Consider the following 60,411-nt stretch of genomic DNA (forward strand, 5'->3'; position numbering starts at 1 on the left):
CTTCCCCCAGCTCGCCCCCAGGCCACAGATGCATCGACCCAGACAAGGCTGCACTTCTCTGGGCAGCACAGAGAGACTGCTGTGCTCTGGTTCCTGGAGCCCTGATGCTCTGATTGAGACCCTGCGCCCATGCAGGAACCAGAGGGAGGGGAAGAGAGAGCAACAGAGGGGATGCAAACACATCTGGCATCTGCAAAACCCGCACACAACTTCTCATATCATCACGGAGTAATGTACAGGCCCTATAGAAAAGCAAAGCGCTCCCGTCCCTTCGCTATCACACGTGCGGAAGACGATATGCACCCCCACGCAACCAAATGGTTGCCTCGCTCCAAATTCTCATAATTATGTGAGGAGCAGGACAAGAAGGCACAACAATCCTCCAGCTGGTAGGACAGCACCAGTATACACCGCTCTGTGCTATTGTTCTTTATATATAGCTCTCCAAGAAAAGCTGTGTTGGTGTCTAAAACAATAGATTATGTCACCACATGGTATCTAAAACAGGAAATGGTATAAAACAATGCTCTCTCCAATGGTGTATGCACATAGGTTATGGTATATAAATAAAGTTAGCTCGATTGAAGCTCTTAAAGGGAAGATACATGAAAAGCTGTGAAAGGAGGACACCTTAGAGAGCATATCAGAGTGCAAGAATTTGTGTGGGTGCACGTCTCTGCAAGGTGTCTTTTTGGTGTGTTTGCTTCTTTTGCGTGGGCGCTGCCTTTTGCATTAGGCGGCAGTACAGGACGGAGTTCGAGGTAGCGGTTGGGACTTGTGTTTGTGAGGGTTGTGTGTACATGTGTGGGTAAGAGTGCAGAGTACCTCTCATAAACAACCAGCACCAGCTTCAGCCCACTGTTCCACAGTGCCACAGGTCTTTGCAAAAGCTTTCTTCAAATCATCTGGCAACGATTTTCATGAGCACAGTTGTTTAAAAATGCATGAGTAATACACAAAAAAGAATGCTTGTGACAGAAAAAAAGAATATATCAAATGCGTGATGCTGGTATGGATGTGAGCTGCCCCCTCTCTTGGAGTATAGGCCAGTGAGAGGCAAAGCAGCACGCTGGAGCGGTGAGCCCTTTGTGGCCAGCTGTGGGGCCATTAAAGGCCCATCTGCAGACAATAGGCTCTGTCTGAAGGGCGCACACAGCCTGGTTCCTGTCCTGTTCTGCCTCACTGTGTTTGTGTATGGATGCGTACATGAGAGTACCAAGCATTTCCATGCCCCATTTTAATCTATTACAAAGGAATACAGAGAAAACACACTTACTCATGCAGCTACACTCTAAATGGCACTCGTTTTTACATGTCTGCGTTAAAGCCGGTAATTTTCCACAGAAAAATCTCTCCCTACGTATTATCAACTCATAACCTGAGTTAGTGATAACGGCGTCTCTGCTTTGTGGGAGAATCATACCGTGGCTCACTGAGGCATCTCTTGTTTCAGTCAGAAATCATCACAGATGGCGGAAAACCTGATGTCACAGCGCGATTAAGGCTTTAATGCCACCTTCTTCGTCAAAGACGGGGGAAATGAAGATCGCTTCATTAAAAGGTTATCTCCTCTCACACACTTGAGAAGCAAAGCAGAATGCAAAAATATAAGCAGGCACTGGAAAACAGCAAGCTGGCCCAACCACACACCACTCAACGCGGTTCGATCAAGCAAGCCACAGCTTCACATGCCTCGACACACACGCACACACATACAGAGCTGCTGCATGCAGACACATGCAAAAATATCTGTCCCAATACTAAAATAGGCCCACAGAGGTTGCACCTGCACCTGTGCCCTGGTCCACACCTACACACAGGTGTCAGGATGTGACACATACACACAGACAGAGAGAGATAGCAGAAAGGGAGGGGGAAGAACAAGAGCGGGCTGAATCACACTACTGCGGTCGACCAGAAAGCTTTTTCTAGATATCATCTCTGTATTTTGGAGTGTAACCGTGTGTGTGATTTTCATTTTTAAATAGACTTTCATGTTGATGTGTTTAATTATAAAAAACACACAAAAAATTCTGCACACAACGCAGAATCGGAAATTCACTTCTTTTAAGTATGTCAAATAATGAGCCTTTCATTCCTAATTATGGGCTATGTAGCGTAGAGTGAAAGTTTAAGCAAACTGTGTATCATATTGAATGCACGGGTATTCAAGTGTGTCATTGTGTGATTCAGAATGAATGGCCTTTGAGTGTGCATCTGTTTATCACAGTGAGTCACCCATTTGTCCCCCCGGTGGTACGTCCCTTCTCAAATGGGGCTGAAAAGGGGACAAAATACTTTACGCAGTGGTTTTTCCTTATTTTATAAATATAGATATCTGTGTGTATGTATATTCAGAGCTTTGTGGGCAGACATATGCATAAATTAACACATACTGACACATATATGCACAAACACCTGCACACTAAACATAAGGTAGGAGGAGAAACGTTTTTATTTCCAGTGTAATAATAAAAAAGGCAATAAGCAATAAGAAAATAAAATGCAGTGTTTTAGAAAAGTTAAAAACTAAAGAAAAACAGCGTTAAAATCAAGCTGGTATTGGTGTCTTTGCCTGCTAAGAAGTATAAAAAACTGAGCTTTGTCACAGTGCTGTGGCAGTGTTGGAGGTGAGATGGATTATAAGGATCAGGTTAGAAAACCGTTTCATCTCCCAGTTTACCAAAACAATGTTTATACATTCCTTTGCAATATCATCCCACATTATATGTATATTATACATAATGTATGGATTTCTTTTGTGAAATCTCGCCACCCTCTGGAAGCTGTTAGTTACTGCAGTCAAAAAGAGCACTGCAATGCAAAATTCAATCATGTTTCAAATTAATTTTTATGCAGCTTTTAAACATTTATTTTATGTCATTGCTGTCCAAGTTTTTCAAGGTTTTTTTTGTTTTGTTTTATTTAGAAAATCTCTCAAAAATGTTTTACACATGTATGTATTCTCCATAGCTGGCAGGCAGCCAGGACTTACTGGAGCTTATAACCGATATGAGGCTCAGTAATGATGTTGACTAATGTGTTATTATCTTACAAATAAAGACAGATGCATTGTAGATACAGTCCATTTATAAGAAAAAGAAAATAAATTAGAGGCATGGACTGCGAACAATGACATTAGTGCCTATAAGCATATTCTGTGAGCTGAATATTTTCCCTCTCTCACCACACATGGCTCACAGTTCATCCTTCCTGGCGCCGATGGGACAGGAGATCCCGGTGCCTTTGAGGCCACAGTAGCCTTTAGGTACCTTCTTCAGGTACTGCTGGTGATAGTCCTCAGCGTAGTAAAACTGCTGCCCAACCAGAATCTCAGTTGTAATGGGACCATATCCTTTTGTCTCCAGCTCCTACAGACAAAACACAAACATTCACCACTTTAGTTAAAACTGAATGTAAACTGAGAAAAAAAAGAAAAGAAAAAAAAGAGCACCTGTTCATAGTGTACACTGTTTGTTATTCAGCTGATGCTCAGCACAGTGATGCGATTGACTGAGGTTAGTCATTGGCATTACGTCGTGGGTTTGTATTCTCCACACTGCTTTCATTACCACACTCATGAAATATATTCAGCATTACTTTCTCCAACTCCCTTAGCTTCCTCAAATGAACACACCTCTTAAATGTTTTTTTTTTTCAAATTCTGTAGTGTATTGCATGTGAACTTCCAATACATCTCCCTGATACAGTAAAGAGTTTCTGCTCCTCAACTAGAAAGCAGGGTGATTGAGTGACAGAAGAAAGGAACATCTTTTGTTTTGTAGTGCAGCGTGCTTCTGTGGCTCTCTCTGTGGGACAAAGCATCAAAGAGTATCCGCTCTCTTTGAGGCCTCTTTAAGACATTTTCACACTTAGCCTTTTCTAAACACCTTGAGAGAAGGCTTCAAACCCACTAAAGCAGCACGCTCGTTCACATAGACACTCATAACGCCTTGAAAAACACCTCTGACAGATATATCAAAGGTTTACCTGCTGTGCTGAGTGGTTTTCTCTATCTAATAATACAAGCACTCAGGCCTCTCTAGATCAGTGCTCCTGAGAGCTGACAAACAACAAGTCTGAGCTGCACTGGGACTGTCTGTGGGCAACAAGTAGCTTGTGTGTACAACAGATTGCTACACCTCAGAGAGAGCAGTTTGCAGCACTGAGGTGATTTGCTTTGTGGGGGCGTCAGATGGGCTCAGAAAGTACAACAAAACAAGAGCTGAATGTGCTCAAGAAGGATGAGCATGTTCTTACCTTCTGCATGTAACCACAGTCAGTAAGTATGTTGTTTATAAGATATATCCGATAAGAGTGTTGTGTAGAAGGTTGTGATTGTACAAACCTCAAAGATCTATCCCTAAACTTTACAGTCCTTCTGAGCAGGTTTTGGCTCATCACTTTGGTTTTATGGATTTAACATTATTGCTCTTCTGCTTTCTTTTTGTTTCATTTTTATTAACCAGCACCGCCGGTAAACAGGGTTGGGGTTAATTAATCCACATTTTGTTTGTTGAAAATTGATTAGTTACTGTTAAGGTGACATTTTTATACACTCGCTGGTCACTTTAGGGTTAGGGATTGGGTACATATTGCCAGTACTAGGCTGGATCCCTTTTTCCTTAATTCTTCACGCCAATGGAAACATAATCAGGGATTTTGCTCCATATTGACTGCAGTCATAAATGGATGTACATGGTTAGCAACAATATCCAGGCAGACTGTGGTGTTTAAATGATGTTCAAATGGTCCTAAGGAACCTAAAGTGTGCCACGAAACACCATTAAACCTCCACCAGCGGTATGGATTTGTGTTTTCAGGAATTTATGGCAAATTTTGATGTCTCAGCAGAAACTGAGACTCATCAGACCAGGCAGCATTTTCCAATTTTCTATGTTGTCAGATTTTGTGAATTGTAGCCTCACGTTACTGTTCTTAGCTGACAGAAGTGACACTGGGTGTGGTCTGCATACCTTGGTTGTGTCAAGTTGTTATAGTGTTACTGTTGCCCTCCTGTCAGCTCGAAGAAATCTGGCCATTCTCCTTTGACCTCTGGCATCAACAAGGCATTGTCATTCAGAGAACTGCTGCTAAACCCAAGGGACGGCTGTGCAGCTTAAACCACCTTTCTTCCCCATTCTGATATTCAGTTTGATCTTCAGCACATCATCTTGACCATGTCTATATGCCTAAATACATACAGTTGCTGTCATTTGATTGGCTGATTAGATATTTGCATTAACAAGCACTTGAATAGCTCCATCCAATGAAGGAGACAGTGAGTATACTTAGTAAAAAACCCACATGACCAGATTTTACTTGTTAAATCAGTCAGTCCATCATCAAAACTGTCACAATTTCTTTGATTAAATGACTAATTATAACTGAGCTGATGAGTCTGGAAATTCTGTTGGAAAGGAGAAACAATAAAAACTCACAATGAAGCACCGGTATGCTGTTTTTCACTGCCTAGAGCTATTTAGCTGTGAGAGTTCAACAAGCTAACCTCATACCTTTGGTCATCAGTAATTGTGTGATGAGAGAGGGAGACAATATCAAAAAAAAATATCATTTCTAACTGAGACTAATGTTAGTGAAAAGCAGCAGGGTAGTGTGTGATGTTGCCCACATGGAGGCAGTGTGGTACTAACCGTGTGTGCTCGGGTTTGCTGGAGGTGATGCAGTGGAGTCAGTAAATCAAAGCTCTGCACCCCACAGAGAGGCTGAGGCAGCAGCTGACCTCTAACTCCTCAGTGGTTGCCGCTACAATGTGAGGGCTCTAATCTCCCTGCAGGAAGGACCCAATGTCCACAATCCAAACTACAACACAATGCAGTCCTTAACACAGAGCCCGAGTCTCACGAGCACAGACATATTTACCTTTTAAAAAGGCAAACTGTGAGCAGTCTGCTAAAGAAGAACCAATTTTCCTGCTTGTATCCACCAGCACTGTGGTTAGCCAGCCGGCACAAGCAAAGAGCTTTGTACATCATGGCCTAATTAATCAGCCATCACCACCAAACCACAGTAGCAGAGAACCCTCCGGGGCAGAGGATGCTCCGTGTGAAGGGAGCGCCATGTCCAAGGAAAGGTCTGCTATTCTGAGTATACATACACCTCCACCCTGACACCCCCACACCACTCCCTCGCTCTCCATCCAGCCTTGTACAGCAGTCACAACACGGCGGCCATTTTAGATCTATAAATCAAAATGCATGGCGTCATGCCACTGTGTATAACCTTATGTGGCTTTGCTTTCTCTCTCTCTCTCACTGCAGCAGCGGCAGCAGCAGCAAAGGCATGGAAGGAAGAATATGGAGGGTAGGAAAGGATGTAAAGATGAGGGGGAGAAAATTCTAGATAGGAAAAAGTTGATGACGTTCAAATGATGGTTACCGAGAGACAGGCAGAAGCTTGTTTGTATGTGCAAATATGTATATGAGTGTGAGACGGCTGATACAAAAGGTGTGTGTGATATTACTCAATATGTGGAGTTAGATATCTTGTCACAAATCCACATCATGGGGACCCGATCCCCAAAAAGCGAATCCTTTTAGGGTTAATATGTTTTTATTTAGCAAAGATCATAGTTAGCATTGCGGCTAGTCGTGGCTTGCAGTTAACGCTGGATTAAATCTGAAGCTAATGAACGCAAGTCAATGCAATGCCCTCTTAAGTGACAAAAACATGTTTGTGTGTGTGTCCAGGGCTGAGCTCACTCAGCCCAGTCAGCCCTTCCTTTCTTCACGCCTGTCGGAAAGACTCCCATGTCAAAGACATGGCTGAATGGGTGCATGTCTCTTTCTCTCTCTCTCTCTGCATCTCCCTCCATTGCCGATTCTCTCGCTCTTTCTCCCATGTGAGCACAGAGGACTTTGCTTCGTGCTACCAAGTCCTCCCTGTTCGCCAGCCAAGCGAGAGAGCCCCTCGCACCATCGCCATCGCTAGAGAGGCGGCCCCGGGACACAAATAGGACGTGACACCCCGAGAGAGGGTTGAGGTGGAGGAGGAAAAATGTACTCTCTCTCTCTCTCTTCCTTACCCCACTGCCTTGTCTCTCTGTGTCGTCTTCCCTCGGAAGGCCTACGGCTGCAGAGTGGTGGGGAAGAGACAGGCACTGACATAGAGTTTGTGACACTCAGTGACTCATGGTGAAGACATTTGAAAGAGGGATATGACCTCAATTCGGTGATTTATGTAATCATGCCTTAGTCCACTATACTTTCACCGGTATGTCACTACTGCTATTTGGATCTCTTGATTTTTCTTTTGAGCTCTCACCTCCGTCTTGGTCGCTAATTCCAATTAGCTTTATTGCCATTATCATAATTAAGTACAGTGTTGCCATAAATTTCATGATATTTACAATGTAAATCTGATAATTTAGCTGTGGATGAAAAAGTACTGAGACCTTAAGCAAAATTGCAGCCCTGCAGAAAACACTCTTCGTATGGGTTAATTATTCATCGTGCTTTGCCTGTCTGTGTTGATGACTTACTGTGTAAGCAGACTTTAAAGTTGCGTAATTAGGCGAGTTTTGACTCTTTTACGAAGCGATGGGTAGTATATATTCTATAATACTGAATTAATATTTTATCGTGTTTAAATGTACTGAATGTAACTTGTCTTCAAATAGAAAGTAACGGCTAAAAGGCAAAAGAAGTAGAAATATAAAGAAGCATAAAATGTTAATACTCGAGCAAAGCAGTTGTTCGCATGTATGTGCAAAGACAAAATAAGATTTGCGCGTTCCTACCCGTTATCCGTCTCCTTTCGCTCAGATCTAAAAGCCAGCGCAGCACTGACTGCAGCTGCAAACCTGAACTCTGGAGCACAAAAAGCTCTTCAACATCTTAAAAATGTAAATACACTCTGAGTACTACAGACAGCAAACCTGCTCTGTGGCGAAATGCCGGGCTGCGGCTCTGCCTGCAAATACACGAAAAAGCTCGACGTGATATTCATGCTCCAGTCCACGGCACCATGCTTGCCCTCAGTGACCTCGGGGAGAGAGGCAGAGTGGGAGTGATGGAAGGACTCCAAGGGAAATACAAAAAGAGAAAAAAATGGAGCAAAAGAGCGACTTGGAGACGGTGAAGAAATGGAGTGAAGATCACTGACCAGAGGGTGGTCATACACAATAATAGAAAAAAAGGATATTGTATTGTTCATGTGAGGTTTTGTGAAATGCAATGAGTGTAAAACTCATCATGCACATCACTGCATCTGTATGTGTGCAACTGTGATTTTTCTTTTTCTTTTTTTTGCCTGCTCTGCTCATCTCTCTTTCCCTCTGTCATCATGGGTCAGGCATCCATTTTAGCTGGGCTTCTTAAGCGAGGGCTCCTACATTTTGTGAGCAGAAAAAAACACTCCTACATTTCGAGCGGGAGAGAGAGGATGCACGCTCTTCAGTCTCGGAGCAAGGTGGTGCACGCTCCTACAGTTTTTTTCTTTTTCCCAGGGCAGACAACAAGTAGCTCGCTATCAGAAGACCCAAAATGCAGAAGATCAGCTCGACGTTCCCGTGAAAAGCGATCGCCTTTGAACATCGCAGCTGCAAGGCAATCGGCAACATCTCACTCGCAGGCGGCGACTTAAAAAAAAAGAAGTTGCCTGCGAACAATATTCCACTAAAATTTTTCTACTTATTAATTCATCTAAGTCGATAATGCTGTTTTAATATTGATCAGTTCGGCGCGCGGCTAAATTTAAACGAATTTTTAAAAGAAATGTGCAGCACAGACAGGGTTGCGAACGCTAGAACCGGGGAATCGCTGGAAGGGTAAATCTCACTTTCTGACGACTTTCCAAAATGCGGAACGTGAGCTTGTGCGACGAGAAGCGTGCTTCTGAAACCTGCTGATGTTGTGCCCTGTTTTAACAACCCTCGGGCTTCTCCTCAAGACTTCTAGCCTCAAATGATCTCCTCCTTTTTTTTTTTTCCAGCCATCATCCGAACCCCTGCGCACCACCCCTACACCCTCCACCCCCCACCCATTTCAAGCTCATTAAGTTAGGATGCTTTATCAGAGGGCACACTCACCCCTCCAAGGCCCTACACACATGCATGTGCGCATACACACACACGCAGTATTCAAGCTGGCTTGATAAAACCTATTGTTCATACATGCACACACACACACACACACACACACACACACACACACACACACACACACACACACACACACACACACACACACACACACATGTGTATATATATATAGAACCCCCCGTTCATCCATTTTTCTCTCCCCTAACCCATCTCTAAGCCACCCCCACCCCCCGACTCTCCTAATCAACTCTTCCCATCCCTTCTCTCTCACCCTCCACTCACCCCCACGCCCCTCACCCCAGCTCAAGGGAGACACATTTTAGCAGAGAGGGAGGGATAGAAAGAAAAAGAGATGGGGGGGAAAAAGAGGGATGGGGGAGACAGAGGGAGAGAAAGTGATGCACTCCTCCTCTCTGCTCTGCTGCCACAGCGGCTTGGCTACAGAAGCCTTTGATGTTCTGCAAATTTCAAATTTCATTATAGAGAACCCCCTTCTCCTCCCCTGCCCTCCCCTCCTCTCCCTCTCCCTCCCCCACCCCTCCCTCTCTGCTCTCGCGCTTAAACAAGCTTTTCTGCCTCACTCTCCCAAGCCTCTATGCACCCCCCCTCTCTCAATGCTGAAGTTAAGAAACTGAAAGCCCTGCAGAAGAGACTCTTCGTATGGGTTAATTATTCATTGGGCTGTGCCTGTATGTGCCAAATGTATGTCTGTGTGCGTCTGTATGTACACGCGAGTGTGGGTGAGTCATGTGCTGGCAGTGGGGGGGGGAATAGGGATTTTGTGATGCCTTATATCTGGTTGTCTTAGATCGCCTCCACCCACTCTCTCTTGTCACTTTTCTTGAACATGCATTCACTTCTCCTGATGCTCTCCCAGACAGCATTGGGCTTTCAGGATAAAACACACACTCACATACAACCTCACAAGCACACACACACAGCAAGCTCTTCCTCCGTAGAGATGCTGTTTTCAAGCCAGACGTTCTTGAGACTCAGCATCAATGTGGCGAGGCAACCATTTCAGGGCAGGAAGCTGCCATTTTGGTTCAGAGTGTGTCAGCTGCTTTGGGAAGATACGTATCCCAGTGGTCCCAGTGGCTCTCAGATGGAACTGGGGTGCCACTGAAGTGGCTGACAGATTGGTGGTGTCAGCAGCGTTCCAGAGAGTCGGAGAGATTGAGTGAATACCGTTTCTATTCTAGATGTTTGCAAAAGTGAGTGTGTGTGTTTTTAAGGGTCTTCTATGGACTGGATTATTTATTCTCAGCCCTTCTCAGGCAGGTGACGATATAATGCTCTCTATAACAACCTTTTCTGTGCTGTGATACAAACTCAGTGACACCCCCCCCCCCGGGCTTGTTTTTCCCAGTCTGTTTATTTAAAGGCTCATGACATTGGGATTCTCAGTCTTACCTAGAGCCCTTACACACTGTTTTTAGGATTTATTTTGTATTTTTTGCAGTTTGCTCAACATTCATCTATTTGTAAATAATTACAGTTAATTTTTCTGGCTATTTTAATTATTAAAAAAAAGAAAAATGTCTTGTCTTGTCTTAAAAAATGTCAAATTCATAATAGAAATCATTTAATAATACTACAATAACATGTTGATATTGTAACTTTAATCAAGTGTCTCTATATTCAAATCACGCAATCACATAATTAAGGGTGAAATTCTTTGATATTCTATGAATGAGTACAATGTACAAAACTTCTCTAGTCTAGAGCTGCCTGGAAAAACTGACCCTAATCTGCTGACCTGTTGAGGATCATACACTGATCAGCCATAACATTTTGACCACTGACAGGTGGTCATGGGGCCTGTTACTGTGTGGGATACATTAGGGAGCAAGTGAACATTTTGTCCTCAACGTTGTTTTAGAAACAGGGAAAATAAGGATTTGAGTTGGACCAGGGCCAAATGGGGCCAAACTGTGATGGCTAGACCAATGGATCAATAGAAACTATGGAAGAAGGTAGTCTGGTCTGGGGTATCACATAGATGATGGGGTAAGTGCGCGTCACTCATCTGGGAAACACCAGGATGCACTAGGGCAGGGGTGTCAAACTCCAGGCCTCGAGGGCCGGTGTCCTGCAGGTTTTAGATCTCACCCTGGGTGAACACACCTGAATCAAATGATTAGTTCATTACCAGGCCTCTGGAGAACTTCAAGACATGTTGAGGAGGTAATTTAGCAATTTGAATTTGCTGTATTGGATTTAAAACATCTAAAACCTGCAGGACTCCGGCCCTCAAGGCCTGGAGTTCGACACCTGTGCACTAGGTGAAGGCAGTGTGATGCTTTGGGCAATGTTCTTCTGGGAAACCTTGGGTCCTGCCATCCATGGGGTCGTTACTTTGACACGTACCACCTATCCAAGCATTGTTGTACACCATGTACACCCTTAATGGAGAGGATAATCCACCCTGCCACAAAGCAAAATTGGTTCAGGAATGGTTTGAGGCGAACAACAACAAGTTTGAGACGTTGACTTGACTTCCAAATTCCCCAGATCTCAACCGATCAAGCATTTGTGGGATGTGCTGGACAAACAAGCCCAACATCTCGCATCTTACAGGACTTTAAAGGATATGTACATCTTGTAGCCAGATAAAATAGCACACCTTCGACCTTCAAGGGTCTAGTGTAGTCCACGCTTCGACAGGTCAGGGCTGTTTAGGCAACAACACAATATTAGGCACGTGATCATAATGTTATGCCTTTTCGGTGTACAAAATAATGTTTAAAATGACTGAAAGTTCTACAGGAGATTCAGGATGGCTGAATTATTTCAAAGTGGAGGGGCAATAAATAGATGATATAATTTCCCTGCTCATAGTTGGTAACAAATGAATGAATGAACAATGTAATGACATGTGAAAAGTTTCAAATATACAGACATAACATGTCCTCTTAAGTAGAACGTTACAATTTAAAAATGATGTTTTGTGTTGAGTAATGATAAGGAAACACAACAGCTGGACAATAACGCAAAGATTTAGCATGGCTGCTATCCTCGCTAATAAAAAAAAGATAAAGAGATATTTAACAATGAACTTTAGGAGAAAAAAACGCCAAAGCAACCGTTTATCTGCCTGATTTAGTTCATCTAAAGTCTTAGTCGTATGTGACCAAAGTTATTATGACTGTGTACCATCAATGTTTGAAATGATCACATCAAAGACGGGGACCAGATCTGAGACTACTCAGTCAGTTGCCATCTTCAAAGCAACTTTGGTGTGTCAAGATGGCGATAAAACAGGGACAAAACGGCAATAAGAGGCAGTCAGTGTGCTGTTGATTTTTACTTTGAATTGGGTCAAGTTGGCACTTACATGCAATGTGTTTGCAATAAAACAGAGATTAACTGTGATAAATCACAAATCTGTGGATGTTTGTTGCCGTCTATATCAGATGTTTAGTTTTGTACTGGAAAGAATCATAGAAAAGAGTCCCTGTATGAAGGAGCGTGAATGGGTGATTGAGCCATGTTGTGTAAAGCGCTGTGAGTACTTAGAGTAGACAAGCGCTATATAAGATCCACATGTTAATGAGGATATTGTTACTGTACCAAATGCGTGCATTGGTCTGGGTTTTCTTCTTTCAGGTTCTCCCTTTAGCGGTTGCCTCGATCTCACACTATCCCCTTCCTCCTCTCTGGCAGCTTCCGTATTTAACATGCCCAATATATCCACTATCCTTCCTCTGCACATGTCCAAACAATCTCAGCCTTGCTTCTCTAACTTTCTCTCCAAACTGCTCAACCTCAGCTAAGCTCTGATGGACTCATTTTTAATCTTGTCTGGTCAGTCCCAAAAAAATCTCTGCTGTCTTCAGCTCCTCCTCCGGTCTTTTTCTCAGTTCCACCATCTCCAAACAATACATCCTTTCTTTCACTCATGCCGCTGTCCTTCTGTGACAAGTTACCCTGACACTCATCTCCTCCCACTTCACGTTGCCTACATCCTCTTCTTCACCTCTCTTGTGCCCTTTCCTTTGCTCTGGATGGTTGATCCCAGGTATTCAAACTAATATACCTTCACTACCTGCAGCTTCACTGTCACACCTGTCTCCCTCTCATTCACACGCATGTATTCTGCCTTGTTTCTACAGACTTTCACTCCTCTTGTCTCCAAAGCATGCCTCCACCTCTCCAGGCTCTCCTCCACCTGCTTCTTACTCTCATGTACAGATCATCCTTCTCTCTCACTGAGTCCGAACACAACTTCCATATCTCTGCTTTCTTTGTCTTTAGCCAACAGTAGATCAGTTTCCACCAGCACCTTGTTGGCAAACAGCACCGGAGGAGGTCATTTTTAACTCGGGCCCCAACCGATCTGGTATGGAAATCTCATTCTTGATGTTTTTGTTTGAGTTTATAAAGATTTTACACCTTCATGACGCTACCTTTGACATATATTCGAGTTTGGGATAGACGGGGAGGATTGATAAATGGGATAAAGGCAACAGAACCCTGAAAAAAAATCCATGGAGAGATGATTGAATTATGTCCTGACGTCTGTGTAGAAATGTCTGAAACACTGGAACCGGCTCTGCTCACTGTAAAAAGGAAAGCAAGATGTATCCTTGTATGTGCCTTGCATACAAGGATACTCCTCCTCCCCTCCCTCCAACGCTCCATTAAGTTCAGTTCAGTTCTGCTCTGCTTCAATAAAATCCCAGTATTACTGTGGAGCAGGAATATGTGGCTCGGCTCTAAACACTCAGAGCGGGGACCGAATAAAGAGCGACAGGACAGAGCCAAAGTTTTAGCACTGCGCTCACAGCTTTGAGCCATCCAGTCATGCCAATTACACACTCATTCTGATAACATCTCCCCCGTCTTTCCAAATAAATAAACACTCCTAGAGGCAATTATCACACACACATATCAGCCACAAAATAAGACATGCTTTTGGTGTAAAAAGCATAATTTATAGTTAATTGCCTGCCACAAACCTTAGTCACTCAGGTTTGTGTATTTGATGGAGCAGATGCCGATCTGTCTGCCTTTATAAATTTAAAAGCAATTAGTTGCAGGCCTTTCTCCAATCTGTTCGAGACTGACTCTTGCCAGTTAAGGTTGAAATGAGACAGGTTGCCTCCCACCAGGTGACCTGTGCAGTCCTTGCAACTACAAGCATCCAGAGGTTGAGGGTGCCGCACGCTCAAATTCCAGGTGAAAATGGGTCATTGAAACTACTTGCTATTGGTCCCAGGTAACAAGAAAATCCAATGTAAGCACTTGGCAACCACTGATTATTCCGGGTCTCCTAAAAGTTTTCACTTTCACTTGCATTTGAGGCCCTACAGCGAACCGGATGAACTCCGAAGAGCTGCTAAACAGATCACAGGTAAGATTGTTTGGTCAAATGCCGTTTCTAAGTTCAAGGATGAAGTTTTAAACTCAAAACACACACATGTAATTTCCTCCTGTCTCTTACTATGCAGATGGTAATGCATGTGTGCCATCTGTGCATTTCTCTCCCTGTTTCTTTGTTGACTGTTACAGGCTTCATCCATTTGCCCCATGCTCTTTAGCTTTTTAAAAAATACTTCAAGGGTGTGTGGCTTAGAAATCTTGGTGGTATGTGTGCTTGTGTGCGTGTGGGTGTGATGAGGTCGTGGTCAGTTGACAGCCAAAGGGCAGGGTCATCGTCAGTTGATAACCTGTCAGTGATGACTCTCTGATCTAACTGCCTCTCTTGTACTTTTCATGCTCTTCCTCCCCCACCTTTATGGTCCCAGCTGCCACTCCTCTCTAACCTCTGACCCAAGCCCAAGGCCAAGGTTGGGAGGTTGTTGCCACGGCAACAAAACAGGCCCGCAGCGCCTGGCTGCTGACCCCGGGAGCCCCAAGTAACCCTAACGATCATAATTTGCTCCCCTCTGCCCCCTGCCAGCTCATCCATGAATACCATTTAGAGGAGCGAAGAGGGTGATGCCGGGAACAACGGACGGATCGGCAGGCTGATGGGCAGAACAATAGAACGAACAAAAGAAGCACACGTGCGCCACTGAAAGGGAGAGCTTTAGAAATCAGTTAGGATGGCCTTTTGACCCCCTTCCTCTCTTTCGGTTTAAGAAAGCCGGTTTAGATGCATATCATCTAAAAAGATGGTTTTGCTTGACTAAACTGCATAAGAGGTCGCTACTCCAGACACTGATTTTTAATTGCCATTCAAATAATAAAGAAAGCTCCAAACTACCGCTTATTCTGCTGCAACACCCAAAAAGTTTCCTATATATTGATAAAACTTATATATGATTACATTCATTACATTAGTCTTTTAACTGGAAAGGTGTGTGAGACTTTCTTCACATTTTTCACGAGTCGCTCCGTGGCTACTGCTTTACTTGGCTTATAGTTTGGTTATATGCAATCCCATACTTGAGTAAATATAATAATCAAACCTCCTGATGTGTGTGAGGGGGTATCATACCTGCTGGAAGGCCACTTTACTCTTCAGCGCAATCTCCTGCTGAGTGGGGTTGGATGTGTAAATGGCTGAACGATACTGAGTACCTTGGTCATTGTGCTGCTTCATACCTGCATAAAACACACACACACACACACACACACACACACACACACACACACACACACACACACACACACACACACACACACACACACAAAGGAAAAATAAGACACCCCACAAAAATGCATGAAGCACCACAATCAGAGCAGACACAATGTGATTTGCATGTAAAAGGCTTTCATAATTATGTCATCATCCTGCGTCTTGAATTCATGAGGCCGAATGAATTCAAAGTTCACAGCAGATTCAGGCTTTCATTAGGAAGGCCTGAGTCGTGTAGGTGTATGGGCAAATGAAGGTGGACACATTTTCCTCTTCTTTGTCATCTATGTGACAGTGTCAAAAATTTTCATCAGCTTTACGTCAGAGTGTTTGGGAGGATATCCAGGTCTACTGTAACTTGATTAGGGGGCCAAACAGCTGCCATCCTTTCTATGCTTTTCAAATGCTAAACTCCTGAGCAGCTCAGACATCCGTGGACACATCTCCCACTCTGCATTTGTTTCCTTTCTTTACTGAAGTGTGTCATTCTTGTCTTCTTCTATCTTTCTAAATCCTTGTCTTTTTCAGTCATTGGCGTTTTGTTATGGGCTTGAATCACTGATACATGTGTTCTTGTTTAGAGGCCTGTCAGATGTGCCTTTCAGCCTGATTTTGATGGTGGATTAGTTCATGTGGACAACACGTTTACCCCTCCTTCCAGCCACTCTCATTTCACTTCACTTTTGGCTACTGGTCAGCGATTGGCAAGCAAAACAAATGGTTAATTCTTATATATTAAAGGTAGTATCAGTGGAGAAGCTTGTCATGTTTCTGTCACCATATTCAGAACCATTTTGCTGTGTCTTTGTCATGTAGAGGTTTCTGCTTTTGTGTCTCCTTCCCTTTCTCTTTTTCTTGTTTTAACACAGAATCTTCTGGGGCGCCACATCCTACATGGCCAGAAAGCAGCAGCATGGGATCAAACTGACGTGAACATTTTGGCAAACATCTGCCTCTTCAGACATCTGGCAAGAAGCAACTCTTGAAAAAAGTCACACAACATTTTGAAACAACAGTTTTGCTCATTTGTGTTGTGTTTTGAACCTGTGTTGTGCTCAGAGCTGGGCCCTGTACAAAAGCAAGGCAATCCGACTCAGTAAGTCAACCCAGGACTTCCAAATCTAGCTACGAGTGTGTTCACATGAAAGGCATTGCAAATGTGGGCAGGTCTACTGACAGAAGAGCAACTGATCTTACAAAGAAAGATAATACGATGCTATTAGAAAAATATTTAGAGAATAAACACATATAAAACAGACTGCCACAGACAATGTGTGCTAGTATGAGAGTGTGTGTGTGAGAGGAAAAGCGCTGAACAGTAGTTTAGTATTAAAAGCCCTGTATGAATGTGTGAGCACTTTAAGCACTTTTGTCAGTAAGACTGGAAAACACCTCCCACATTAATAAAGTCTAGCCTATTTGAAGCTGGGAAGAAAAGCCGGAAAAAATACAGACTGTGTGAGGTACGAGAATTATTGATATCACAGTTTTATAATGGAAGACGTGGGAGAAAACTTGATTTCAATATTCTGTTAAATTCCTTTAAATTACCATTTTTAATGTAAGTAAGACAGTTTTAGGATTTTTTTTTCACATTCAAAAATTTAGTGTAAGATCCACAAGTACAAATAGGTGTCCTGTTTTAAATTTGTATATTAATGCTTATAGAACAAAACAACTGTTGTAAAATAGTTTACAGCCAACAGGGAAAAAGCATCAAGGAATAAAAGTGCACTAAGAATCTATATTTATCACTAAGGCTCAGGAGGGAAAAGCAAAGACTTTGGACGCTCTTAAAAAATTCAGATCCTCCTTCTATCTCTGGATCCATGAATGCAATGGTAAAGCTATTTTCCATAGATCTGCTTGATCTTTATGTGGTGATTTCATAGCTGCAGATCTCTAATGTTGAACATTACCTGTTCCAGAGGAGGTTAGGTCTGCAGCACAAGTTACCATGGCGATATACTCTCGCAAAAAGTAAACCACCTTCAAAATCTGATTTACCCCTAAAATCATAAGTTGTAAAAGCAACCAACAAAGGTGAGAATGGTCTTGCTTTTGAAGTTACGTTACAGACATCAACAATAACAAAATTCCCATATTGTACATTTGTGTTGTTTGTGTAAACCAAAACAATAAGCTGAAAGATGGTAAAGAGATGATTAGGGCTAGTTCGTCACTAAGAATGAAACCGCTCTCATTACAAGTGTTCCTCAGACCAATTGTTAACGTAAAAATAATAGTTACAGCCTTGTGAGTTTGAATAATGGTGGCTTCAGTTGTCTTTAGGTGTTTTTTTGGGGGGGGGGGATTGGTTTGCTGAGCTGGTCAGTGCAGCGCTTCTTTTTAAAAGTGCATCAGACTTTTAATTTCGCCTCTCCTAAAGATTTCCTATCTCCCCGATAGGTTTTCTTTTAATTTTTCAGCCTAATGATGGCCTTCTTCACTTGCATCAATAGCTCTTTGGACCTGGAGCTGACAGCTCCAGTAAACAGATAGAAAATGTAAATTCCACATTTGGAATCAACTCCAGATCTATTATCCGCTTAATTTATCATGGAAAAACAAAGGTACAGGTCTCACCTGGTCACAGAGCTTCTTGTAAGTCAACTGTCCAATTTCTTTTTCAGCCTATTTTGTGGGACTATGTATGAAAATGGCAAAACAACAAAAAAACGTGTCATACTTCAAATATTTACGTCACTAAATGTAAGGTTTGTTGTACGTGTAAGGTAAAACAACACACTGTAAGCGATGTCTGTTGTTACATCTCAGATGTGGGTGTTCAATCTATACTGTGGCAGAATAACAATTTCCACTCACTGTACGGACAAGATATCTCCCTGACACAGTGATCTGCATATCGTGTTCTCTTTAGATTAAATGCTACCTTACATCATAGAGTGTCACAACCTATCTGTGACACAGTCTGTTCAGGCATAATGGCTATAAGTATTCATCTGGTCTTCATTCAAATCAGAGCAGACAAGCAGGCATCGCCTGCTCTCCGACACACGTTGAATAAACTCACTGTTACTAATGTTACTGCCTTGAGGAATTTGCTTCACTGAATATTTCTGGAACAATATCAAATGCTCGTACACTTAAAACATGATCTAAAAACAAAGAGAAGGCTTACATATCATAAATGCAATACAAATAAATACATTTGAAATCGGCAAGTGACATACAGTTAAATTTTACGACAGTGCATACTTGGAGTAACTTGGATAGTGAGTGAAATAAAATGAGCACATAACTGCTCTGACCTTCAGTAAAAACCAACTAATAGTAATTAAGTTTCAAAATGTCACCCTGTTGCTTGGAATCAGTGTGTGTATGTTCTCTATGATCCACCAGCTTGGAACTCAAATACAAATATTCTGCAATTTTGTAAATATATATTTTCTAATTTTACCTTTTTACATCTTTAATTTAGCATTTACTTCTGCATCTATACTCTCAACCTCTGTCTTCCAAAACCTGCATTGTGCACCCCCCACCCTCCAGCACTGCTGTTCAGTGACGAGGCAAATGGTTGCCCCTCTATCAAAGGCCACCAACTCAATCTTCCATTGGCTTCTCACTCAGAGTCTTTCCTCTGATTGGTTAACTCGAAGGGGTTTTGCAGCTTGGCGCTTCCCTCTGACCTATCCTGCTGACCTGTGGTCCTGAGCATGCTGACCACACACAGAGCACCGCTTGCATATGCACGTGCATGGTGTCGTACGCAGCAACACATATATTAATTATGCCAGGGAACACCATCAAATATCTCGAAATTTACTCCGCTTTAATTTGATTAAAGCTTCTTTTTTTCCTTATACAGCTGAACATAATTAATTTTCCACCTTACAGAAACAGTGGAAGCTTAATATCTCACATAAAAAAGTAAAGATGAAAAAGGCTTCTCATCACAAAGAAGTGGTAGACGATATGGAATATCAGAGAAAAGCCAAGAGACAAACACCCTGGAGTGGTAATAGCGGCTTCCAACACAATTAAGTTCTGAGATCCATCCACCATCAGAAGGAGTCACTCCCTAATCAAAATATTAACACCATCCAAAATATGAACCTAGCTTTTGATTATACTAACTCCAAATCCATCCCCATAAGCATTCAGCCCTCAAAGAACTATGATGGCAAAAAAAAAAAAAAAAAAAAAAAAACAGGAGGGGGGGAAAAACACCCCAAAAACTCTTGATTCTCCCCTCCCGCCTCCACCGTCTCTCTCAGTCTCTCCATTTTTAACAGCCCCCTTCGTTATTTTCTCCATCCATCAAAGGCGGCAGTAATTATTAATGAGAGCCTCCCTGTTCACTCTGCATTATGCATGAGAGCCTTGCCTCTGAAAGCAGAGGGTAATGGGGGTGGACAGAAGAGGAGGGGCTACAGGTGACACATGTACACACACACACAAACACACTCATCCACATATATATATATAGATATATATCTATATCTATATCTATATATAGGGCAGCACGTTGGCACGGTGGTTAGCACTGTTGCCGCACAGCAAGAAGGTCCTGAGTTCAATTCCACCATCAAGCTGGGGTCTTTCTGTCTTTCTCCCCGTGTTTGTGTGGGTTCTCCCTGGGTACTCCTCCCACAGTCCAAAAACATGCAGTTAGTGGGAATAGGTTAATTGATTAATCTAAATTGCCCATAGGTGTGAATGTGAGTGCGAATGGTTGTCTGTGTCTCTATGTGTTAGCCCTGTGACAGACTGGCGACCTGTCTAGGGTGTACCCTGCCTCTTGCAGGATTTGTGGAAGTGCATGGATGGATGGATATATATATATATATGTATGAACACTGCCTCTCTGGGTTACTGACCTATGCCTGCAAAACCAAAAATATTAATTAATTGCTCCAACCCCCCTCCCTGACCAAATGAGAATCTTTAAAGTAGCTCTTTTAACACAAATGGAAGCCAAAATGAGAAAAAGTGGGAGGGTGGAAGTCTCACAGGGAGTAGCTACTCTCTTCAAGAGACGCTCGCGCACAAACCAGCGTATGCAGAAGCAAACTCTTCTGGGTCTTGTTGCGTTTAAACCTGCTGAGATTTCTTGCAACTATACAATTTCTTCCAATGTTTATCCTTGCACACTCACACACACACACACACACACACACACACACACACACACACACACACACACACACACACACACAAAAAGGCTCCACTCAGCTTGTCCCTTCTGGCTGTTGGGGATAAAAGCACGCCATTTCTCCCACTCCCAACTTCACCTTCCCTCCTTCCTTCAGCACTCTGGGCTTTTTCACTTTCTTGCTCTAGCTCTTGCCTCATTGCCCACTTACTAATTTGTTTCCAGATTTATTTCCTTGCTTTCTTTGCCATATGCGCGTATATGTTTTTTGTGCTGAAAGGATGCAGAGAGATTTGGGGGGGGGGTCTGGCACCAGCGAGTAGCCAGACTTGTGATTTTAAAAAAAAAATTATTTGCAGGCCAAGAAAAGAGATGAAATAGTAAGAAAGTAATCAGATTAAAATGAAGGCTGGTGTTGTGACAAACTGGTAGGGAGGGAGGAGACGAACAAGTGATGGAGGTAGAAATTACAAGCCAGGGAAGAGCGAGTGCCACACTTTAAACGTGCTCCACTTTCCCGCCATCCTACAGAAGTGGGGGCTTATTTTTTTTATCCGTGATCCTTCATCTGGTAGCACTCCACCGCTTCACGTACCGTTCCCACCTCCCCTTCGGTCTTCATCGGCTGCTCTACCATCCCTGTATTTCAAACGCGCAGTCGACACTTAAATAGATGTAAAACAAGAAAATGAGGCACAAAAAAATCATTTAATTAAAGAGAAGAAAGAACAACAAACATTTCAGCAGTCAAGCTTCTGTAGGTGTCTGCAATTAAGAAACGCTTCTGCATAATTGGTGACTTTCTGCATGCTTCTGAACACGGCGGGAAAAACATGTGAAGTGAATTCAGAACTACTGCACTTGGCAGCACATACCAATTACACTGCAGCACAGTGAAAACTAATGAACTAATGTAGTTTCTTTTTTATTTTTATATATTTTTTAACTCTTGATTCCTTACTCTCTACCTCCGTTTAGTGAGACGCATACAAAACTCTGGTTACGAAGGAGGTTTAACACAGCCCTGTGCCCATGCTGAAAGATCATCGGGAATTATTCGGTGTTCGCGGAGTCCTCATTTCTACTATTCTGTCAGAAAAGCACACACACGCACGCATGGAAACACAAAAAGATGTATAATGCCTGATAACTGCAGTCTTCCCTGTGCATTTGTGTGTGTGTGATAGTACTCAGGGTTGTGCCGTGCCCCGCGGTCCTGTTACGACTGTGCGTGCCAGCAGAGCTCTCTCCTCCTCTCCACTCTCAGATGCTATTTTTGCCCTGTTCTTATGTAAGACGCTCCTGATGCGCTGGAGACAGAGGCAGAGTACGGAGATGGGATGAGGAGAGCATCCCCAGCGGACACACACATTCACTCTCTCCTGCACGTGCAAACGCATTCGCACACATACGGACGGATGTACTGTATGCACATATAACATAACCATTCAAAGGAAAACAATAAGCCTTTGCAAAGCTTGCTGTGAGGTAGTGACACAACACTGAAAGGAGGTAGTTTTAAATCAGAGCTGTAACTCTCAGGGATGTTACCGCGACTACATCTGTTTACGTGACAACGCATGAGGTAGATCGTTGCAGTTACCTCTTTTGAAAAGCTGCCTCATCTCCCTGTTTTTAATTTCTCTATACAGGAGCAGTGCTCTCTAACATGATCACTTCATAGTTCTGGGCATGTTGTCAGACCACTGTGACTCTAACCCTGAGCTGTTTATTTTTAGCTGCTCCAACAGTGAAGTGAGCTCTACCATTGTACTCCAGTCAGTCCATACTGAGAGAATAAGTTGGATTCCTCAAATTATATCCCTCTCTACTTTAGACAGAGTTCAGGTCAGCAGTTTCAGCAAACCCAAACCTCCTACTGGGATCAAATTTACATATTATATAATTATGTAAAAATGAAGTAAACAGAAATATAAAAAAACCCCTGACTGCTCCAAATTAACAGTTACAATAATAACACTCTAACTTCTTCGAGTTTCTGTCCAGAATTAAGTACATGCAGTTTCTCTTCCCTGGAGGGAATATGTTTTTTTAAATATTGATTTTTCAGATGCTGCACATCTTATTTTTCTTTTAATAAATTTTATCTCATTTTGTGTGCTGTCAAATTAAATGTACGACAGGCTGTCAAAAAACTTAAAATGTTTAGGACACGTTGGTGGTCTATCACTCTTTATTCTGAAAAACACTTTAGTTTAGACTTTAATTTTGAAAGAAGAAACCACACTTGCTTTTGGAACCCCATATGTCATGTCTAGCTCTATTTTTTTTTTTTTTTCAGTCCAGTTGTCATCTGTGTTGGTTTATTACCACGAAATATGAATACGTTCACAAAAGCCCACAGAAAAAGGTTGCAAATTTGCAAATTAAAAAAAAATACATAGAAAAAATAAAGTATGAAAATGTTTGAAAACTTTAACATATTCAAATGGACATGCAGAACTCAACCCCCACGCTGTGAACACGTGCCTCAATCTCCATAAATTAAGGCCGTCAGCATGTGTGAGGGTGTAATAACCGACACCTGGTAATGAGCCCACCAACCTCAGCCAACCACAGGAGAGAAATAGGGTTGGATTAGAAGTGTGGGGGGTTGCAGAGGTCATGGGTTATATGTCAAGGTCGTCTCCTGTGGGATTTTGGCTTTGGATGTGCACGGGCACCCCTGAAATTGAGGGATGTGGTGACACGGGGGGGACACGGGGGTACCCCAACAGGGAATTGGCGTGTGTCGCCGCCAGCTGGGGTGAAGATATTACATAAAGGAATATTCATGCTCATTGCAATTGTCAGAAAGTAACTGCTGCTAGGGTGACTCAAATAGATAATGTTTATGTGTGATAGGCAATAAGCCATTTAAATACAGCTTGTCATATAGAATGTAATGCAGCAACAACGCTGTGCAACTTACATTCATATTGTAAAATATAGATTTTAGAACAACAAAAAAAACCCCCAAGCAAACCCTCACAATCATTTTTTTCTTCTTTTTAACTAAACTATTTAAAGTATCTACTGCTGCGCGGCTCCACCATCATCTACCTACAAAGGTTAGCGTGCATGTACGTGCAGACGTTATCAAATGAGGACAGCTGCGTCGGCCATTTTAGTTGTACACTTGTGTTTTTGTGTCTATCGGCGTACGCCTGTGATGTCTGTTCACTGACGCAGCATCAGCAGCCCACAACATAAATACTGCATGGCCTCAAAAAATAGAGAGGATGGAGGGAATGAGGGAAGAGGAAGCAAAGAAGAGGAAAAAGAGATGGGGAGGAAACAATGAGGAGGGGAAAAGCCTCGCTTGTTAAGATGAAGGGCGGCGGAGAGGGTGGGGGACAAGGGGAACGGAGGAAGAGATGAGGAGAGCAGGGGGATTGGGGGGGGGGATGAGGAGCAGGGAGGAGAGAGTGACTAAGAGATAAAAGAGGAGTGAGTGAATGTGAGTGTGTTTGTGTGATGAGCGGATGGCCTCAGGGAGCGGTCGACTCACTGTGCTGCTCTGCGGATGTACTGACGGGCTCCGGGCCGTTTGCTCTCTCACTTGCCCCTCCGCTCCACTCACTGCAAAAGGGACAGGGGTAGGGGGTGCAGGTGAAATGGGTGGGGTGGGAAGGGGGAGGGGGTGATAGGATGAGACAGGAGGAGAGGGGGAAACTGGGACAGAATGTGCAAACACAGAGGAAAGAATTGGAGGAAAGAAGATAGAAGGCAGAATAAGAAATCACAGAAAAAGGGGGGGTGCTTGTTTAAAAGAGTTAAGGATTTAAAAAAAGGGTGGTAAGGCAAATATTGAAGTAACAGAGAGAAACAGTGAGGTTTGAGCCGAAAGGTTGGCAGGATAAAGAAATGACCAGATTAGGTGTTCCTATCTTCCACAGGGAGTGCGGAGATAGCAAAAACAGAGAGTGAAACAGGGCCTACAGGCCTCTGTAACAAGGACTCATCCAGTGAATACACCGACAAGCAGCCTATGCTGCTGTGTACGCTCTCTGCATGCACAGTATGCATGGGTGTGTTCTTAAGTGTATGTTCAAATGAAGCAAAGCTTAATTAAAGCTTAAAGTAGGCATAGTGGGCACTTGTGCATAAGGTAAAATCAACAACACGCTTGGATTTTACTGCGCTGGAGTCCGCATTAAAGCGAAAGAAAAACTGGATGTGCTCGCAAGTCAGCGGTGATCATCCTCAACGAAATCACGTTTTCAACTTTCAAGATGCAACAAAACGGCTGCTGCCCTCTGACATGCAAAGTCACCCGACTGTTGAGAGTTTGTCATTCACTGGCGTGGAGGGGTGCTCCTGAAGAGTTGACTGAACGTAGACATGAGAAACTTATAATATGGAAGCATGTTGGAATGGGGGGGTGTGGGGGTGGCTTTATGCAACATCCCAAAGAAGCCAGCAGATTGAGACTAGTGTTGCTGAATATGGAAAGGGGGCACACAGCAAAGGCTGCTGGGAGTTTCTGATTGGCTGCTAATGTTGCTATCCAGGCTGGGATTGGTGGAGCTGACGCAGCCCGACATCACGTTGTCGGGACTAAACCCTTTTGAACTGAGGCAAAGCAGAGAGGCACAGATATCAAAACACATACACGCGCGCGCACACATACGTGCATGCACACACCCACACGAACGCATTAAAAGGGAAGCATTACATGCAACTGAATATGCACCTGTGCATTCCCCCCCCCCCCCGGACACACACACACACACACACACACACACACACACACACACGCGCATATGTTTTTACAGATATATATATATATATATATATATATATATATATATATATCTATCAAACCTCTGCTGTTTTGATACGTGCCAGGAGAAAACAGAATTCGTAATGCTCCCGGGCTCGTCTTCATATACGATCTCTAGTGAATGTGTGCAGTTAAAAGGGAAAAGAGTGAACTTCCTTAATTTCTCCATTCTCTTTTAAGCCCAGCTCTAAGGTGGACAGAATAAATTGGAGCTTAAGCATGCGTGAAGGCACAGCCAGCGGGCCCTTTTCCACCACTCCATGCTACATTTGTCAAATCAGAGGAATTTCTGCTACACGTGAACCCGGAATCTGAGAAGAGAGAAACGGCAGGGATTCACATTTAAGTCACGCGCAAAGGAGCAACACTCAGGGAGACTGAGAAAAAAGTACATTTGAGTTTGTGGTTATTCCGAAATATGTCGTCTGGTCTTACCTGTGACAAAAAAATAAAAATAAAAATACATAGTGCATAGACAATAAGCTGCACGCTATTAATATAACATGAGATGAGACAAGGCAGTGAGTCAAGGGAAATGCATGACTAGTCTTTTGGCCTCACTGCTTTTTCACCGTGGTGTGTCAGCTCGACTCTTTGCCCCTAGTAAGACGTGTCTCTGCTCTCAGCTGTGGTCAACAGGAGAAGAATCCCTTCTGATTAGGAGGATGGGGCTCTTGGATGATCTTCAGCGCTCAGTAGCTTCTTCTTCCCCTGCATCCTTCCAAAATCCTGCCTCGTGTAGAACAGCCGAAGAGAAAAGCTTATGCTTGTATTTATCTGGGTATTTGTGGTAGATGCACAAACATGGCTGACATTCCAGTGTATGTAGGTCACACCAGGAGCGATCATGAGAGAGCAATCATGACACATGCAAAAGGGATGACAAAACCGTCACGGGCAACGTTACTGTGAGTGGTGCGTGCGTTCGCACAAGCCTGAAGGTCGGGCCTATGAATCTTTGATCCATCTCTTCCCAAGTTGTCATGCCCCTCCCTACATTCAATATAAGTGAGCACAGTACCTCTTTGCCTGTCCTTTCTGTCTCTCACACACACATAGATGCATACACCCTCTACATATCCTCCTGGTGCATTAATGTTCTTACATCACCTCCTCCAGTGAGCATAGAAAACAAGAGAGCAACAGACTTGAAGAAAAGAAGAGATATGGCTTTTGGGGGATGTGGTCCTTGTCGATGCTGTGCGAGTGCGTCACCCTGTATAAAGTACGTACTGATGGAATGGGGATCACAAGTGAAGCATCTGAATTAGTTAAGCGAGCTGTTACGACGTCGCTCCAAAGTTTCTGAACAGTCACCAGCCTCCTGTCACTGACAACTTCAGATATGTCGTTAAGGGACTAAACCCACGGATGAAGCACAAGTGAGCACAATAACATAAAAATCCAAAGACGTTATTCAACCTAGAAATGAGCGAATTTAGTATCATCATTGCGTCACCCAGAATCCAATATGTGTAGTGAATGACAAAAGGCTGGTATACATATAATAAAGTAAGAAAGACGCACATGCTCAGTGAGGTTTTCAGGAGCTTGAACATGCACCACACTGGTGGGTCTCTCCATGGATGGCTGGATCTCAGACACATTAACACTGTCTGGCGTTGACTTACACCCATGAGACCTCCCCCCACCACAACACGCACACACACAGGCACACGTCTGGGCATCATCCTTCTGCTCTAATACACCCTGTGCCCCTTGGGAGAGGACTTATTTGAGGGCAACTTTGGGGTTTGTCTGTGAGTGTATGTGTGCGCTGCTACCTTGTGTTGGATCGTGGTTCTCCCAAAAGTGTTTAAGCAGTTCTTCAAGGCTGATGTCTTGGGGGGAGAACACCACTCTCACCACCTCGGTGTGACCTGTCAGACCTAGTAGAGAAGCACAAATTTGCATTAATCTAAGTAAAGTGACACGACATCCCCTCTTATGATGTCCACTCGATCCAGGTTCTCCTTATTTCACTCTGTTCTCCTACATTTCACCACAAACACTGGACATACTGTAACAGCTGATTAAATTTAAAGCAATTGCCTACTGAAAACTGCAAAGGAGAGCTCATGAGTGGGATGCTTGTGCAGTGAGTTCAGGTGCCACAGGTAGAAGACAGTCAGCCATTGCTCATGGCACAATGGGGAGAGAGAGAAAGTGGCAGAAAGAGAGATTCAGATAGAAAGAGAGAGCAAGAGAGAAAGCAGTCAATGTTGGGGTTTATGGTGGAGGTTGCCAAAAGCACTCACTCCTGTCTCCAGCTGCCAGGACCCCGAAGCTTCAACAAGCTGCCTGCAGGCATTCACAAAGTAGGAGCTGCTTTAGGTCTCACATGTAGGTGCATCCGCAACGGGAAACACATTTAGAGCAGAAAAGGTAATCTCAAACGCCAAGCACCCCTTTGCAAACACATTTTTCTTCTAAACATAAAGACAGAGGTGTCAGCTTGGAACTGCTTCAGAAGAAACTGTAAGTACAGTATACAGCACACACACAAAAGATGCCCACACAGAAATATTTATCAGGTGCATTGCAGATAATAGATGAATGTCTGCCAAATTCATGCATCTGGTTTGAAACCAACTTTCTCTTTTCTAAATGATGCTCAGAGGAACATGGTGTGCCAAATGAAAATGGAGGAGTTCGCTTATTTAAACTGTTGTTACCAAAGTCAAGGAGTGTGTATTAACTAATTTCTGAAAAAAAAAAGGTGTTGCTAGAAACTTTAAGCATATTTTTAGATTTAGATTGTAATATATAAGCATATTGTGCAGCATGGTGCAAAACTCCTCAAGTGTTTATATTTTGCAAGGAAAATTGGAAACAGGTGGAGCTATTTAATGAAATGTGCAAACACTCATAGAAGTACCGTATATAGGAGATTGAAAGACAGTATTTCATATGACCACCTTTATTCTTCAACACAGTTTGAACTCTCTTAGTCAAGCTTTCTGTGTGTTTTTCTATCCAGGTATGCTTTAAATGCATTGGCAGTGTGTTTGGGATCATTATCATGCTGGAAAATGGAGCCACTGCTTTCAAATGCTTTCCAGATGGCACTGCATAGTGGATAAAAATCTGATGGCAGTTTTCTGCATTCATTATTCCATCAATTATGATACGATCCTCAACACCACTATGACAGATCCTCCACTGTGTTTTATAGATGGCTGAAGACACTAACTGTTGGATTTCAGTTACACGACAATTTAAACCAAAAATTGCAAATTTGCAATAATTGTCTCAAAAGACCTTTAAATACTTTAAATACTCTCTGTTGCAGCAGGCTTCCCCTCCCTGAGCCTGGTTCTGCTGGAGGTTTCTTCCTGTTAAAAGGGAGTTTTTCCTTCCCACTGTCGCCAAAGTGCTTGCTCATTGGGGATCTTATCATTGTTGGGTTTTTCTCTGTATGTATTATTGTAGGGTCTACCTTACACTATAAAGCGCCTTGAGGTGACTGTTGTTGTGGTTTGGTGCTGTATAAATAAAACTGAATTGAATTGAACTGAATTCTTAACAGCCACCCTTACCCTGAAATCATTTCTTATGACTTCAGTGAACAGCTGGTGGATCAGCTGAAGGGCCAGATGCATCTCTTGGGTCCTGTGTTAGGTCAGGTCTGGATTATTTCTTAATGACATCACTTTCAGATGTCATTTATCTGGTGTAACACAGTTAGCTAAATATATTAGCAAAATATAAAGAAATGAGGGGTGGATCAAGACTGCATAATACTGGACTTGGCATATTTAATATGTATTACCTGTATAAAACCTCTAACTCTGTGGGAATGCAAACATTCTGCAAACACAGAACAGTGAGTGTGGCTGCAGACTGGCAGTCATGCTGTGAGCAACTCAACAAAAATGGTAGAAATTCAGCTGGAGCAAAAATAGCTGTTATGATCTGAAAAAATATGACTGTGGTATGACTCTTCAGGGTTGTCGCAGATGAAAGGGGTGAAAGTGGAAAAGTCCAGCAACACTAAAGCTGCTAGAGATTCAATTTTTGGCTGAAGGACCCTTCAGCAAGGTGAACAGCCCTCTGGGTGAAAAATACGTCAAAGCCCAACATGGCATCCCGTTGGCCTTTTTATTAGTTTAATTGTTATCTGCTGTTATAAACAGCAATGAGTGAAAAAGCTTTGGAAATCCACAGAAATACTTGGAATTACCTTCAGTGAGCAAACAAGATTCTTAAGTATAATTATTGTTATTTCACCCACAGTGGCTATATGAATGCACTCAGAAGCTATGCCTGTGCTGAAGAATGCATTCTTGAAAAATATAACTTCACATTGGGGCTACTGAAATACCCTCTGCCTTCTGACATTTCTCTTACAAGTTTCTTATGCCAGTAGCAATCATCCAGAGCCAAAACAGCATGAAGCAATAAAACACACACTCTCTATTGCAGTAATGGCCCTATGGCAAAGCCATATTTACTGCAAACTTTCTGCTCACTGCTCCAAGTCACAGTGAATGACACAACATACTCACAGTGGTTCCTTATAGAAAAGTCCTATATTCAATCACAAAACACAACTGACCTTCCAACCCAAATCAAAAGTGTACGAAAGACTGTATAAACAGTCACAGTCTTTCTCCTATTTATTATAGTGGTTGTGATATTAATAGTTCAGATCTTGTGCTGAAATAGAATTTACGGCCTATACCTTAGAGATCTACACATGGCCTCCATTAACTCTATCTGTAAGATATAAACTGAACTAAAGTGGAAAACATGGAAGTCGTGTAGTGGTGCTGTGTCGCTGTGAGTATATAAGCAAAACACTGGAGTCTGGAATTTATGTTTTTTTTTTTTGTTCTAATAACAATCACCAACCTTTTTTTGTAACCAATTTTACCACTGGTTAGTTGACTAAGGTTTGGCAGAAAATAACAAACTAATGAGTGATTTTTAAAAATCCATTGATATGATCAGCAGTCTATCTGACTGTTATGGTTGGAGGACTGGATTCATCTTCATGCAGCACGGTAGAACTGAAAGGTATCAGCATCAGCCTTTGATTCTGTATCGCAAACATCTCGTGCAATGGACTGTTTTACAAATTAGTTCAAATATGCTCATTGATAATAACATCATTTTCTCATCACTCCCAGCTGTCTGTCTGTGTCTGTCGAATCTGACTGCACCTCAACCTCTCCTATTTCTGTCTGTCAGAGCATCCAGCCTGTCCTTCTATCCCTCCCTGGCTCTTCTGACAGTTCCATCAACCCCTTCTTTCTGTCTGTCTGTCTGTCCTGCCTTGGCTGTGTTGACAGCTCCTCGGTCTCATGCCGTCGCAGTGTTCTGCTCCGTCATGGCCACTGGAGCGACGCCTGCACTCTCTCAGCCGATGGACAGGTAACCATTCTTTCTCACACTTTTTTCCCTCAAAAGTTTATTTTACCCATTTCCCCACTTGCTTCGTCACTCAGTCTCTCTTTTTCTGTCATCTGTCTCCATCTCCATCTTCCTCCATAGCTGACCATCGTGTTGCTGGGAAACTGACAGAAAGCAGGACTGGGAGGAGAACAGATAGAAACATAGAAATTCTATGAAGGGCTCTGCTCAGAAAATCTGCCAACTAAGCCCAGAGCATCTTTCCCTTCCTTTCCACGTCCCCATGTTGTGCCTTCACCTAGACATTATGCCAGTATGGAGTGATGGAGAAGCCTCAAACTAACACTCATATCTCCTAAAACACAAGGGAGGGAAAACGAGAGTAAAATCTAACATATTCTCTTGAATATATACATCAACTGCCTACATAAATCTTTTCGACTGTCATGATGAGGACAACTGAGAGACTAATTTAGAGGGATTCAGACAGGTAGCCAAACATTTTCAAAGCCTCCGACTGCAAATACTCAGGATTTATGCCTTCATCTCCGGCACGTTCGCCAAATCATACTCTCAGGGAAAGAAGCCCAATCTATGGCGCTTCATACACAGTAACCTCTGTTGGCAAAAACGCCGCAGTACAGCACAGTACAGAGCCCAATCCTTACAAGTAGGTCATGGGGGGGTGGGGACGGGTGGGTGCAGCCCATCTGGAGCGGTGCATTCTGAGTAGTTGACTGCAGATGAAGGGAAGGAGCAAGAGGAAGAGATAGCTTTACTTAAAGCAACCTTTCCAGCTGTTTATCTGTTTTATTTTGGCCATAGATATAACAGTAAAATGTCCTGCTCAGGGGAAGGTAGCATGATCAGTTATTATAAATCAAAGTACAGGTATAATTACACAAATGCGTAAAAGTGCAGTACCTGAGCAGACCTCTTCGTAAGTGGGGTTTGGTGTGAAGCCACTTGCATAGCCCACTTGTGTGGAGAAGACTCCCGGACGTCGCCAGAAAAGTTTCTCGGCTCCCCAGAAACAGCCCATTCCTGGATGCGCACAAACAAATGCATGAATCACCCCTGCTTCAGCGCTACAGTAAAACCAGCTTCTCACCAAAATGTGTTACTAACCACAAACTGGTAAAAGAGGATGCCATATTGGTTTATTTCTGATTTTTCAAAAGTGTGATTGTGCAGTCTCACCAAACATAATGGTCTCCATCCCTTCTGGGAAAGGCTCCACAGTTGGATTCCCATTGACTGCATGCTTGTCTGTGAAGAGAAACAGTGTGCAAATATGGCTTCAGACCATAACACAGTGTTGCAACAGTACAAATTACAATACGAGAGCAAAGAGGCCTATTAGGCGCCTCGATTTGGCCTCACAAGTCTTTACTTGGTTACAGGCTGCCCCGGGCCAGCAAATCAAAGCCAGAGGCTTCTGTGCAGGAAAGACATTTAAGGGATTACACAGCTTTGACTGCTATTCTATCCCTGCTGTCCTCTCCTCAATACACACAATTAAACACAAAGCAGCAGTTTTCTCTGATCTCTCTCTCCCTCTTACTTCACTTTATGTGGAATGAGAGCGCATTTAGTGTTCAGCTCGGCACCACTGGGCGTCCACAAAGCAAAAAAGATGACTACACTTCAAGGGCGTGAGCCTGTATAACCTCACATGTGGGGAAGAGCACTGCAAGTAGACTCAATGCCACCCTAATCTTCATCATGTTAAAAATACCCAATAAGTAAAACAAACTGGAGTGCTGAGAGGTAGCACTCTACTGCCAACTGTGCTGAGTGGAATTAGAGTGCTAAAAAGGAAGTGTGTGTGTGAGTGTGTAGCTCGCAGATGTGTGAGGGGGATTAGGGTTTAAGAAGACTGAGGTGACTTAGCGTGCAAATCTCCACTAAGCAAGGCTGGTTTGTACTGCAACCACTAATATTAGTCTACAGATAAACAGGCCATGGGGTACACGAAGAGCTTAGGCACATCCCAATAATGGACGCTTGCGCTGAGTTCAATGTGCGATTACTCTCTGGCTGCTCAGAAATGTTATGTGCAACACTGACCTGAATAAAAACAATCTCTAATCTGATACGGACATAATAGTTCATTTCCTAGATGGGATGATCTCCCTGTGCGATAAAAGGCCAAAGAACAACAGCTACCTTCAGTTTAGGCTTCCAGAAATCGTTCCGAACCCAGACAGCAGAGCACAGAAAAGAAACAGTTTCTGAATGCTTGGGCCCTTAAGATTAAGTGTTTGGAAGACTACACAATAAAAGAGTACACTTGAGCTGATAATACTTTCTTGGCGTGCTAAGGCACTTCTGTTACTTGACAAAAAACTGTTTGTTTTTTACTGTGGAGTAGCACACTGCACAAGCACAAAGAAGTAAAATGTCACGGGGGCCTGGGTGCCCTAAGGCGGTCTCTTCTTGCCCTCCTGTTGTGCGACAGTGATGTCTTTCAGCAGCAGGTTGTTTGGCAGTGCTAGGTCATGTTCACGAGCACAGTTAGCTCCAATCAAAGTATATGAGTGCCTGTATGGGCAAAATATTCTCATCCGATGGAGGTGACTTGAGGAGGTGTGAGGACATTAGATATCTTCCTTTTTTTCCCTGTGAATTTGCATTGTTTCTATCCTCCGCTCACTCTCACCCTCTTGTCCTTTGTTTCTTGCCACGACGATAAAAAGTACTGTAGCTGCCAAACGACTGAGAGAGAAAGAGAGCGCGAAACTGAGAGAGTGAGAGGGAGAAGAGTGTGCGATAGAGAAGGAGGAGAAGTGGGAGGAGGAGAGATCAAGCTTGCCAAAACAATAAAAGGCGTAAATAGCCAGTGAGAAGCAACAGATGAGGGTAGCAGAGAGGCAGTGAAGGATTCTTTTTGGCTTTCGGACCACCATGCCTTTGGGCGCTATATAAAAAGACCAAGCACTTCATCCAAGAGAACACAGAGAAAACAAACACACAAACAAATAAACAAACAAAAAAGAGAGAGAGAGAGGTAAAAACAAAGTTAGCCAAGAATATGCCGACACAGCACTGTCCAAAGAAGGAAACTCCGAGCCAAATCTCCCCGCCCTCTCATCTCTGTCAGCTGCTCTCCATCTTCACTTCACACTCTCTTCCTCGCACCACCTTCCCATCATCCCTCACTCCCTTCTTGCTAAACATGTGCACGGCTGCCTGCATGCACGCAATCAGCCACACAATCACCTGCACACCAACCTCTGCAGTGGGTGTTTCTCCCAGGGAGCATCTGGCAGAGGTCCAGACAGTGCCAGGCTGGCTCCTTTCACTGTGCCTGGTCCAGCACCCCCCGCCCTCCCCCTCCAGACCAGCGCCCACACCCCATTCTGCCAGAATTACCCCATCTAACACACGCAGGCACTGAGAAAGAACTGAATACCCTCACTACGCTCCCTCACTACGCCAGCAAAAGAAAGAACAGAGGACGACAAAAAAAAAACAAGCAGGGAGGGTGACTGACTGGGCTTACAAAAGAAGAAAACAGGCTGAATATGGGGGAAGGATTCATGAAAAGCCTTTTTTTCCCAACTTGGATGCGATATGGGCGTAATTTTTTTGCGTGTCTTTGTTTTCTCGGATATCTGAAAAGCACTGCGCCTTCTATACAGTGCAGCAGGACGGAAGCGGAATACGTTGGTCACCTTTTGTTGCTTTTAGGATGTCGGTTGTAGGCGGCTGGACCAGAACCAGAAAAATCAAACCCGGACACCCTGCCACTCTGCTTGAATCAAGGTTACCACCAGTGAAGGGGACAACAATCTGTCTGTTGTTTAGCGGACAATAAAGCCCAGTTTGACTTGTTTTAGTGGGTATTTAGTCTTTGTTAACCTCCGCTTCTACCCGTGATCCCGTGTTTCTCACCCGTAAAACTGAAGTCCAAGCGCTCCTGTCTCCTCACAGGGACCCGGGAGAGGTTCTATCCCTGGATGCCAAAACTGGCGATGGAAGGTAGATTTCCAGGCTGCTCTGTTTACTTCCTTCCAAAAAAAATCCATTCTATCTCTTTCCTCTCTCTCGTCCCCTTCCCTCCCTCTTTCCTATTCCCCTTCCTAGCTTCACACAGGTTGGCAGGGACTCAGGCACGAGTCGTCGGAGCAGGCTGATGCTTTATACCGCTGCCAACTACTCCTCTGCTGTATGGGAGGGTGGGTAGGGGTGAGAAAGAGTGGAACAAATTGGGGAGGGGGGGGGAATAAAAAAAATACCATTAAAAGGTAAGTAATGAAAACTTTGCTGCTGTGGCCTGTAAACAACTAACCCAACTTGTTATTTTGATGCATACATACACTTCACACAGTCACTATTCTGGGTTGGAAAAAGATTGCGATTATTGCATCAGCTCCACTATTCCCCTTCCTCAAAGATGGAGGAGCATCCTGTTTGGGCCTGCTCGTAAATCTAACAAAAGCTGGTGTGATGGGAAAATAACACAACAGTCTCCAAGTGGCCCAAGAAAAATGCACATTCTCCCCCTACACATATATGAGAGCAAATCCAATGATTTTCTATACAGCTAGTGTCACAGAGGGGTTTACTCCAGAGTGCACTGACCAAGATGCATGAAGAGTGTAAAGAAGGTCTCCAATTCACCGACTGACTGTGGTATGGAAACCATACAAGTATCAAACGACAGATTTCAGGTTACGTTCTTGCGCTGACATTCTAGTAAAAATCAGTGAGCTGCAGGACCGCCCATAAGCAAATCTCTCATTTATTTATCTCCTGTTTGGATACTTAATTTATATGTTTACTCAACGCATGCATGCTTTCTCCCCCTCCAAGCTCTTTCCAAAACTAGGAAACCAAGGGCATCAAGAGACGGAAGAGAAGCAACAGAGGTGTAACACCAGAAATATATCTTCTCTATGAAGCTGCTTTTAAGAGTTATAGTGAAACATGTAGCAGAGATTGATTTTAGTCAGCTGACCTCCCCCATCCTGTTTAGAAGAAATATTGGCAGTCTATCCCGCACTGACTCAAAATAATAGCTACTGTGCCCCTACCATGTAGCAATCTGCCACTGGATCATTCTCGCCAAGGTCACTGAGTACATTATACAGACTGGAGCAAGGAAGGGAGAGAACACAGGACAACAGGACGTCTGAACAAGAAACGGGGTGCTTCTTTAAAGAGGATGGAAGGCTAGAAGTAACTTTCAAAATTAGCGATCTTCATTGTGGACAGGAAGCGAGTGCGTACACTCGGACACACACGAGGCTGGGACAGCACAGGGCATATGTGGAGACCGTTCTTGCAATCCTTAAATTACTCATGCTTAATGGCTCACACCGTCAAACACAGAAGCATGCTATTCCAACACACACATACACACACTTGAACAACCCCATCTAAACTGCTCCCCATGGTGAAAGGGGAGGAACAGATTTCTGCCATGCGGTGTCTCCGAGCTGCTTCAACAGACGGAGAAGGAACTTACGACGGGGCGGAGCCTTCATGCGCATAATGCCCAGATGGACCTCTGGACGCTGCGGCACGGCTTCATCCTATGCGCTCACACCCAGGTCCCACAATGCACTTTGTGGATAGTGCTATCTATGTTCTTATCACACCATGATTCTCCTTGGTGGTACACTGATACTGGCCTTGCTGTCCCGAATTAATAAGTCGAAAAAGTGAATGAAAAGATAAGACAAGCTGAGGTGAGGCAGGGATGTTTGACTCACAGAATGAATGAAATTCCGAACAGTTCAGCAAAAAGTAGTAAAATGATTTCATTCAGTTGTTTAAATGTCACATTTTCTGTGCCAGGATGGCTATAACAGAGCTGAGGACTTGATCCAAACAGATTTGTGTTATCCTGACTTAATCAGCAACTATTTGTACACAATCCCACCACATATCCCAACAGGCTTTTGCTGCCACTACAGATTTTGTTGTTGACTGAAAGATTTTATTACTGTCCACAGACTACATCACACACATTCACTCAACAGGCTAAACAGAGGGGTGAGGGGAAAAATACCAATACAGTACAGTGACACCAAATATCGATATTTTATTCATTAAATCAAACTACTATGGAAATACAACAAACGAGAGGGCTGATCTCATGCACCACCATCTTGAGACAATGTTACTCGACCAAACCGCTCAAACAAAGGGAAAGTTGCTGAGCACAAATGTAATAGTTAAATATTAATTTCTGTCCATGTAGACAGCAACAGATATGTGATTTTCTATGACCTATCACAGTTAATTGCTGTATTATCAGAAACAGGTTGCATGTAATTGCTAACTTAAAGCCATTCAATCGCAGACTGATAGCAGACTGGCTCTGTCTTCAGGACACATTTAAGGCAGGTGTTGGCATGCTTGATTATTATCATTTTGCAGAAAAAAAAGACATTAAATAACTTTTATTTCCAACTCTACTAAATAGTATCACAGCAAATGTATCCTGAGGTACTTGGTTTGAAAGGTTAATGTCAGGGCAGGTAAAAAAAGCTCCAAACCTCCATATTTATATCTCCACAGTTGTAAAAATGTTAGGCTAAAACAAGAGTTCTGTGGATACAATTTACTTGGTCATCATATCCATATCAGCAACCCATAGTGTGATGTCAAAAGTCCAGCAAATACTAACATTTTTATTTCCACCCAATAAAAACTGTAAATTAGAGAGTAAATAATTCTGACCTGCAGCTCAAACACATTTAATTCAACATAAATTAAGCAACAAATACTGCATCCATTCTAGTCATCGTAAAATGGCCTCTTCAATTACTGTGCAATTCTTGGAAAACAAAACTAAAACTATATACGGCGGTACATAGTCTCCCTGGATGGAAGGGTTGTAGTATACTAGAGCCCCCATGGGAAAAACCCAAATGGAGAATGAATCAATGTGTTGGTGTTGTTCTTGTGCCACCGTAATTAATGCTGCTCCAAAACCGTCCCTGAAAACTGACTGTTCAGGATGCTGTGCTGAGTTTTACAGCTCAGGTGGAGAAAAGACTGGAGCCAGAACGTCAATGACACTGTAACTCATCCGGCTCACAATCCATCACAATTCATGTTATTGCCCGTAAAACGACAAGTATGACCTTCACCTTGAGCACAATTTGGGTGAGGACCCATTAGGTGATAAACGTGTGTAAGTTTGATTAAATTCTGACCAATACTGTAGGAGGAGTAGCGATTCTTGGGGAATTGTAGATGGACGGACGGACTGTAAATGCCCCGCCATGGAATAAGTTCACAGGCAGGATGAGCTAAAAATATAGTTTCAGGAGAAGTACGCTTTCAGGGGTTTCTGAAAGGCTTTTTAAGACATGGTTAACATTGTGAAAGTGGTTTAATTCAAACCCCGAGCTTTTCCTGAACTTAAGTAATTTTCTTGACTACCAACCAACCCGAAATCTGATAATCTTCTCTTACTATAATGATCGTAGTGTATGTATGTCTGGTGCCTAACTCTTGCTATATAAACTGCCACCATTATCAACATCTATATAGCTTCTGTAAAATACTTTCTTCACACTCAAAACATTACAAATGATATATATATATGTGTGTGTGTGTGTGTGTGTGTGTATAGTAGGTTATCTTAAAGCAAATGACCATTGCGCATATGTTCCATTTACCATTGTTGTTTACCAGCACAGTTTGCTAAACTATGTTCATTGTCACCTTGGGGTTATTGGAATGTGTTGGCATTCATTTCTGTAAATAAGTGTTCATCAAACAGTAACTAATAGCTTCATAAAATTAATAAGTTGCATGCAAAGAAGAAGAAGAGTAAATATATATATATTTATTATTCATTTCTTTGGTGTTTATGAATCTCTCTACATACAATGGTATAATGAAGACAAAAAAGAATAACATGGCTAATTAACAACCTGTAGGGTGGTTTGTGACGAAGTAATAATAATGATAATAATAAAAATCATTAAAACTACTTCGTTAAACAGAAAAATAACAAGTCGACGACTTGGAGTTTCATGTAGAACATGAACCCTTGTTTCCTGGGTGACAGCCATGAATTTGAGCAATCCAAACACCCACCCATCCGTTTGCCTGACTTTTGAAAGCCTTTCTATTTTTCACTGTGCTGCAAAGTTTTGACAACACAACATGTCTGGTCAGTTACAAAACTGGAGGAAGATTTACTTGTTGAAAACCCACCACGACAGACTTTCACGTGATTCTGGATCTGATCATATTTTCAATTTCTGTCATAAGACAGCCATAATGTCCTGCATAAACAGTCACAAGCCCTTACCATCAGTTGCACACACTGCAGTGCGCAGGGATATAATTTCGGTTAACATGAACCAGTGTGTCTGTTGTGATATGTCTCAACCTTTAATATGGCTGGATTGATCCCTGAACAAAACGTCCAACACCTACGTTGTGCCAAGATGAAGTCAAGGACTTGCAAGTGAAAAAAGAAATAAAAATTAAATAATGAAACCTAACACCCACTTGAAAACTGGGTTTTCCTTGATAACTATAATCTGCAAAATGCTGTTTTGATTTGTGCTGCCCCTATTTTTCTGCAGAATGGAACGAGTTCAAACCTGTGGTCATGCAGGGCATCAGCACCTCCTACCAAGAGTGGAAAATAACAGCAGAATAAGTTTCTCAGCTGGTAGGCATTCTGCAGATGGAGCAGAGGCTTCGACTGTTTGGAAGCTGTCACCTTAATCCTTGTATACTTCAGCTACTTACTTGTGTACTTCAACTATCTATACACTTAATAATTAGTTTATAAAGCAGTACCAACTGCACATCTTACTTTGCTTGCTCTGAACTTAAAATTTCTTAACAACGACGCTGTTTTCTGTCACCATTTTTCACACGAGCTGTTCTGATGTCACTAGTGTGCGTGTGCCACAGGTAACCTGGAGCACCAGGTGTCACCCCCGTGCCAACTGTTATCTTGGTACAAACTCACCACCGTGCGCTATTTACCTGCCACGACCATTTTCTCCTCCCTTCCTTTCAGCGCGGCCTCTCTGCTCGGCATCTGAGTTTTATCAAATGTTTTATCGCTCATTGTTTCAGCGACAGCGAAGCACACGTAAACTACGAGGAGCCACACGATCTGTGTTTGTGTTTGAGGGCGTAACTGTGAGGTTGCCCGAGTCTTACGGCATGCCTCCATAGCGCCACGTCGTTCCGTTACATAGCGGGATAAAGGGGAGGGAGAAAGGGATGGAGAGACGTCGTCGAAAACGCCATCAATATGAATATTCATCGCGCGTGGGCAACGCCGTGCACTGCATATTAACTAGTCAAGGGGTTAATATGACTTTGGCACAAAAGCCTGCACAGCACCGTGTGCGGGAGAGAAATTAAATTTAAATAAATATCCACGGCGTCCAGCATGTAAATGAGCACTCGCCAGTAATCAGCGCTCATTCTGTAGGAGGTGCTACTGGTGGAGCGGGTTGAAATATGGATGTATGGAAGGTTATTTCCCCTTTGTGGTTCATTTTATATAAAGTAATGCTTGTTTGGGGATAACGTTGATGAGGAACAGCATTAAGAGCTCGCAGTTAATATCTAACAAAATGGCTCTAAGCCCTGCAGGATAAATGAAATGCAAACGAAGATGGGCCACGTTTTCGTGGACACAACTCTGACCACATAAACGATCCTAAAATATCAAAAAAAGTCATGCCCTTTAATGTCTTTAAGACCGTACACCAGGTCTTCTTGGTTATTTCCGCTTTATAAACCTGACACCTATATTTTTCTTTAGAAAAATCACATGGAAGAATATGTAGAATGAAGAATGTGTACTTACGAATGCTTGGATGAGGGAATGTAAAATCCCAACTAGTGCACGTTTATTATGTCTGAAAACATCATTTGTGATGATTTGATGACTAAAAAGGCGCAAATTCCAGTCTGAAGTCTTCAAGAAAGGCATACTTATCAATCATCTGACATCTCATTAGCAATGAAAGCTGATATCTTGGATTGAAAGCTGAACATAATTTCAGTTTTGTGAAACAGACAAAAGAGACAGAGACTAAGAGGTAAAGAAAAGTTGAAAGTATTGGTCAGCTGATGGATAATCAAGGACAACTAATTAATTGTGCCAGAATTTCTACTCTAAAACTTGGTTCTAGAGTTTTTGTCTGTTAAACAAAAAGTTCTAAATCTTTAGTTTAGGACTGTTGGGCAGATAAAAGGAACCTCTGATTGACACATTTCACTACTTTGTGGTGCTTTAAATGCTAAATAATGAATTAATAATAAAATAAATCTAAGTTCACCTAAAGTAGGAGTCAACAACAATCATTGTGTCCTTCACTGTCTTTAATTAGCACTAATATGATGTGTGATTTGCAACTATAACCCACAGAAAAAGGGAAAGGCACAAAACTATTTAAACTAAGTCACTCAGAGTTACAAGCCTGCAACAGTCAAAAAGCAGAGCTTTACTGCAAATACAGCCAGACCAGGTGATGCGATAGTAATGACTGTGATTATTTATGTGCAGAAACTTAAAACATTTTTGTGTGCGCTCTGAACCAGACAATGAGAATAACAAAGAATTTGGGGCATTGTTCCTATATCCTGCAATCCAGAATAACATCACACCCTGCCGCAATCCTCTTTTCCTCTCCCTCTTCCTCTTTCTCTCTCTTATCTGCTGGGGAAATGAAGCTCAATCACCTGCGGAGGAGCTGAGGGCGGCATTGGGGACTTTGCAATGCAAATGCCAGGTAATTACCCGAAAGCTAGGAGAGTGGAAGCACACGGATGAAAATAGAGGAGGCAGCGGAGAGAGGGAGTGAGGGAGAAAGAGAGCGATAGAAGGAGATGAACCAAGCACAAGGTTCACATGCCTGTTGATGCAGGATGATTGGGGTGTTTTCAGGGTGTTGTAGGGAATGTAGGAAGTGGAAAGGGGAGAAGGGGTGGAAGATGAGAACCACAGGAATGGATTAGATCTAAAAGGAGTCTGTGTTGTGGGTTAATTTCCTCCTGCGTGTCAGTCTGAGTCTGTAAAAGTATATATGTTCATTCTGCCAACACATTAATTTCGAATAATATGCATAGTGTTTTTTTTCCATGAGTGCAGTACTCAGTTGTGCCTGCACTTGGATTTGCTTGTGCCTGAGTGCTTACATCCACGTAAACATGTGTATGAGGGCCTGTGCGCATGAGTGTGTGCGTGCTCTGTAATGGGCACTAGTGCAGGTCGTGCTCATATATGCATGCGGAGAGCGACTGCATATGTCTGGCGTGTGACTCGTGTGTAGTAGCAGAGGATTTAGTGAGCATGCCAGCTTGCAGCTGCTTGATTGTCAGTGAGTGAGAGCAAAGAGATGTGCAGATGTGAGTGAGTATCAAAGAGATTATGAAATGACCTGGAATTAAACACTGCAGTACTCGGTATCATTGCATGTTAAGCCTTCTGTTTGACGGCGACATGGTTGGGAAGTAGGCTTGCATGCCTGGTTTACACAATTTTATTTAATAAGACAAAAAGCCTATTTGCAATTTAGTAAAGGACTCCAAACATCTGATTGTTTGTGTGTTTGTTGAAGATATTACCAAGCAATAGTGTGACTCACAAGCAGTTTGCACCTCAACTCAATAGCTGCCTCTGATTAACATCTAAACAGAACAGGAGCCAGCCAACCAGAAAACTGTTTTGGCGATTTAGTGTAATTGTGGCTTTGCAAAAGTCTCACTTCACCTAATTAGAATAATAAATCATGCCGCCTCGTTCTTTTCAAAGGGCCCTCTATCGTCTCGTCGAAGCAGGTGGGATTGTGGGATGGTGTGAAAAAACAAAGGGTTTGATTGCTCTGCTGAACCTACAGTCAGTTAAAAGCAACATGGCGCTCTCTGGGGATTCATATTAAAAAGTAAGGCTGTATCAATTCATAGAGCGGAGTGGGAAAAAACGAACTTGACAAATTTTGATTCATATGCTGGCCCATGCTTGACTTCACTTGACATAAACCACTTGGCTCATTGGAAAATAGGGAGAAGAGATGGGGGCCTGTTTGAATGACATGAAAGGCTGAGGCATGGCAGTACCTTTCTTCAGTTGTTTCAACTGGAAAGTAAATATACACTATAATGGACAGCTACTATGGATGATAATATAATATTTGTCCATGTTATATGATATGATTTAGTAGTACAGTTTTGGTAAAAAGAAAGCAAGGTTTTGTGCATCAGGATATAATAATAATACTAATACTACTACTAATAATAATAATAATGTAGTCTTTAACAGGTCTTAAAATAAGGCAAATACAATCTCAAATAAACTACAAAATATTACACGGTGTCACTATTTATTTAGCAAAAATAAGCCAAAATGCAGAAACTATGTGAAAAGTACACCCATGATTTGCCAGCTTAATAATAATTTTCTTTACAATATTATAAGTTCAATGAAACTTAAGTCCTGCCACAGCACGTGAGACAAGTTGAGGTCTGGACTTTCACTGCACTATCGAAACACCTTGATTCTCTTATTTTCAGCCATTACGTTGTAGACTTACTGGATCCTTGCCTTGTCCCATGACCCAATTTCAGCCAAGCTTTAGCTGTTCGACAGATGGCCTCACATGTTTTTCACATATTCAAGAGTCACATGAACTCGTCAAACTCACTGACTGCAAAGTGATCTTCTCCTGTGGGTACCAAATAAACCCAAATGATAACCCCTCCACCACTGTGCTTGACAGTTGGGATGAGGCATTTGTGCTGATATGCTGTGTTGGAAAAAGAGAGAGGAGGCGTTCTCCTTTTTTTTGGCATTTCACAGCGTGACCTTGGGTTAAATTTGCTGGGAAGATTGGCAGCTGTCTTGACGGTTTTCCACTTGCGAATAATCTTTCTCAACATGGAATGATGGACTTTAAATTGTTTGGAAATGACGTTCCCAGATTGATGGGCAACAATGATTACTTACTTATTTAAGATCACTGCTCATGTTTTTCCTCCTTGGCATTGTTTTAACACATACAAATAGCTCAGGGAGCAAACTGCCAAAACTTCTGCTCTTAGCGAGGTGCTCACGCTTGCTGGTGATCAGTTATTTAAGGGCATTTAATTAGCAGCACCTTGTTGCAACTTAAACCTCTTATGTCCTATGGAAGCAGAGTGTACTGAATATTCCACACACTGCCTCTGCATTTAGGTTTATTTTTTGTGAAATAAATAATGATATGAAGTAATGTATCATGTTTGCATTTGAGGCTGTATTTATTTAATTTTAGGACCTGCTACAGACCAAGTTATTTTTCATGCCCGATATGTAAAATAATAGAATAAAAAGGGGGTGAAGTTTCTTTTTACCATGACTGTATAAACTCATTGCTCTCTTCTTTTCTCTGATTTCAATGAACTTCACTGACACAAGGGCAAAGGCAGTAACCTGAATTATAAAAATAGCTCAAAAAGTTGTTTCTGTTTATCTGGACGTTGTGTTTGCAGAATGCTTCGTCATTCATCAAAAAGTGCATGGATTATAAAAAGTCTGTTATTAATGTTGACTGTGCAGGTAATAATTGCAACCATCACTTAATTTTATTCCTCATTAATTTTTTAAACTATTGCAAATTTTGTTAAAATGTCTTAAGAAAGTGACAAATGTTCATCACTGTGATGCTGTCAAGTATCTGATTTTGTGCAAGCAAAAAAACAAAAACAAACAAAAAGCGCCAAGATACTCGGATTACTTCTGTGTACAGAAGACCAAAAAAGAAAAATATTCATAGTCTTTGAAGCTTGAACGATTGAATAGTTCAGCCCTACCCATTACCTAAATTTTGCTTAAATACTCACTCACACAACATCCAAGTACCAAAAATACTTTTATTTTGATTTTATAATAATTTCAGTGTTTCAGAGCAACAAAAAATGCAGAAGCCAAGAAGTATTGCCAATGAATAATAAAATATTGCTTTCTTATTCATAAATGTTCTCAGTCTTGACAGATAAAAGTGAATTTCTGTGGAGTGTGTTCTGTCAGCTCAGAAAACAACGAGAACAATGAGAACTTTCCACAGTGAAGGAGAAAGTGCATCTCTGTCTAAACTGTCTCTGTTCAACAGTGATTACAAACTGTATGCACTCGTTTTTTTGTTGCATTTTCCCCTCCCTCTCATTTGACAGTCACTATACTGTAAACTCGGTCAGGATGTGGCCGTGCTTCTGCAGAGATAGTCGGCCAATTTGTACTCTCTCTTTAGAGTCATCATTTTATTGAGAGTTTTGCATTTGTTTTGTCAGTGGTTCAAATAATTAGATTTATTTTGCCCACTGATTTTTACTTAATTATAAAACATTTGTAGTCTAAGACATACTTATGTTGTAAATCTGGAGCACTACTGCAACTAAATACGTTATGGAGTATTAAAGGGGTTGTTAAGGCCTAGATTTTATATTTAATAGATCCTTCTCAAGTGATGGTAAGTGGGAGCACTTATTTTTTCTTATAAACCCACCTGCACCCATCAGACTTTTCTATATTTATACCTTTATTTTTTTCTCCCCTCAGTAAAATGTAATGTATTTATTAAGGGCTGTTCCACTGTTGTGGATGGGGGCAGAAGGGCTACAACACGGGCTCACATATACTCATACTTAAGTCCCTTTTTTTTGCAGAACCTTTCTAGAAACATTTTTATAGAGCAATTTTCCTCCCAAATAGACAATTTAACATTACAATATTGTAATAGAAATTGTAACATTTTATAAGATTTACAAAAAAGATCATTTTAGCAACTATTCCATTGTTTCTTTGTTTTGTTTTTAATAATTAGGGGTTAAATGGAAATGTGTTGTGATGTACTCATACTTGTCTAAGCAAATGAGTGAATGATCACCCCCCCCCCCCCCCCCCCCCAAAAAAAAAAAATTTTTTTTTTTAAAATTTAAAAAAATTAGAAAAATTTTCTCCTTAAATTGATGTCATGAAAAAGTTGATCAGCCAACTCTGTGTAGAAATATAAGGATAAAGTGGGAAGGGGGGGAGATAAGCACAGAGAAAGCCAGGGGTGATTTGAGTGTAGCTATGTAACACCAGCCCACTTCCTCTCCCTCTCACACTGGTGCTTCACCCATGCTAAGAGTGGCTGGGCTAAGCTACTCTTGCCCTACATACAGCCTAAACAGCAGATTACTGGCTGTCCCTCTAATCCCATGCACTAGGGCATGTGCCACTGTCACCATGCACCAACCACCCAATCACCCTGCAGCCACCACCACAGTCCCTGCTGTTCTGTTAGCTCCCACTTCAATCCATAACATCTTCTCAGTTTCTGTTTACGGTCAGTCATTTTGGAGTTTTGGTTTTAGTTTTATCGGTTAAAAAAAGAAAAAGAAAAAAAAAAAGCCCGGGATAAGCAGATATCAAAATACCTACATTTCAGTCGCTTCCCCCTCACTCTCTTTTCTCCCCGTCTTCCCTAGCAACACCCAGTCCCATCCTCATGCTCCCAGTGCCCCCCACCCTCTCCCAGTTTTAACCTCCTCATGACCACCTGGCATGGGATAGCTTCCTTCAGTCGCTCAGCCTCACCTAAAGCACCAGGCCTGAGATTAGGGTTAATCTGGACCTGGTGTCATCCTGTCTCTATCCACCACCCCCATAGCCCCATTCTTTCCTCCCTCCCTTCCTCCCTCCTCTTTACCAAAGAGGCTTTGGTTTAAAATCCTTTATTGTGAACCCCCGCTCCCTTTGCAGTGTCTTTCTGCCTGCTGCCAACTGCAACTTTTCCTCCCGCACCACATCCTGAGCCAATCCTTAAACAGATACTGGTAGAACCTGTCCCCGAGCTATGCTGGTTAAGAGATGCAAGCAAAGGATTTTTTTTTCATTGTCTCTCCCTTCAGAATAAATTTTGAATTAGGCAAGAAGTGTCAAGTTTTGCACACGCACTATGCTAAAACGAAACGCTTGCTTGGGTATGTGTATATGAGCATGCGGTAATACATGACTATACATAGAAAGCAGCCTTATTTTAAAAAGACTTGCTATGTGTTTGCACGTGAGTGCTTGTCAATATAGGGTAAGGAAATAAATGAGACAGTAGAGAATTCATCTTCTGCTGTACTGTCCCAATCACGCACACATTTAGCCAGCCACGCTTTCTGTTCCTCTCACCCCAAGGACAAAGTGAAGGCATGGAGGCCTGAGTTGGATGAAGAGGCACCACAATGGTGCTGAGAGCAAAGATGCGTAGAAAAAGAAGACAAAAAGGGGAAAAGATACAAAGCACTAAAGCCCCTTTCCTTTTTTTTTTGTCTCCAAAAATAAATGGCAAATTCTCCCTCAAGCAAAGTCTCCTGTCTTGAGTTGAAAGGCCAGCAAAAAGCATTTGGAAGACAGATACTGGTAGAAAAGACGAGTAAGAGGTAGGGTAGCAGCGACAGATGTAGGACAGTAATAAAGAGACTTAATGTAAGGGGAAGAGAGGAACACCCTTGAGCATATAAACTGCATAACTTGGATGCTTTAACGATAAAACAGCATGAAGGATGCACTCAAATGAACAAAAGGTGCTGAGCTTATAATGTTAATGTTAAATTCCTTGTTTAATCATAATCAGACAATTTACTGAGCACTGTTTAATTCCTTCTGATTACACAATGTGTGTTCATTTATTAAAAAGAGTGAGTATATGTAACATAATGATTATTTACAGGGATTATTTATACGATTAAACAGGAGATTCCTCAGCTCTTCGGGAGGCAGTAACACACTCCCTCCCTCCCTATCTCCCTCATACACACTATATTAACACAAACTCACAGACAAATACTATGAACTTGATGGCATTATCGTTTATGTAGAGACCTAGGTCAAAAGTGATGCTAAAGGTCTGCTAAATGGATTAGGAATATGAAATCCCGGTACACTAAGAGGGAAATGTGGGAGCTACCGGTAGCGTGAGAGTGACTGATTAAAGCGGAGAGAACATGCTGAGAAGGGAGAAAGTCTTAGAGTAAGTGGAAGAAGCAAAAAAATGTTCAAACCAATTGTGCGAGAGTGCCAAACGTCCACAGAGAGCACGAAAGAAAGAGCGAGCGATGTGGTTAATGGATGTAAATTAATTGCTGTCATGTGGATTCTGATCCCAATAAATCAGGGTCAGTGTGGTCTCCGGTGCCATCTCTTCATGGCTGGGCAAAGGCACAAGGGAGCCTTGATCTGATACACTGAGACGCAGGAAAAGGCACACATATACATATATACACACATGGAAAGTCACAAAAATGGACACACACACTCTCACGAAGACAGCTATTTAAATGTAAGACTCAAAACGATGAACAAGAAATATAAGATATATGAATAAATGAGTTAATGAGTACAGTTTATAAAGAAGATTTAATTGAAACAAATTATGAAAGGCTATTTTTGAAGTATTATATATTATATTTTAATTAAAGCAAAATAACGATACACAATAAGTCAGTAAAGCTCAGCTGCTGTTTAACCTGCCTATCTGTCATTTTCTGGATTTTCAACCCTTTGCTACAAAAGCCCGTTTATCGTGAAGTGATTTGATAAATCCACCTCAACTCCAAAGAAAACACTGGATGCCAACTAGTGCAGACATAACTGGTTTATAAATGCAATGAGGTCCAATGAATTAGCCATGGTTATTACTGAAAATTACCACTGTGCTTTCTGCTTGACTAGGCTGCAAAATTGATTTACCTTATTTCTTTAGTCTATGACCATCACAAAGACATCCTGCTATTATGAGGGCTATGGGTATTATTGTATGTGTTAATCGGGAAATATGTGAACCATGTATTTTAATTACAAATCATACAAGAGCAATTTTAATAACAAAAGCCTTAAAAAAAAAGCTTGCCTATACATTAAAAGAATGTGCAACACTGCAACAACACCAAACTGCAATTAATTAAAAAAAAAAAATCAATGGTGATGTTAACTTTTTCATATTTTTTAAAATATATATTCATTACAGTTTACAGTATGGATTGTCCCATAACATATACTGTACACTGCATTTTCTTTGAAACTGTATGCCCCAAAGCAAATCACTCGCATTCAAACAATAATATCTCAACATGAGAGAAATGGTGCAAAATGGGAAGTAGGTCACATAGCAATTTATTTGACAAAAAGGGATGGGGGTGGGGAACTGGGGCATGCTGTATGCAGAGGCAGCAGCAAAAGGGAAGGGTTTTGGGAACACGCAGATCAGATAGTGTGAGTTTGCACGTGCATGCGTGTGTGTTTGTTTGATAGTGGCTGAACGCGCGTATGATCGACCTGGAAGTGAAGTAGCGAAGTGGTCACAAGCTAAATGAGGAGTCTGAACAGTGAGGAATTTTCCTTTTTTTTTTAAAAAAAAAAAGGCTAGCTAATATTACCCAAACACACACACTCATCAGCGGCTCTAGTGCCTACTCTAGTGAAACTGAAACTGATATTGCAGTCACTCGACCATATCAGCGCAACTGACACAGAGAGCGTCAGCAGCATTGATCAGCTGTCAATGAACAGCCCAGCTGCCCCGACCTCTGACACAACAAAACACATACACTGAGCTGTGTGTGTCACCGCCGATATTTAGAGAGCAAATACCCCAAATCCATATAACCTACTGTAAATACATGTATTCCCTTGCAAAGACACCCACACACTCATAAGCTCTCTGGTTCCTTCCTGAGCCTGTTTAAATCCCATCATCACTGAACGTCACATCTATATGATTTGCAAGTGCAAGAAGGCCATATAGCACCATTTTCCCCACTGACCTACATGGTGCTAAATGCTACAGCTTACCTAGCAGTACACTTAAGGACAGTGAAGATGCATTTTCTCAGTGACTTTTTACTAACGCCTCAGTGTAGTTAAAAAATAAAGAGTTTTCAATTTAAAAAAAGAAACTGTGTTGTGGTACTTTAACATAAATACATTCTAATTACAGGTGATAAATTTCAAAATATTAGATTATAAAAAAACTAAAGATTTCTAATTTTGAAATTTGATTTATATTGTTTTCTTGTACCAACACAACCATGGTTAATACACCTCTGCAGTAAACACATTTAAAGCATTGCATGAGCTACCTTTACAACCTAAATAGATACAAATAAAAAGAAAACGTGTGTAATTCTGACTATAAGCCATTCTTAAAAGATAATTAAAATATTCTGAATAATTAGAACATCACTCATAAAGACTATTATAATCCCGATGGGATGTAAATAATACATACATACATACAGAAACTGGTGCGTGAGATTTATGTATTTGCATATTGAAGGACTATCTACTGTATATACTTTCAATACAAGACAATCTGCACAGACTGCCGGGAGGACCTGTAAAGCCACATTAACACATGAGAGAGACTCTGGAGCACCAGTCTTTTCTAATGACTCGATAATCCGACCCAAATGCTGCCTGCTTGCTAATCTCTCCATCAGATTACCAAAGTAGGGACGAGCACTGTCTATTTGCCTGTCTCTCTGTCTTCCTGCCTGTCTGTCTCTGACAGCTTGTCTCTTTGTATAATCGCTCGTCTATTTCTCCTTTTATTTTTTCTGTATGATAAGACAAAAAAAAGTCTTTGCTAGCCTCTCTATGATCCTCCAAGCTGTGCGCTTGTAAGGTTGCATGCCTGTTCGCCCGCTCTCATCCTCACGTGTACAAGCCTTTAAAATGGAGGACGAGGTTGTAAGGACATTAAAATGCAGTTGCAAATCTTTTTTTTCCAATGCCATGCGAAAGTGCACAATCCTTAACACACCTGATACAAACAAATAAAATCTGCAATATGCATGAAATGTATGGCATGTAATTGATGAGCATAAATATTAAGTTCAAGCTTTCGTCAATTCATAGACAAAAAAGTATATATATCTTCGACAAAAGTGTATTCCACAAAAACATAAAACACATTTTTTGTTAATGCCTCTGAGGTAAACCTTAACTTATGTTACCTCATAAAATCCATCTCCCCATGCCTCATAAACAGAAGGCCAAGCTGTCCTCCATTTGTGGCCAAGCTATTGAGCTCTGCTGCGGTGTTATTGTGTATTCCCAGTAAACAAATGTAAACTAATGTCATGTCGGTCACACGTCAACCAAGTCTAATTCTATATATTTATTATAAAACAGTGGCACAGTTTTTTCTTTTCTTTTTTGCCTGTAAGGCCTCACACAATGTCTCTTTGATTTTTCATAAATCATACTGTGTGTGTGAGTGCGTACCTCTGCGTAGTGTTTGTACCCGTCTGTGTAAGAGTGTGTTTGGATTGATGTGTGTCTCTGTCTAACAAACTGTAGCTCAAACTGCTGTTGACAGTCTGAATAACTTTTGACTTTTAGCTTTTCACAAAATAACACTCGACGCAGCTAACGCTAACTGAACATGTCCCCGAATTATCCCCGTATATGTGGCAGTTTGGGCAGATTTAGTGACGGGCTCGAGACAGATCATATCTTCTGTGCAAAAATAATATATCAAATTCTACACCATTTCACTCCATCAAGGTATGTAATTCTGTGCGATATTTAAAGCAGATATTTTACGCTTTTGCAGAAATGAAGATCAAAGGGGTGTGAAGTAAATGTGTGTCAAATTGCTACTGTGGAGACGTGCGGGTAGTTTAGCCTGCGTGATTTTGGTAATGCCTGACAAAAATCACACTGACAGCAGTGGCCAAACCATATGATTCATGCTTCCAGGATTATTTTAAACTGCATCATTATAGATAGCTGAACATACAGGAGGTAAAAGATCAGAATCTGATGCTGCTTATATGATTTCTAATCGTTTGAGTCGTACATGTATTTACACTATGTGCTGTTCAGTGTTTATTACTGTAAAACAGTTACCACACTTTCCAAAAAAGATTGATTTCTAAAAGCAAAAATTGTTTCATCCTACAAATACAAAATTTAATTTAACTACAGTATGTGTCACTGTGTTGTGACATAGCTGAAAATAAGTCTAAAAGTGGTTGAATTAAGATTTTTTTTAAAGTATAACACAGAGGGACAAATCAAAACATGAACGTATGAGAAAAATATTCTCATACAGGCTGAATCTCTTCCTGCAGAGATGTGAAAGTTGTAGATGTCGACACATTTCAAAATAATCAGAAAGGTTAGGAGCGGGGATATTGGATTGAGCTAAGTGGTGAAGTGAGGCATGAGACGGCAAAGAGAAATGGAGGGAGGGATGGAGGGAGCGAGAGATGGAAAAGGAGTGGTAATAAAAAAAAGAGAGAGGTGAGATGGGTCTGGGTGGATTTAGTGTTGTTAGCAGACGAGCGCCCCGTGTGCATGTGTGCATGTGTTTGCGAGGGCGATAGCGGAGGGAGGGGGGGTATTACTGTGGTTGTCCATTTCTCTGGATCAGCTGATGGCTACGGATGATGGAGCGGAGAAGGGTCAAGGGTCAAAGCCTTGCATTGTCAGCCTGGCCCCACTCTCCCGTGGGGTTCCCTCCCTCTCTCTGCCCCCCTCTGCCATCCGTTCCCCGGAGCCTCCTGCACATTTACATACATTTATCAACACTGTGTGTTGCCCTGTTTTGTCGGGAAAGAGGCTGCGCTGCACGGCTTACTGGCTGCGTTACCCCTGCAGTTACTGCAGCTCATGCATTCCTTCAAATCATATTTGCAAGCTTTTTATGTTGTGTCCAGGCACTGGTGCATGCCGTGGATGCGCATCTGCATGAAACATCTATGCGCCGACTATCTGGTCAAGTTTTTGTGTCTCCCTGCACATCTGTGTGTGTGTGGGTGTGTGTACGCCTGTGTGTTACCAGGACAAGACAAGGCCTCCCATCCCCCCTCCCCCCCTCCCCCAGTAGGCATACCCTCCTCGCCCTTCATGCCCCCTCCCATTCCCATCACCCCCCCACAATGCACGCACACACACACACACACACCTCCCCCACTTTGCCTGTGTAATCCCTGCCAGCTGGCCCTGTTGGCTAATCCCTCTGCACTGATCAGCTGGGCCACGCATCCAGTACGGGACAGGACAGGGACAGGGGCAGATAGGGGCGGGACACTCTATGTGTGTGTGTGTGCGCGTGTATCTGTCTGCATGTGTGTTTGCGTGCGTGTGTGTTAGGTGGGGGGTGGTGTCGACCAGAAAGCATAAATTGAAGCCCGTGCCTTCGCCTCGGCGCAGTGTGTCTGTGTGTGAGCCAGTTGCCTGTTCTTCCTCGTCCGTCCATCCATTATCTCTCTCCTTCTCCTCCTTCTCCCTTGGATCCTTATACATATATACCTGCCTGGCTTATATATGTATATTTTACATCTTGGGCTTTTTTGTCTTCCTTTTTGGTTTTGTCTTGAGCAGATCCAAATGGATTTTTCTATTTTGTGGTGACTGGGTAGAATTTAGTTTTGTTTTTTTTGTTTTTCCTGCTACCCTCTCCTCTTTCCCCTGACTGCATGCGTGACACCTGCCTGCCTGCCTCCCGTCCCTTCAGCCCCTTGTCCGCCATCCCACCATCCCCCTGTGTGACTGCTCCCCTGCTCTTCCCAACCCACAAGGACCTTCACAGGATGGAGCTGCACAGGCACAGCTACAACTACAGCGACAACAATCACAGAATCAGGACCAAGGACCCGAAGGAGGAAATACACTGCACCTTCTTTGCAATTTTTTTTTTTTGCTACGTCTTTAGTGAGGAAGGATATATTTGATCTGAAAAACAAAAAAAACAAAAACTGTATTAAAAATAGAAAGGACCTGAGGGCAGTGATCAAGAGTTGTAAAAAGAGCGATTTTAGCTGTAACGCTATCAGTTTTTCGGGAGAGTCTTGCGTAATGGCAAACAAGCTTAATTTTTCCTCTTGCGCTTTTGCTTTGGGCCGAACATTAATATTCACTTTTTTTGTTTAGTTACTTATTTACTTATACATACATAGTTTTTAATTACAGGATGGAGAGTGTTGTTATTTAGATCCTGTTTTCCAGTCTGTACATAGCTATAGTTGCATGCGCAGAGCGGCACAGAGAGAGAGAGAGAGAGAGAGAGAGAGAGAGAACAGTAGAGAAGAGATGGAGAGTGGGAGGGAGGGAGGGTAAGGGGGAGATAACGACACAGCTTTACCAACTGTAATGAAGAACTGCTTGATCTGGTTAAACCGTACCAAGCTCTTAACCAGGAACAGTGGAGGCAGTGCTATGGCGAGGATAAGGCGTAGCTGTGCATCGTAACGTGTTCTCATAAATATCTAGTCGTCGTCCTTTGTTTTGCTCTGAGGGGAAGATGGTCTGCAGGAATGGTAGCAATCAGGTAGCTGGGCTGCTGCTCTCTTTATGGTGCAACAAAGGTAGCTTTGCTCGCCTGCTCTATCTCCCTCCCTCTTTCTCTGTGCTTTCCTCTCTCTGTGGTGCTTTTTTTATGATGTGCTGTAGTATGTGTATACAAATGTGTACACATGTCTTAATGGTGTGAATTCTCTTTTGATGATCACAAAATGTATTTTTTTATTTCATCTTTTTTCTGCTGGAAACCCTCTCTTTTGCACAGCTAGAACCGCATGCATGCATTTACATACTGTGAGCTGTTCCAATAGAAGAATCACAATGTCACTGGCTTGTATTGTGTATGCTTTTTTTCTGTATTGTTTGTATTGAAAATATGTTTTCATTGCAAAGGGAGAGTGCATGTTAGTGTGGGATTAGCATGCAATGTACTTTGTCGTGTAGAAGGACCGCATAGCAGCCCCTGAGGCTTCAGGGACAAGGAATCACAGGTGAGGAGAGAGGAATGACAAAGTCAAACAGGGATGGAGTGGCGAAACCCAAAACAGAACGCACATTGAAGACTGAGAAAGTGACAGCATTTAGCAAAGAATGCGCATGTTAAAAATTGCTGTAGTGCAAGCATGGTAAGTGAAGCGATTAGAAGCATCGAAGTAGCTGGGAACATTTGGGAAGTTTCGGTTTGGGCTCTTTGTGTTCACAGTGGACCTTGATTTAATTTCAATACAATTAAGGCACGCGGTGAATGCCAAGAGAGAAGCCACAGTCTTCGCTCACCTGAGAAAACAGTGTAAAGCCCATCCAACACAGGAAAGTGGCACTGGTAACTGCACAGATGGGTGTTTGCTACCATCCTATGGGATTAGGAAGAGAATCAGGAGAGTAGGCATTAGGCAGAGCTACTGAACAGTGGCCTAAGACAGGTGTCCAGATGAGTTAATGCAAACCACAGAACATATATTCTTTAGACAATGAGGGAAAATAGGTGAAATAAGGACACCACAATCACTGGGTGCCAGTCTAAGCCTATACTAATAAACTGGTTTTCCATAACGTCAGGACAGACAGAGCCATAGGCAGCCTACCAGTGTTGGTCCTTTGGCCAAATGGACAGAGGGATCACACTAGGGGGATTTGCCATGTGGTGACAGAGAGCCACTTCAAAGGTCTGTGTATTTCCGCATGAGCGTACACTTGCCCTATCTGACAGAAAGATGAAAAACAGGATGAAAATGCTACAAGGGCATAATGTGCTACTACACAATTATTGTTTTTAGGCCTATCATAAAACGCAACAACCACCTCCACCATTCTCATGCATGCCGATTTATTCTTTTTCCACTGAACTGATTTCTGTTACTATTCATAGTCTGAAAATATGGCTTTTTAAAAATTTGATTTCACTTGACTTTATTTGACTTTTGCTCATTTAGAATGATACTTGTTTTGTTCGTCAGTTTCTGTGTCACACCTTTGTGTTTTTGTTCTGCAAAAAGTCTCAATAAAGACATCGTTTCATGGACAACATTTCTATTTGTAGTATCTAGTATTTCTTTTCAAAGCAAAAAAAAAAAGAAAGAAAAATTCAGAAGAAGTAAATAAAAAGACATAACGAATAAAGTAATTTAAAAAACGAGCTTCAGTTTTACTCCTATAATCACAGAGATGTGTCAGATGATTCAAGCTATACATCGCTGTAGGCAATAAAGATGTGAGCTGACCTACATCTCGGATGATGGAAGCAGAACAGGCAAAAAAAATTATATATATTTTTTTATAAATTGATTTTGTTTAATTTTACTTATTTATATATCTATACTATTAGATTATTAAAGCTTCTATTCAAAATTTGATTCAGTGTGTTCAGTATAGGAAAACTGGATAAAAACATCCTCAAAAGACAACATTTTGAAGAGACTTGAAGACTAAAAACACAAAAGACTTTTTTTTGTTTTCTTTCCCGAGAATAATCTGCATCTGTTGTAGGCCTAAATGCGTTATGCTGACATGCTGGTGAAGAACAATTCATTATTGACTGTCATCTGCACACAATTAGAGCGTGCACAGGGCAAGTGTGCCACATATGTTAAGACAGAGGTCATCAACTGTTTTCAGGCCCCTATGGCTGTCTACACATTATGCATTTTTCGTAAAACTCTCAATATGATTGGAAGACTATGGGTGAAATGAGGGGGTACCACTCAATATGTTAACAGTGTGGAACCCCTGGCAATGGAGAGCAGGTGACCGAGTGTAAACCCCCCATCATGTGGTAAAAAACATGAATCGTCATGAACTGTTCTTATATATATATATATATATATATATATATATACATATACATATATATATATGTATGACGTGAAAAATTCCTGAATAAAAAAAATCCACTTTGAAAATTAGATGCAAAATATAATAAAGTGACTGTAATTGCAACCAGTGAGGTCCAAGAACACAGAGTGTATGCATGTATTATTCTTTTCTATCAGAAAAATATCAATCCATATACATATTAGTTATATTAAGCGCCTTATTCTTTCAGGACTGCTTCTATTTTTTACTTTTAGCTATGGGCAGGCTTCTGAAACAAAATGCACGAAATCTAATTTAGTCATGTAAATAGAGGTCGGTTTGGCGACATGGTGAAGCGTCACTAATGGAAGAAAGAGATGGATGCCTTATGATAATGAGGGGAAAATAAAGCAGATCCATGACCTTGTAGCGCAATATGAACCCACCGACACAACGCATTCAAGTAGCTCTCTCTAAACAATACTTCCCAACAGAAAATATTTAATAATCTTTTTTCCCCTGTGTGAAAAATTTGCAGGGTCTAATGTTTGAAATATGAAATAAATAACACGCCACGGGCCTACAGCAGACCATTTCTTTAATCAGTTGACAGATCCACTGGATTGTTTGTGGTACTGCTGTATTAACAGCTAAAATTGTTTCCGAATCACAGCAGTCAGGAAAGGGACTTTAACTGCTGATAATTCAAGTGCCTCTTGTGAATTCAGTCAATATGTCGAATTCTAGCACATGGAAAAACACAAGAAGTCCTCCACCAACACACGCAGTCATCATATCTATATTGGGGTTTTTAAAAAAGAAAAATAAATAAATATATATATATATATACATATTTTTTCCCCCTCCACCTCCTTCATGCATTTAGGTTCATGCGCGCGCTGAGATGTGAGTGGTGACCCCCCTCTACACCACCTCCTCCTCCATTCTCCCCTTGGTCCCATTTCCCTTTCTTCTCCTCCACCACCGTCTCTGTAGCTGTATCTGCCTCTGTTTTATGGCCGCTCATTTGCATCCCAGGAGGGGCTAAAAGGCGTCCCCAGAGACGCGCAGATAAGGGTCACGGGAGATCCCCTCGAGGCAGCATGTTTGCCACGCACCCTCCACGCAGACACGACACGTGCCGTCGACCTCCCTCTCGATACTCACACACGCACACACACAGATCCTCCCAGGCTACTTCTATCTTTGTACACACAGTTCTTTTACACAGACCCCGCACTTTCATCCCAAAGAGCAAAAGGATGCTCGCCCGTTGTCGCCTCATATTTTCCTCTCAGGCCTCTCTCTGTTACATTGTGTACTTTAATAATATATATATTATTTTTTAAGCCCATCACTGAGCACATTGTAGCTATGTTGTCCACCACCATCAGTTCCTTACAGCTTTCCAGGCAGTGTGCAAGAAAGAGGACTTGAACTGAAGCAACGACCCCTTCCTTTAAATAAAAGCGTTATGAGGTATATTCTTTTGACAGACTATGGAATCTATATTAAGTCAGTTATGAATGTAACGTGTCGTGTATGGCTGCAAATAAAGAAGTAGTAATAGAGTTTCGCAATTACAGCATACCACATTTTCAGTGCTTGTAAGACTGGTGTAAAGCCGCATAAGCTCTAAAAATACTGAATGGCTCTTTGGACGCGTTTTGCATTAAAAACCGACGACTTTCTTTTGCAGTGGTCACATTATCTGTGCAGAAATAGGCTAAATTGTTTAATTTTATCTGCCAGCTTTTCAATTTTAAAGATACATTTGAAATTTTGTAGACTACATTTCATCTTTATCCAGCTGTTGGCAGCGTTTTAGGTCTCACAAAAACATAAAACACGAGGGTTAAAGAGCACGTGCCATTTCTATTATCAGTAGTTTTTGGAGGAATTAAAAAACTGTAAGGAAGAATAAAATAACCAACCAATCAATCTCAGAGCAAATAAAGTCGCAGCAGGCCCTGATGCTGAGAGCAGTTTCGGAACGCCATCGAGCCCAGGCTGAAAAACCTCGTCCTTGATCATGTTGAAGCATCAGTAAATAGTCCTGTGTCGCCCTCTTGTGTCTGCTACGTTCAATGCAAGCAGCAAAGGACAGAAAATGGCGGACTGTACGTTAAACAGCTGCACATCACATTTCCTCAACTCTACTTCCGCCATATCAAAAGGTAAGAGGAACCAGTTTTTCCGGTTCTTTGCTCACTTTGAGTGTGCAGAATCGGAAACTAAAGACGATCAGGTTCATTTTACAATGAGCTGCAAATCATGTGTTGTGCACTGTACACGCTGCAGTCTTTTTTGCCAGTAGACCATACAAGTGGTGTCTGCCCCAGCGACAGATGAAACAAAAACACTAAAAATACCCTTACTGTGCATCCCAAATGGCATTCCTGCCTGCTATCAGCACAAAGACAATGCAGACAGACAGGTCTGTATAAACAACCCACATGGGGGGGGAAGCAAAGCCCAATGAGAAACCACACATGACTTTGTGGAGCATCTTTATTATGCCACAAATAAAAGCCAGTAGTTCTGAAAGAGGACCTTGCGCTTTTTACTCACCAACAATGACATTCTGAAAATGGTCGAAGCTGATTGTGATATAGTATGTATGGTTGGCTGAGCAGAAACGGGAATCCGGGAGTGTGTAGCACAAAGGCGGGTTTGGAAAGTTGAGGTAAGAAATGCAGGGCAGCACAGTGTGGATCGAAGCTTGGATAAAAAGGGGAGGGGGCATTGGAGGATGAAGAATGGCAGGAAGAAACATTCAGATACCCATATGAGAGGGGAAAATAAAACAAAACAAAAAAACAAAACGCACAGACATGCTGCATGACAAAACTGCTTTCCAAACAAGGGGAATGCACACCGTTCTGCTTAATATACCACATTTATTACTTTTGAACTGATTAATAGAAAGAGTGGGTCAAGGCCACTCGCATCACTGTCTTTAGAAAACGGAGGAAGGAGAGAAACAAAACAAAAAAAAGCAGCCCATAGCAACAACAAATCAACTTGTCCAAGAGAAAGGAGGAAGGGAAGGGGAAAAAAAGAAAAAGGGGTAAATTAGGTCCAAAGACTGTCAACAGAGGGCCCCATTTTTTTCTTTTTAGACCTTAAAAATTATACAGTGGGCAAGGTTTATCAACTTAACATTGCTTTTGCTTTCGAACTCTTAAACCCCTTCCCTCCCCTTTTAGATCCTCCCTACCCTACCACCCCACACACTCCATCCAACACACTGGGAAAACAAAATGAAGGGCCTTCTGAACATTTGCAGTCCTCTCAAACAAAAACATGGCAAGCGTGTAGAGAGATTCTGGAGTGAGCGTAGCTGGCATACGCCTACGATGAAAATCCACCGAGGAGGAAAATCTGCTGGGTCCCGGTTGAACATTTCAGCATCCTCAAAAGACAGATTGGGGTGGGGGTGGTAGTGGGGTTACAAAGAAAATGAGACAAACTGCCCATTTTTCCACTTTGGGACACTATTATAAGTCAACACTACAATTTCTATTTGATTTGTGTGTTTGAGTGAGAATTACAGATCTGCTCTTGGACCATTTAACAAAAAAATAAAAAATAAAAAATAAAAAAAAAAGAAGCTGATCCTTTCATTTCAAAAAGGAAAAAAGCAGCATACACGGGGAGAAAGCATATGTAGTGGAATGGGGGAGGGCAAAAAAAAAAAAAAAAAATTCACCTAAGGATGCTATGCATTTAGTTGTAGTCCTATGAATAATTGTTTCCTTTTCTTTTTACTACAAGTTCAAAGTAAGTCTTTAAAGTCAAAAGAAATCAAAGTCTTCATTTAGTTTCTGTCCTTTGTTAATTCTTCACCCCTATTAGAATTTCTTTAAGAGATCTGGATGTAATGATGTAATGGGGTAGAGAGGGCTTTAAGGGGGCCATTGCAGTCTTTGACCAAAGCACC

The 60,411-nt window shown here is 42.1% G+C and overlaps 2 protein-coding genes across 7 annotated transcripts in view; both read right to left on the reverse strand.

The window, feature by feature from the left end:
• Positions 1-2,444: 2,444 nt before the first annotated feature.
• msrab (methionine sulfoxide reductase Ab) lies at positions 2,445-40,044 on the reverse strand. 6 transcript variants are annotated; one of them, XM_063498040.1, is made up of 6 exons: positions 39,881-40,044; positions 32,108-32,176; positions 31,832-31,951; positions 27,337-27,441; positions 15,507-15,613; positions 2,445-3,371 (listed from the first exon to the last, which is right to left on the reverse strand). In XM_063498040.1, the coding sequence occupies exons 1-6, from the start codon at positions 39,963-39,965 to the stop codon at positions 3,198-3,200; spliced, it is 660 nt and encodes a 219-aa protein (XP_063354110.1). In that variant the 5' UTR covers positions 39,966-40,044; the 3' UTR covers positions 2,445-3,197. The 6 variants fall into 6 exon arrangements, with proteins under 6 accessions (XP_063354110.1, XP_063354113.1, XP_063354112.1 ...); XM_063498043.1 differs by lacking the exon at positions 39,881-40,044 and adding an exon at positions 34,805-34,931; XM_063498042.1 differs by lacking the exon at positions 39,881-40,044 and adding an exon at positions 34,142-34,206.
• An 18,917-nt stretch (positions 40,045-58,961) lies between these two features.
• ythdf2 (YTH N6-methyladenosine RNA binding protein F2) overlaps positions 58,962-60,411 on the reverse strand; it is an 8,836-nt gene continuing 7,386 nt past the window's right edge. Inside the window, exon 6 of the mRNA XM_063498487.1 lies at positions 58,962-60,411. This exon is cut by the window's right edge and continues 29 nt beyond it. The gene's annotated coding sequence lies outside the window, so the exon portion shown is untranslated.

The sequence above is a fragment of the Pelmatolapia mariae genome, linkage group LG16_19, assembly GCF_036321145.2.
Source record: "Pelmatolapia mariae isolate MD_Pm_ZW linkage group LG16_19, Pm_UMD_F_2, whole genome shotgun sequence".
Lineage (NCBI taxonomy): Eukaryota > Metazoa > Chordata > Actinopteri > Cichliformes > Cichlidae > Pelmatolapia > Pelmatolapia mariae.

Bases quoted from the DNA above. Each gene is read 5' to 3' on its own strand.
- msrab (XM_063498040.1), bottom strand. From the start codon at position 39,965: ATGAGCGATAAAACATTTGATAAAACTCAGATGCCGAGCAGAGAGGCC. The intron at 31,952-32,107 runs GTGAGACTGCAC...GTGCGCATCCAG, and splicing joins GATGGAGACCATTATGTTTG to GAATGGGCTGTTTCTGGGGA. The intron at 27,442-31,831 runs GTACTGCACTTT...CTTCTCTACTAG, and splicing joins TTACGAAGAGGTCTGCTCAG to GTCTGACAGGTCACACCGAG.